Source organism: Bombina bombina, chromosome 9 (genome assembly GCF_027579735.1).
Source record: "Bombina bombina isolate aBomBom1 chromosome 9, aBomBom1.pri, whole genome shotgun sequence".
In the NCBI taxonomy this organism is placed as follows: domain Eukaryota; kingdom Metazoa; phylum Chordata; class Amphibia; order Anura; family Bombinatoridae; genus Bombina; species Bombina bombina.
The window spans coordinates 215,502,801-215,574,889 of NC_069507.1; the positions used below are offsets into that span (position 1 = coordinate 215,502,801).

Below are 72,089 nucleotides of genomic sequence, written 5' to 3' on the forward strand. Positions count from 1 at the left end.
TGAGCGGTAGTGAAACAACGTAGGTACTGTTCTACCCATTGATTCGTTTTTTCAGTCTGTCCATTACTTTGTGGATGGTATGCACTTGACAACCTTCTTGTGATTCCGAGTTTTGCACAAAGTTCCTTCCAAAATTTGCTAGTAAATTGTGTACCTCGGTCAGAGGTGATTGAATTGGGTAATCCATGTAATTTGAAGATGTTGTTGAAAACGATATTAGCTGTTTCATAAGCAGTGGGAAGCTTATGATAAGGTACAAATGAACCATCTTGCTGAACAAGTCAACTATAACAACTATTGTATTGAATTTGTTAGCTGGAGGTAATTCTACTATAAAGTCAATAGCGATATCCTGCCATGGTCTATCTGGAGTTGGTAGATGTAGTAGTTGTCCATATGGAGCTTTCTTCCCCTTTTTAGAGGTTACACATATTTTACAAGTCTGTACATATTCAGCTACATCATGTGCTAAAGTAGGCCACCAGAAGAATCTTTTAGTTAATTCTTGTGTCTTAACAATACCTGGATGACCAGAGAGTGTTGAGTCATGTAAAGTCTGAAGTACCAAGGCTCGGAGAGATTCTGGTACATAAATTTGTTGATCATGGTAGTACAACCCATCTTCTTGAAGATGAAGTTCTGTTGTAGGAATTTGAGTATCAGATAACTGTTTAAATGAAAACAGTTGTTGTTGATAGAGAGTAAGGCCTACAAAATGGTCAGGTGTGATGATTGTTCCCTCTTTGTTTGAGTTGTATGAGGTATCAATCTGACGGGAAAGAGCGTCTGCCTTACGATTTTTTATGGCCGGTCTATAGGTTATGATGAAGTTGAACCTGTTAAAGAATAAATTCCAACGGATCTGTCTTGAGGTTAAAGTTCTGTTAGTCTTCAAATACTGCAGATTCCTATGATCCGTATAAATCAGTATAGGAATTGTGGTGGCCTCAAGTAGGTGTCTCCAATGTTCCATGGAACTTTTAATGGCGAGAAGTTCTTTCTCTCCTACTGGGTAGTTCTCTTCTGCCGAGGAAAGGGTTCGTGAATAGTAGGCGACTGGATGTAATGGTTTTGCTAAATTCTCTCTTTGTGAGAGAATAGCTCCAATTGCTACATTCGAGGCATCTACCTCTAGAATGTATTGGAGTTTGGGGTTTGGGAAGTGCAAAATGGGTGCAGTAGTGAAAGATTTCTTTAAGTTGTCAAAAACTGTTTGGGCATCATTTTCCCAAACGAAGGGTGTATTCTTTTTTGTAAGATTTGTTAACGGTTTTGTTATGTGGGCGAAGTTTCGTATAAATTTCCGATAAAAATTAGCAAAGTCCATGAATCTCTGAACTTGTTTCTTATTAGTTGGCCTGGGCCAATCTAAAATCGCTGAAATCTTATCTTTTTCCATGTTAATTCCATCTGAGCTAATAGTGTAACCTAGAAAGGTTATCCTATGAGTGTGAAACTCACATTTCTCTAATTTTACATAGAGGTGATTCTCACGCAACCTGGTAAGAACCACTTTTACATGTTGAATATGTTCTTCGAGAGTTTTAGAATAGATCAAAATGTCGTCTAAATAGATCACAATGAATATATCAAGAAGGTCTCTAAAAATATCATTGATCAGATACTGGAACGTTGCGGGCGCATTACATAGCCCGAAGGGCATAACTGTATATTCATATAACCCGTATCGGGTTCGGAAGGCTGTTAGCCATTCATGCCCTGATTTAATTCGGACTAAATTATACGCTCCCCTTAAATCCAATTTAGTCAAATATTTCGCACCTTGTAACCTTTCTATTAGGTCAGGAATTAATGGAAGGGGATAGCGATTTTTTACGGTGCGCTTATTCAGTTCTCGGTAATCCACTATAGGTCTAAGGCTATGATCTTTGTTCCGAACAAAGAAAATCCCTGCCCCTGCAGGGGAAGTTGAGGGTTTAATAAACCCCTTTTTTAGATTCTCCTCCAAGTACTTTTTTAGGAACTCTAGTTCTGAATCAGATAGTGGGAATATATGCCCATATGGAATGTCCACTCCTGGTAATAAATCGATTGGACAATCGTACTTTCTATGAGGAGGTAAATTTTCAGCCTCTTTCTTGTCAAAAACATCAGAAAATGTCTGATACTGTGGAGGTATGGAGGAAGTATCAGTAAGTAACATATGTGACTGAAAACATGTCTTATTGCAATAATCTGAAGTGAATTCTAGTGTAGAGAGTGACCAAGTGATGTTGGGGTCATGTAAAGATAACCAGGTAATTCCTAGAATTACAGGGTAAAGAGGTGATGGAATTACATCAAACGTTATATATTCAATGTGGTTCTGTTTGGAAGTTACTCTTAACGGTGTAGTTTGATAATGTATAGGACCTGAGGAAATTTGTTTCCCATCAATAAAACGTAACACAGTAGGGGTAGCTTTTTTGATTAATGGAATTTTATTTTGATAAATGAAGTCTACATCAATATAGTTTAAACTAGCCCCTGAATCAAGGATAGCCTGGGTTTGAACTTGATGTTGATCCCACTGTAAAAGAATAGATAGCAGACAGTGAGAGACAAGCTTGTTACACGTTGTGAAACAGTTAGCATTAGTTTTTTGCTTACCCTTCCTTGTGCGTAATTGAGGGCAATCTTTTACTGTGTGATCTGGCGCTCCACAGTACATGCATAGGTTGTTATTGCGTCTTCTTAGTTTCTCCTGCTGGTTCAAAGGTCCTCTAAGGAATCCTATCTCCATTGGTTCCGATGAATCTTTGTTAGTCACTTTCATGCTGTGCTCTGGATAACTGGGAGTGTATGTTTTTTTTATTGGGTGATCTGACTGATACCTCTCAGCTCTCCTTTTTCTAATTCTTCTATCAAGAACTATGCAAAGATTGATTAAATCTTCAAGAGAGTCAGGTAGCTGTACTCTCGCCAACTCATCTTTTAGGGCATCAGATAACCCTATCCGAAATTGATTTCTAAGCGACAGGTCATTCCAAAGTGTATCTTTTGACCATTTTTTAAAGTCAGTAACATATTCTTCCACCTGTCGTTTATTTTGTCTTAAAGACCTCATGGTGTTTTCTGCAGTGAGTTGTTTATTGGGGTCGTCATACAATTGGCTCATGGCTTTGAAAATTTTTTCTAAGGAGTACAAAATGGGGTCGTCAGTCTCAAAAAATGTGTTAGCCCAGCTACGGGGTTCTCCTCTCAGATATGATATAGTAGTTAATACCTTAGAGTGATCATTTGGATGACTTGGGTTTTAATGCATAATATAAAAGACAAGCATTTTTAAATTCTCTGTACTGCCTTCTATCACCAGATAATTTTTCTGGAGGACTGGGTTATGGTCTGGTGCTAAATTTGAGGAGCTCAAAGTCTGTAGTTTCTCATTTATATACAATTTCAAGTTTGTATTCTCTTGGTGTAAACTATTGTAACCCTGAGTGAGAGTCTCTACTCTTTCTGTTAGCACCTGTACATGTTTAACTAAGTCTGCTGGGCGACAGTGTCTCTTGGATGTCAGGATTAAAAGCTAAGTATTTGAAGAAAACAAGTGAAATGTAAATTTTTATGAATTAAAGTGCCCTTGTTTTTAATAGGCAAGCATGGATTCTTCTCAGGGTACTATCCAGTTGACCAGTTGAGTTTTTGTTGATGGTTATTGAATTTTGTTTGAAAACCCCCCAACTATTTTCGGTTTTAACAAAGATTCTATCTCCAAGTTGCAAGGACATCGATGGGGTCGAACATGGCCCCATACTATGCTAACATTTTATTTCCCAATTTGAAGATAGATATCTTTGGAACCATGATGACACATCTATTGTCTTCTATCAAAGGTACATAGATGACGGTTTTTTGATCTGGCGCGGGGGTCAGGACAAACTCCTTGACTGGTTTGATAACACCAATAACACAAATACTACAGTTGGATTCAAAATGACAATGCATGAACAACAGATACATTTTTTGGATCTAAGTATTTACATTTCAGACAACACACTGGGCACAACTCTTTATAGTAAGCCTACAGATAGAAACTCTATATATGACAGCTGTCATCCTCCTGCTCTATTACGAGGTACGTAATGTAGTCTGCATAATCCTTTCAGATTAACATTCCAGAGGACCACACCCAAGGAAGAAGAATGCAAAGCATTGCGAACCCAGGCAGAAAAATGTCCCCTAAGCAAAAAGCTTGGAAAAAGAGACAACAGCTCCTATCGCCCCTGATATGGAGACGACTAACTCCCAAAGGAAGACAGAGCCTCACGGCCTTCACTTCCTAATTAAGCGGCCAAAGCTGACAGAAAAACTGGACGAAGTCCAGAAAGTCTCGACCCAAAGGAAGAGAACCTCTAAAAAGAACAAGTACTAAAGGACACTTCCAAAGAGAACATGAAAGGCAAAACCGTAAGAACGGCGGTATGAAGGACATAAATCCTCCAACCCAAAATGTGAAGGAACACTCTAGTTCCCGAAAAATTCGGAAACGACTGAGCATGTCGCTGCGGATATCAACGGAGTCCCGGCCCACTAGATTGAAAGGTGAATGAGTACTGAACCAATCCCCCATGCCCCTAAGAAACCATGGACCCTCAAGTCCTCTCAGGATGCTAGTTGAAGCTTGTAAAATAAAACAAGACAACCACAAAAATCATATTGTGATCACTAGGCGCCCTCACCGGACATAAAAAGGTGCCACGTGTCTTAACTAGGCCTCAAAGTCAGAAGGATTTGTACCCAGTCAGGACCAGCCTGAAACCAATGACCCTAGCACTTCCCGAAGGAAACATGACACCATAACATGAGCTTTAGCCCAAATAAAAATCATCCTCACCGGATGAAAATAAAAGATAAGGCAACCCGTAGGTTATCGCCCAGGAAGAACGGACAGACCCGCAGGACCAGCCCAACAGGGGCCTGAGACTTCCAAGCTCAGAACTGGAAAAGGATACACAAATAACAAAGACTATAAGAAGATTACTTCATCCCCTTATGTTTATGTATGCATGCCAGTCGAAGGGTAAGACTGAAAATCCCCAGACTCATTAGGAGTGGGATCCTCCAGCAACGCCAAAAACGTGCCTTAGTAGGACACGAAGGCACGCCAAAATACCACAGCCGGGACAAAAGGAAACACCGGCCCTGAAGGTTGACCCTCTGACGCTCCCACGGAAGGCTGAACTGGACCAGGCGATCCCACGAAACACGGACAATATTGTAAGCACACTCCTGGGAGGTGCAGATGCCAGTGCCAAAGATATGCCCATGTGGAACCGTGTCGCAACCTCCGGTGGGAACAGGCCACACTCCCTAGAAAGGATAAGTAGGGTTACCTGCATGCGTACTAAGAGTTGATGGTAGGGAACATAGAATCCCCAGAGACGGATGGCTCAGTGGGCACCGGATTCCCCAATTCCGAGGAACAGAGCACTCTAAAATGGCATTCGGAACATAACTAATGGGCATGTATCACCCGGGCCAATTCCTATTCTTTACAAGAAGTAGAGTCTGAATCAGAGACATCCATCTCCAAGAATCCTCCATAACTGGAACACTGCCGCCTCCAGAGAACCAGATACCAGCGGACAAGGATTTCTCCAATGCCACACGGTCAGGAAAACAGAAATGAAGTCACAAGGTAAATCGTGCAGTCCATGCAAAAGCACGCCCGACCAAAAAGGCTGCATCACTAGACATAGGCCGTTATGTTCCAAAATAGCCATGAGCCGAAGCAACACTACACAGTAGCAGACAGAATCACACAACAAACATGATTATAAACCCCCCTGTTCAATAATCCCCCTCAGAAGATATTAACCCTTGATTCCTAGATACAAAAAGAAGCCTCACTGAGACCCTGTCAAAGTTATCCCCGAAAGGATGTAGCCCCTCTCGGATAAACAGTTGAAATTACAATACATCCGGAATCTACGCCGTGGAACAGGAACACTGCCCTTCAAGTGTGACAGATAGTAGCGTCACTTCTGCCATAGACTTGAGAGAAAAAAGCAGGCAGCGAAACTCATCAACGCTGATTGCTTGTGGAGCTGTTAATAGGAGTGGTTTCGCAGAAAGACTCTCCCTGCATCTCCGGACTCACTGAGAGGCTGACAGGATTACTTAAAACTCCAGTCCCATGCCGAAGAGTACTACCCTCCATAAGAGACTATCGAAAACTTCTGAGACTTCTCTGACAACCTCCTGGGACGAAAGGCAAAGAATGACTGGGGGACGAGGGAAGTGGGAGGAGTATTTAAGTCTTTGGCTGGGGCGTCTTTGCTTCCTCCTGGTGGCCAGGTTCTGAATTCCCAAAAGTAATGAATGCAGCTGTGGACTCTTTCCATTTATGAAGAAAAAAATATTATATACAGGTGGCCCTCGTTTTACAACGGTTCATTTAACACCGTTTCAGAATAACAACCTTTTTTCCAGTCATGTGACTGCTATTGAAAAGCATTGAGAAGCAGTGCATTTATTGAAATAGCCAGTAGGTGGAGCTGTCCGCTTATGTTGCAGCAAAGCCAAGCAAGCTGAAATTAATCAGTTTAACCAGACCTGAGCTATCAAGAAGATTTCAAAAGGAACAAGATCTTCCCGTCTATAAATCCGTCCAGATTGGAATGCATAGAAAGAACTGTTTGCAGAAAAATACAAGTGGTCTGTGTTGTGTGATTATTTTATTAGGTTTATAATGCTGTTTAGCAAATGTTTTTGTTCATTTAACTTAATTTTAATTAATCGTTTAATTATATATTCTGTATTGCGTGATTATTTTATTAAGTTTATAATGCTGTTTAGCATTTAAAGTCTTAATTGCAAAGCTTTAAAAATAATGTATTAGGTGTTACTTATGACAATTTTGAGAGGGGCCTGGAACCTAACTCCCTCACTTCCCATTGACTTACATTATAAACTGGGTTTCAATTTACAACCATTCCTTCTGGAACCTAACCCCGGCGTAAACTGAGGGATACCTGTATATATATATATATATATATATATATATATATATATATATATATATATATGTTTAGAATTTACAGCTCCAGCATCTCAATGCATTTTAGATTTACACAGATTTCCGTACACTGGGCTAATGTGGATCGTAGGGGCTTAACAAACCTAAGGCACTAAGAATGTTTCACAGAAATAGTAACACAAGGGATTTTGGTCTCATTTGTAGGGGCAGTTAGTTTAAGAGTAATTTGCTGAAGCACTTTTTTACAGAAAGGGTAGCGGATTCACGGAAAGGACTTCAATTAGAGGTGGCAAAAACGAACATTGTGGGGGACTTTAAGAATGCCTGAGATAACTAATTGAACTTGTGCCTATGGTTCTTCTCTTCAGTCAAAATCTATATTTCTATCTTATTTTTTTCTATATGTTCTGTTCCTCTCCATGATTATGCCCCGCTCTCTAATTCCAGATCAGTAAATTTGAGTTTTGCCATAGTAGCCAAGTGCACAAACCACAGAACGTAACATTATAGGACCTGGACGTGTCAAGCTTTATCTCAGGATGATGTCATTTCCAAGAACTCTCTCCTAGGCAGCTTCCGTCAATGCTTAAAGGGATACTAAACCCCCATTTTGTCTTTATGATTCAGATAGAGCAGCAATTTTAAGCAACTTTCTAATTTACTCCTATTATCAATTTTCTTTGTTCTCTTGGTATCTTTATTTGAAAAAGCAGGAATAAAAGCTTAGGAGCCGGCCTATTTTTGGTTTAGAACCCTGGATAGCGCTTGCTGATTGGTGGGTACATTTAGCAAAGCAATAAGCAAGCATACCCTTAGGTGCTGAACCTAAAATGGGCCTGCTCCTAAGATTTCATTCCTGCTTTTCAAATAAAGATACCAAAAGAAAAATTAATAATAGGATTAAATTAGAAAGTTTCTTAAAATTGCATGCTCTATCCGAACCTTAAAGAAAAACAGAATTTATGCTTACCTGATAATTTACTTTCTCTTGCGGTGTATCCAGTCCACGGATTCATCCTTACTTGTGGGATATTCTCATTCCCTACAGGAAGTGGCAAAGAGAGCACACAGCAAAGCTGTCCATATAGCTCCCCCTCTGGCTCCGCCCCCCAGTCATTCGACCGACGTTTAGGAGGAAAAGGAGAAACCATAGGGTGCAGTGGTGACTGTAGTTTAAACAAGACATTTTAACCTGACTTAATTGCCAGGGGCGGGCCGTGGACTGGATACACCGCAAGAGAAAGTAATTTATCAGGTAAGCATAAATTCTGTTTTCTCTTGCAAGGTGTATCCAGTCCACGGATTCATCCTTACTTGTGGGATACCAATACCAAAGCTTTAGGACACGGATGAAGGGAGGGAAGAAGGGAGGGAAAAAGACAGGTAACCTAAACGGAAGGCACCACTGCTTGCAAAACCTTTCTCCCAAAAATAGCCTCCGAAGAAGCAAAAGTATCGAATTTGTAAAATTTGGCAAAAGTATGCAGTGAAGACCAAGTCGCTGCCTTACAAATCTGTTCAACAGAAGCCTCATTCTTGAAGGCCCAAGTGGAAGCCACAGCTCTGGTGGAATGAGCTGTAATTCGTTCAGGAGGCTGCTGCCCAGCAGTCTCATAAGCCAATCGGATGATGCTTTTTGACCTCTCCTCTTACCAGAATAGACAACAAACAAAGATGATGTTTGAAATCCTTAGTCGCTTGTAAATAGAATTTCAAAGCACGAACCACATCAAGATTGTGTAAAAGCCGTTCCTTCTTAGAAGCTGGATTAGGACACAGAGAAGGAACAATGATTTCCTGGTTAATGTTCTTATTAGAAACAACTTTAGGAAGAAAACCAGGTTTGGTACGCAAAACTACCTTATCTGCATGGAACACCAGATAGGGTGAATTACACTGCAAAGCAGACAATTCTGAAACTCTTCGAGCAGAAGATATAGCTACCAAAAACAAAACTTTCCAAGATAATAACTTAATATCTATGGAATGTAAAGGTTCAAACGGAACCCCTTGAAGAACTGAAAGAACTACATTTAGACTCCATGGAGGAGCCACAAGTTTATAGACAGGCTTGATTCTGACTAACGCCTGTGCAAACGCTTGAACATCTGGTACTTCTGCCAGACACTTGTGTAAAAGGATAGACAGAGCGGATATCTGCCCCTTTAAGGAACTAGCTGATAAACCTTTCTCCAATCCTTCTTGGAGAAAAGACAATATCCTTGGAATCCTAATCTTACTCCACGAGTAACCCTTGGATTCACACCAACAAAGATATTTCTGCCATATCTTATGGTAAATTTTCCTGGTGACAGGTTTTCTAGCTTGGATCAGAGTATCTATGACTGATTCAGAGAACCCACGCTTGGATAGAATTAAGCGTTCAATCTCCAAGCAGTCAGCTGCAGAGAAACTAGATTTGGATGCTTGAATGGACCCTGTATTAGAAGATCCTGCCTCATTGGCAGTGTCCATGGTGGGACAGATGACATGTCCACTAGGTCTGCATACCAAGTCCTGCGTGGCCACGCAGGCGCTATCAGAATTACCGAGGCCTTCTCCTGTTTGATTCTGGCTACCAGCCGAGGGAGAAGGGGAAACGGTGGAAAGACATAGGCCAGATTGAAGGACCAAGGCGCTACTAGAGCATCTATCAATGCCGCCTTGGGGTCCCTGGACCTGGAACCGTAAAGAAGAAGTTTGGTGTTCTGACGGGACGCCATCAGATCCAACTCTGGAATGCCCCATAGCTGAGTCAGCTGAGAAAATACCTCCGGGTGGAGTTCCCACTCCCCCGGGTGAAAAGTCTGACGACTTAGGAAATCCACTTCCCAGTTGTCTACTCCTGGGATGTGAATTGCAGATAGATGGCAAGAGTGATCCTCCGCCCACCTGATTATCTTGGTTACTTCCTTCATCGCTAAGGAACTCTTTGTTCCTCCCCGATGATTTATGTATGCTACAGTCGTGATGTTGTCCGACTGAAATCTGATGAACTTGGCCGCCGCTAGCTGAGGCCATGCCTGGACCGTGTTGAATATCGCTCTCAGTTCCAAAATGTTTATCGGGAGAAGAGACTCTTCCCGAGACCATAGGCCCTGAGCTTTCAGGGAGCCCCAGACCGCGCCCCAGCCTAACAGACTGGCGTTGGTCGTTACAATGATCCACTCCGGTCTGCGGAAGCACATTCCCTGCGACAGGTGATCCTGAGACAACCACCAGAGAAGAGAATCTCTGGTTTTCTGGTCCAGTTTGATTTGAGGAGACAAATCTGCATAATCTCCATTCCACTGTTTGAGCATGCACAATTGCAGTGGCCTGAGATGAATTCGAGCAAAAGGGACTACGTCCATTGCTGCTACCATTAATCCGATTACCTCCATGCACTGATGGCTGAGGAATGCAATGAAGAGCTCGGCAAGTACTTAGAAGCTTTAACCTTCTGACCTCCGTCAGAAATATTTTCATTTCTACCGAGTCTATTAATGTTCCCAGGAAGGGAACCCTTGTGAGCGGGGACAGAGAACTTTTTTCGGTGTTCACCTTCCACCCGTGAGACCTTAGAAAGGCCAGAACAATATCCGTATGAGCCTTGGCTCTGGGAAAAAACGACGCCTGTATTAAGATGTCGTCTAGATAGGGTGCTACTGCAATGCCCCGCGGTCTTAGTACCGCTAGAAGGGACCCTAGCACCTTTGTGAAAATTCTGGGAGCGGTGGCCAACCCGAAGGGAAGGGCCACGAACTGGTAATGCTTGTCCAGAAAAGCGAACCTTAGGAACTGATAGTGATCTTTGTGGATAGGAATATGAAGGTATGCATCCTTTAGATCCACGGTAGTCATATATTGACCTTCCTGGATCATCGGTAAGATTGTCCGAATGGTCTCCATCTTGAAAGATGGAACTCTGAGGAATTTGTTTAGAATTTTTAGATCCAGGATTGTTCTGAAAGTTCCTTCCTTTTTGGGAACCACAAACAGGTTTGAGTAAAAACCCAGTCCTTGTTCTGTAATTGGAACTGGATATATCACTCCCATCTTGAGTAGATCTTCTACACAGCGTAAGAACGCCTCTTTCTTTGTCTGGTCTGTAGACAGACGAGAAATGTGGAACCTTCCCCTTGGAGGAGAGTCCTTGAATTCTAGAAGATATCCCTGAGCAACTATCTCTAATACCCAGGGATCGGGAACATCTCTTGCCCAAGCCTGAGCAAAGAGAGAGAGTCTGCCCCCTACCAGATCCGGTCACGGATCAGGGGCTACCCCTTCATGCTGTCTTAGTAGCAGCTGCAGGCTTCTTGGCCTGTTTACCCTTGTTCCAGCCCTGCAAAGGCTTCCAGGTTGCCTTGGGCTGTGAAGTGTTACCCTCTTGCTTTGCGGTAGCAGAGGCTGAAGCAGGACCGCTCCTGAAGTTGCGAAAGGAACGAAAATTAGCCTTGTTTTTAGCCTTAAAAGGCCTATCTTGCAGGAGGGCATGGCCCTTTCCCCCAGTGATATCCAAAATAATCTCTTTCAATTCGGGCCCGAAAAGGGTCTTTACCTTGAAAGGAATATTCAGTAATTTTGTTTTAGACGACACGTCGGCCGACCATGATTTAAGCCAAAGCGTTCTGCGTGCCATGATGGCAAAACCAGAATTTTTCGCCGCTAACTTAGCTAATTGCAAAGCGGCATCTGTTATAAAAGAATTAGCCAGCTTTAGAGCCTTAATCCTATCCATAATTTCGTCATATGAGGTCTCCGTCTGGAGCGACTCCTCCAGCGCCTCAAACCAGAAAGCCGCTGCAGTAGTTTCAGGAATAATGCAGGCAATAGGTTGGAGAAGGAAACCTTGTTGAACAAATATTTTCTTTAGTAAACCTTCTAATTCTTTATCCATAGGATCTTTGAAAGCACAACTGTCTTCAATTGGTATGGTTGTGCGCTTGGCTAGTGTTGAAACTGCCCCCTCTACCTTAGGGACCGTCTGCCACGCGTCCCGCCTGGGATCAGTTATGGGGAACATTTTCTTAAACATAGGTGGGGGAACAAAAGGTACACCTGGTCTTTCCCACTCCCTAGCAACAATATCAGCCACCCTCTTAGGGATCGGAAACGCATCAGTGTATACAGGGACTTCTAGATATTTGTCCATTTTACAAAATTTCTCTGGGACCACCATAGGGTCACAATCATCCAGAGTTGATAAGACCTCCCTAAGTAGTATGCAGAGGTGTTCCAATTTAAATGCTAGTGAATCTGATTCTGCCCGCTGAGAAACTTTTCCTGAGTCAGAAATTTCTCCCTCAGACATAACATCCCTCGCCCCTACTTCAGAGTGTTGTGAGGGTACATCAGATACACCTCCCAAAGCTTCCGACTGCTCCTCATCTGTCCTCAAAACAGAGCTATCACGCTTTTTAGGAAAAACTGGCAGTTTGGATAGAAAGGCCGCAAGGGAATTATCCATGACTGCCACCAGTTGTTGCAATGTAATAGGTGCCAATGCACTAGAGGTACTAGGTATCGCTTGAGCGGGCGTAACTGGTGATGACACATGGGGAGAGGAAGGCGGACTATCCTCATTACCTTCAGTCAAAGAATCATCTAGGGCTATATTTTTAAGTGACACAATATGATCTTTAAAGTGTATAGACACATTAGTGCACTTGGGACACATTTTGAGTGGGGGTTCCACCACGGCTTCTGAACACATAGAGCAAGGCTTTTCCTTAGTGTCAGACATGTTTAACAGATTGGTATTATACACAAGCAGTCTTGGAAAAACACCTTATGTAATAAAAAATGCAATTTGCAATAAATGGTACTGTGCCTTTAAGATAATTAAAGCGCACACAATTTTACAAAACGGTGAAAAATGAACCAAATCTCTTGAAATTTTTACAGTATGTGCCTAATGCTTCGATATGATTGCACAGCAAGTTTCAGCCTGATTAACCCTTTAATGCCCAAACCGGAGCCGCCTAAAGCAAACAACCGGTTAATAAACTACAGCACCTTGCCACAGCAGCCTGCTGTGGCCCTACCTTCCCTTAAGGATTGAATTTGAGAAAATCAAGCCTCCTGAAGTCCTCAAGCAGTCTCTGGACCCATGTGAAGCAGCATGCAGGGAAATCTTGTCAGAATAAACTGCGCAACTAGGGCGCAAACTTAGGCCCCTCCCACTCCACAGCTGTGGGCCTTCAGAACCCAATTTAGGTGACTAAAAATAATGCCATGTGGAATAAAACCCCAATAAACACATCAAAAGTGCTTAAAAGTGTCAATAAAGAGTATTTTTCTAAACAAAATAATCAATTGCCCAGCTAAAGTGATAACCAGTCTATTGAGCCCACTTAAATAAGCCTCTAGTTCTATACTAAGTTTCAGAACATGGCTTACCCTTCCCACATGGGGAATCTTGTCAGTCTACTAGCATTATCTTGTCTTGACTAGAAAAAAGATGACTGAAACATACCTCAAAGCAGTTAAGCCTGCAAACTGTTCCCCCCAACTGAAGTTTAGTTACAACATGCTAAAATCATTTTCCTCTCAGCAGAATTCTTCATCATATTTCTGCCAGAGAGTAAATAGCACAAACCGGTACTATTTAAAAATAACAAACTTTTGATTGAAGATATAAAAACTACAAATCTAACACCACATTCACTTTACCCTCCCGTGGAGATGCTACTTGTTAGAGCGGCAAAGAGAATGACTGGGGGGCGGAGCCAGAGGGGGAGCTATATGGACAGCTTTGCTGTGTGCTCTCTTTGCCACTTCCTGTAGGGAATGAGAATATCCCACAAGTAAGGATGAATCCGTGGACTGGATACACCTTGCAAGAGAAATTGGGTTTAGTGTCCCTTTAATGAGAAATCCAGCCATGAACACAACCATCTTAATGTCTGAGAAAACTAGTTACTGGCTGACAGACAAATGGCTATGAGTAGTAATTAAACTGTCAATTAGTGCCCAACAGTGCCTAAAAGAGGTACTTAAAGGTTGATTTGTTATCATTTTTTACACAAAGGCCAGAGAGCTTAGTGATATACGACTTGCTTGTGTACTTTTAATGATTTTTGCCGAGTGGACGACCAGAGCCCAGTGACAGCAAATCCTCTTTTCATGAAGAGTCACTTATATTGACTTCTTGGCTTGGAAGAACATTTCATATGAAGAACCTTGACCAGTTCTTGGGCGTCAAAATGTTCCATTTGAAACTCATGAATTTGTTATATTTATGGGAAAAGCCACCAGGTATTATAAATGCCCATCGTGGTCTCTGTAATCAGAACTTAAAGGGACATTGAACACTAAATACATGCTAGATAGAATGAGGCATTCAAAGAAAAGATTAGTCCATGACTAACATGTAGATGTATTTTTTAAAGTTTCATTAGTTGTTTAACCCCTTAATGACAACTGACGTACCAGGTACGTCATGCATTAACAAGCAGTTAATGACAATAGACGTACCTGGTACGTCAGTTGTCTAACAGAGTGCTGGAAGCGATCACAATCGCTTCCAGCAGCTCTGAGGGTATTGCAGTGATGCCTCCATATGGAGGCATCCTGCAATACCCCTTTACAAGCCTCCGATGCAGAGAGAGCCACTCTGTGGCCCTCTCTGCACCGGAGCGTCGTTGGTGGGTGGGAGCAAGGCAGGGAGGTGGGTGGGCGGCCTGCCAAGGGCCTGTGATTTGGAGGGGGGCGGGATCGGAGGCCGGATCGGATGCGGCAGTGTCCGGGGGCGCGCACGGACGCGCGGGCGCGTGGGCGGCGGGCGGGCGCGTGCACGGGGCGGGAGCGGGTGGGAACTGCTACACTACAGAAAAATGTAATTTCAAAATTGGGAGAAAAGGTTTTTTTTTTAATGCAATAAATGATTGAAGGGTTCTGGGGGGGGGGGGGGAAGCTACACTACAGAAAATGGGAAAAAAGTCCAAAAAGCACATTTTTTTTAATAAACTGGGTACTGGCAGACAGCTGCCAGTACCCAAGATGGTGCCCATTAAGTTAGAGGGGGAGGGTTAGAGAACTGTTTGATGGGGGATCTGTGAGTTTGGGGGCTAAGGGGGGATTCTATACAGCAGCATATGTAAATATGCTATATAAAAAAAAATATATACCTTTTTATCTTAGTACTGGCAGACTTTCTGCCAGTACTTAAGATGGCGGGAACAATTGTCGGGTGGGGGAGGGAATATAGCTGTTTGGGAGGGATCAGGGGGTCTGATGTTTCAGGTGGGAGGCTGATCTCTACACTAAAGCTAAAATTAACCCTGCAAGCTCCCTACAAGCTACCTAATTAACCCCTTTACTGCTAGCCATAATACAAGTGTGATGCGCAGCAGAATTTAGTGGCCTTCTAATTACCAAAAAGCAACGCCAAAGCCATATATGTCTGCTATTTCTGAACAAAGGGAATCCCAGAGAAGCATTTACAACCATTTGTGCCATAATTGCACAAGCTGTTTGTAAATAATTTCAGTAAGAAACCAAAAATTTAGAAAAATGTAAAAAAAAATTTTATTTGAACGTATTTGGCGGTGAAATGGTGGCATGAAATATACCAAAATGTGCCTTGATCAATACTTTGGGTTGTTTACTACACTAAAGCTAAAATTACCCCAAAAATCTCCCTACATGCTCCCTAATAAACCCCTTCACTGCTGGGCATAATACAAGTATGTGTGCAGTGGCATTTAGCGGCCTTCTAATTACCAAAAAGCAACGCCAAAGCCATATATGTCTGCTATTTCTGAACAAAGGGGATGCCAGAGAAGCATTTATAACCATTTTTGCCATAATTGCACAAGCTGTTTGTAAACAATATCAGTGAGAAACCGAAAGTTTGTGAAAAAATTTGTGAAAAAGTGAACGATTTTTTGTATTTGATCGCATTTGGCGGTGAAATGGTGGCATGAAATATACCAAAATGGGCCTAGATCAATACTTTGGGATGTCTTCTAAAAAAAAAATATATACATGTCAAGGGATATTCAGAGATTCCTGAAAGATATCAGTGTCCCAATGTAACTAGCAGTAATTTTGAAAAAAAGTGGTTTGGAAATAGCAAAGTGTTACTTGTATTTATTGCCCTATAACTTGCAAAAAAAGTAAAGAACATGTAAACATTGGGTATTTCTAAACTCAGGACAAAATTTAGAAACTATTTAGCATGGGTGTTTTTTGGTGGTTGCAGATGTGTAACAGATTTTGGGGCTAAAAGTTAAAAAAAAAGTGTTTTTTTTTATAGTAAATTATAAGATATGATGAAAATAATGGTATCTTTAGAAAGTCCATTTAATGGCGAGAAAAACGGTATATAATATGTGTGGGTACAGTAAATGAGTAAGAGGAAAATTACAGCTAAACACAAACACCGCAAAAATGTAAAAATAGCCTTTGTCACAAACGGACAATTTCAGAATGGAATTACAGGCAAAGAGGACAAAATAAATAATGAAAGTATATTACAGAGTTGTTTTATTATATACAATTTATCATTTTATATTACCATATCAAAGTGTTTAATGTCCCTTTAACTTTTATGCATTTTATTTACTTTTGATGAAATAATTTAAAATGTACAACCATATAGGGGATCTGTCAAAATGTAACCAGTAACATTTTAAAAGCATTAAAAACAGCAAAATGTGATTATTATTTTTTTTCCGCTCAGGGACATTGCTTTCGAAAATCCTCATGGGTATATTTATCTTGTCTCATTTGCTGTGGCCAGTTAGAGACAGATATAAATGAGCTGATCAAGCAATGACCATATAACATTTTTGCAGGGTCGCTATTATGAATCCAGAGGATATACACCAGCCTATTTGGGGTTTAAAGAGGCATAATAGTGCACAAGTATCTGATCTGCTTTTATAAAAGTATGACACATTTTGTGCACTATTCAATGTGGAACTCTTGTGTGTTTAATCATCACAAATGACTAAAACACATAGATAAAGTGTTTTTCGAGAGCCACAGTGAACTGCAACAATGAGCCAATCAGCAAAACCAGTCATAGGAAACTGCTAGTCACCTGTTGTGTTCAGCTTGGTAGCTGCAGTACTTGCTGCTGCAAAGTGGGATTTTACTTATGTGTTTAACTACTTTCACCAGGAGAACACTTTCCCGTCTAACAATGGGGCAGGTAGTATTTCTTAGGATTGGTAGCTTGTTCCATCTGCTGAGTCAGTTTTCAAGAACAAGGTTGGGACTAGGGTGTTGCCAGGTGAGTTTCTAAAATATAATCCACAGGGGGTTAAATAAATATTTTTATAAAGTGAATGTTTTTTTTAGACTTTTGCAATACACTCTTCACTAAAGTTTTTACTAAGCATTGTATGGATTAATATACAGCATTGCCACTAGATGGCGCAACTTACAGCTTACCAGATGTCAGATACAGCACATTTTGTTTACTATTATCAATTACAAACGTTTTCTTATATTGTCAAGGTGACTTATGTCTGTATTTGCGTTTTTCACAGGGTTTACATTTAAAAGAATGTGTGCGCCTGCTGGAGATGTCTAAAAAATGAATGAATGGAAAAAAATATAAATTGATGTTTTATTATTTTATATTTTAACAAAAAAGAAGACCGTATCTCTTGTTTGGAATATATATCTGTCTAACAATGCCCCCTAGGGCAAGGAGAGAGGTTCAAAATGCCTATACCCAGGGTGACCAGATAATTAAACTGAAAAAAGCAGGACGCAGATTCATTATTTTTTTGTGTGTGTATGGTACAATGTTAGGTTATTCTCGGAACTCAATTAGAGTAAACCCTTTTACTTTAATTAAAAAAAAATATATATATATATATATAATAGTTGTGTTCTGCTGAGGGGCAGCAACCCTCTGACTTACTTGTCCATCATCAATGTAGCAAATATCCTATGAATATTTTTAATTATACAGATAAAATTCCCCAAATCCGGGAATTCCAAAATCCAAACTAATTTTGAAATCCAAGCGTTTTAATTAATTGTTTAAAAATACATTTTTTTTCTGTTCTAAATTGCAGATAATAGTCTATATTTATTTAAAACAAAAATATTACCCGGTTACAGAGCTGTGTTTTTCTGAGGGTACTATGTATACAAAAGTATTACAAATTATTTAAAACTACCTTTAGGTTGCATATAGAAAACTGTATTATGACATGTTAATATTGCCTAATAACACTGGGTTCCATCCCCGCTCCAAATTGTCCAATTTTAAAGATGCAAATATTCCAAAATCCAAACCCTTTCCAGTCCAAGCAGTTTGGATAAAGGGTTTTCTACCTGTATATAGTATTGATCCAGTTGCAGAGCTTTCACACAAGGTACTATTTTATTAAAGGGACATAAATAATTATACATTGTACTAATATGCTAGAGCATTTTATTATTACACTATTGGTTGAACAATATGCTAAACGTCCGCAAAAGGGGTAGAACGTGTAGTTGAAATTATATTTGGAGCAGCAGCGCAATACTAGTCTGGGGCAAAGAACAGCTGCAGAGCCAATCAGTGGCGCGTAGCCTAAAATCACCCACCATGTTCTTCCCAGGATTAGAAGTGCATTGTGCACTTTACAGGGCTAAGCCATAGAAAATGCTCTAGCACATGAAAGCATTTCAAGATCACTGATTTAGGTCCCTTTAAGGCCAAGCTTCTAAGTGTGTGCACCTTTGGGTGTCTTGGGTCCATGGCAATGCATAAGAAAAAATTAGCCATGGTAAATACTGTAGTATATCACGTATAGTAAATTGTTCTGCAGTGCCACTATGAAAGGTAAGATAAAAGTGAAATATTAAAGTGATGGTAAACTCTCCACTATTTTAGATGGAGTTTAATTGATCAGTTGTAATGAAGATGCGCTATAACTTACTTTTTAATATAGATATGAAATTCAAATACCCCGTGCTCCGCCATCCACTTGAAAAGTCAATTTTTCTGTGAGCTAAAGGTTTGAACTGTTGTCCAATCAGCGCTCTCCCCATATGGCATATTTGTTGTAGCTAGTGTTGATCTGAGAACAATTCAAACCTTTATAGTTATAGGTCTACATCAAACCTACAATCATGTCCTTTCAACTCCACCTATCCATATGCCCATATCAGATTGTAGACCCGACTTATAGCCCTGAACCTCTGCCAGTTATAAGTCTATATCAAACCTACGATCCGATCCTATGGCCACATGCTCACATCGCCATAGATTTCGCCCCACATATATAGCCCTATAGCCTCCTGACCATTTTATGCCCACACCAGACACATGGCCGTGAGGCTCCTGCCAGTCAAGTCCACATCAGGCCTCAGATGAGACCCAATCAGTTCTTTTTACATATACTTATGAGCCAGCTGAAACACAAGTCACACTTAGCAAACCTTTTTACCAGCAACATATGGATTCAATTCAGCCTTATCAGCAACTGTATGAAATATACTTACTCCTCTTTCAACTGTAAGTCAAAATCTGGAACAAAGTCTTGCACTGGTCTTTGTTCTGTTCCTTTTTCTAAAACCATATTATTTCCAGTTTGTCAGAGGATACTTTGACACAACTCCATGCTATAGATAGAAATGTTTTTATTTTTTCATACTGCATAAAGTCAGTCTTTTTTAATGTCCTGTGTACAGGTAAGAGTTATTTTAAAAATATTTTTTTTATTCACAAGTGACCAATGTAAATCTATTTATGTAACAGACAGGATTTTTTTTGTTTTCTTACTTATGCTAAAGTTACCAAACTATTCCATAAAGACGCAAGTTGTAGCCTGCTCTCTGAGATTCCTTCCTGACCAATTAGAGCATCTTGAAGAAACAATATTATACTCAAAGTTTTTAAAATATATAATCTGCAAATATTTTTTACTTGCCAATGTTAACCTTGCGAAGGTGCTGTGCATAAAATGCTACAGCTGTTTTTCTCTGCCTTCAGCATTGTTTAGATACCTATAGTGTCTCCCTCTCTTCCCCTACACCTATATAATGATGTCTGCTATGTAGCGAAAACCATAAGCCAAGTAGCTCTTGCTAAAGCGGCATTAAACGGACAAAAAAATAGCATGCGTGTAAAAGAGCACTATGTTAAGGGGCACTGTACTCTAAAATTGGTTTCCAGGGACTTGTTAAACCAGCTACAGATAATTATATGCATGGAAGTTTGTTTCTTTGGGTTTATTTTTGTAAATAAAATTGCTATTTTTGCTTTAAAACCACAACCCAGTTGAATGGGCTAATATTGCAGAAAGAGCAGAAACCTAACATTTTTCTTTTATAATTCAAATGGAGAATTCAGTTTTTAAAAAACTTTCCAATGTACCTCTATTATCTAATTTGCTTGATTCTCTTTGTATCCTTTGTTGAAGAAGCAGCAATGCACTACTGGGAGCTAGCTGAACACATCGGATTAGCCAGTTACATGAGGCATATATGTGCAGCCACCAATCAGCAGCTCCTGAGTCTACATAGGTTATAATTTTCAACAAAGGATACCAAATGAACAAAACAAAATTTGATATTAGGAGTACATGGGAAAATTGTTTAACATCACATGCTCTATCTGAATCATGAAAGAGAAAATTTGGGTTTCATGACCCTTTAGCAAAAGTAAGTGATACAGACCTCTGATCTAATAATAAAATATATTTTTAATAAACATGCATCAATTATATTTTCAATTTTCACATAATAATAGGTAAAGATTTGCCGCCATTGTATTTCTTTTATCAAGGTGCAATGCGAGTTAGATAATCATTTTCCTAACCGTATATGTTCTGTAACAACTCTCCTGTTATATACTCTCTTTTACTTTCACCGCTATGGGTCCTAACAGACAGAATATCAGAGGATGAAGAAATAGCTTCAGGTATAGATAGAGACTAAACTGTTGTAGTGCTGTGACAGAGGAAAACGTCTGCTGACCATACAATCATAGTGCTTACTTCAATCGTCATAAAGAAAATTGTGATTATTTCAAAATGTAGATAACTCAGTAATCTGAATCATTGGTAGTGCTGGAAACTATGTACTTATGAGCCAGTCCACGTAAGATTTTTGGATTGACAGAATGAACGCACGCTCAGTACTCCTGCTCGATGAACTTGGCAATTGTGCTAAGCTGTATGTTAGAAGTGCCCTCGTAAATGGTACCTGAAACACAAAAAAATATAATAAATACAACCAGGAAACAGATTAAGTATGCAGACATAGCAATACTTCAAAGGCTTTGCATGCATTCAAATACAAGCAACTTTATAAATACCATTTGTAAAACATCCACACAGCCTATAAGGGCCCTGCAGTAAACAAGTTGCTGCTGAGTGCTCCATGGCACAAACTCTGATAGCTGCAGATAAGTGGTAGCATGAATAAGGGATATTGATCCCGAAACGTTGCTATATCTTTTTTGTCATGAAATAAAGTAATTAAGTTTTACAAGACAAGTGCTGTGGTCATTTACTTTTATGGATAGCTGCAGATAATGGTACAAAGCTATGTCCATACATGAGCCTTTGGCAAGAGCCTACATCTCATGGTTTGTCTATCTCTGCCAAAAACAAAAACCCATCACCTCTGCTTCTTATGCTATCTGCACCAGAAACCTAAACTTTCTAATGAAGGTAAAACTCACTCATTATCCCAAATAGTTATCAAACACCACCAATATCAATATGTTTCCTTCCTACATCCTATTACTATAAAAAAACATAATTTATGCTTACCTGATAAATTTATTTCTCTTGTAGTGTATCCAGTCCACGGATCATCCATTACTTATGGGATATTAACTCCTCCCCAACAGGAAGTGCAAGAGGATTCACCCAGCAGAGCTGCTATATAGCTCCTCCCCTAACTGCCATTACCAGTCATTCGACCGAAAACATGCAGAGAAAGGAAAACCATAGGGTGCAGTGGTGACTGTAGTTTAATGGAAAAATTACCTGCCTTAAAGTGACAGGGCGGGCCGTGGACTGGATACACTACAAGAGAAATAAATTTATCAGGTAAGCATAAATTATGTTTTCTCTTGTTAAGTGTATCCAGTCCACGGATCATCCATTACTTATGGGATACCAATACCAAAGCTAAAGTACACGGATGACGGGAGGGACAGGCAGGCTCTTTATACGGAAGGAACCACTGCCTGAAGAACCTTTCTCCCAAAAACAGCCTCCGAAGAAGCAAAAGTGTCAAATTTGTAAAATTTGGAAAAAATATGAAGAGAAGACCAAGCTGCAGCCCCGCAAATCCGCTCAACAGAAGCCCCATTCCCAAAGGCCCAAGTGGAAGCCACAGCTCTAGTAGAATGTGCTGTAATTCTTTCAGGAGGCTGCTGTCCAGCAGTCTCATAGGCTAACCGTATTATGCTACGAAGCCAAAAGGAGAGAGAGGTAGCAAAGCTTTTTGACCTCTCCTCTGACCAGAATAAACGACAAACAGGGAAGACGTTTGTCGAAAATCCTTAGTTGCCTGTAGATAAAATTTCAGGGCACGGACTACATCTAGATTGTGTAGCAGACGTTCCTTTTTCGAAGAAGGATTAGGACACAAAGATGGAACCACAATCTCTTGATTGATATTCCTGTTAGTGACCACCTTAGGTAGGAACCCAGGTTAAGTACGCAGAACTACCTTGTCTGAATGAAAAATCAGATAAGGAGAATCACAATGTAAGGCAGATAACTCAGAGACTCTTCGAGCCGAGGAAATCGCCATTAAAAACAGAACTTTCCAAGATAACAACTTGATATCAATGGAATGAAGGGGTTCAAACGGAACCCCCTGTAAAACATTAAGAACTAAGTTCAAACTCCATGGTGGAGCAACAGTTTTAAACACAGGCTTGATCCTAGCTAAAGCCTGACAAAAAGCTTGAACGTCCGGAACTTCTGACAGACGTTTGTGTAAAAGAATGGACAGAGCTGAAATCTGTCCCTTTAAGGAACTAGCGGATAAACCCTTTTCTAAACCTTCTTGTAGAAAAGACAATATCCTCGGAATCCTAACCTTACTCCATGAGTAACTCTTGGATTCGCACCAATATAAGTATTTGTGCCATATCTTATGGTAAATCTTTCTGGTAACAGGCTTCCTAGCCTGTATTAAGGTATCAATAACTGACTCAGAAAAACCACGTTTTGATAAAATCAAGCGTTCAATTTCCAAGCAGTCAGCTTCAGAGAAATTAGATTTTGATGTTTGAAGGGACCCTGGATCAGAAGGTCCTGTTTCAGAGGTAGCGACCAAGGTGGACAGGATGACATGTCCACTAGATCTGCATACCAAGTCCTGCGTGGCCATGCAGGCGCTATTAGAATCACTGATGCTCTCTCCTGTTTGATTCTGGCAATCAATCGAGGAAGCATCGGGAAGGGTGGAAACACATAAGCCATCCCGAAGGTCCAAGGTGCTGTCAAAGCATCTATCAGAACCGCTCCCGGATCCCTGGATCTGGACCCGTAACGAGGAAGCTTGGCGTTCTGTCGAGACGCCATGAGAGCTATCTCTGGTTTGCCCCAACGTCGAAGTATTTGGGCAAAGACCTCCGGATGAAGTTCCCACTCCCCCGGATGAAAAGTCTGACGACTTAAGAAATCCGCCTCCCAGTTCTCCACTCCCGGGATGTGGATTGCTGACAGGTGGCAAGAGTGAGACTCTGCCCAGCGAATTATCTTTGATACTTCCATCATTGCTAGGGAGCTTCTTGTCCCTCCCTGATGGTTGATGTAAGCTACAGTCGTGATGTTGTCCGACTGAAACCTGATGAACCCCCGAGTTGTTAACTGGGGCCAAGCCAGAAGGGCATTGAGAACTGCTCTCAATTCCAGAATGTTTATTGGTAGGAGACTCTCCTCCTGATTCCATTGTCCCTGAGCCATCAGAGAATTCCAGACAGCGCCCCAACCTAGTAGGCTGGCGTCTGTTGTTACAATTGTCCAGTCCGGCCTGCTGAATGGCATCCCCCTGGACAGATGTGGCCGAGAAAGCCACCATAGAAGAGAATTTCTGGTCTCTTGATCCAGATTCAGAGTAGGGGACAAGTCTGAGTAATCCCCATTCCACTGACTTAGCATGCACAATTGCAGCGGTCTGAGATGTAGGCGTGCAAAGGGTACTATGTCCATTGCTGCTACCATTAAGCCGATCACCTCCATGCATTGAGCTACTGACGGGTGTTGAATGGAATGAAGGACACGGCATGCATTTTGAAGCTTTGTTAACCTGTCTTCTGTCAGGTAAATCTTCATTTCTACAGAATCTATAAGAGTCCCCAAGAAGGGAACTCTTGTGAGTGGAAAGAGAGAACTCTTCTTTTCGTTCACCTTCCATCCATGCAACCTTAGAAATGCCAGTACTAACTCTGTATGAGACTTGGCAGTTTGAAAGCTTGAAGCTTGTATCAGAATGTCGTCTAGGTACGGAGCTACCGCAATTCCTCGCGGTCTTAGTACCGCCAGAAGAGCACCCAGAACCTTTGTGAAGATTCTCGGAGCCGTAGCCAATCCGAATGGAAGAGCTACAAACTGGTAATGCCTGTCTAGAAAGGCAAACCTTAGATACCGGTAAAGATCTTTGTGAATCGGTATGTGAAGGTAAGCATCCTTTAAATCCACTGTGGTCATGTACTGACCCTTTTGGATCATGGGTAAAATTGTCCGAATAGTTTCCATTTTGAACGATGGAACTCTTAGGAATTTGTTTAGGATCTTTAAATCCAAGATTGGCCTGAAAGTTCCCTCTTTTTTGGGAACCACAAACAGATTTGAGTAAAACCCTTGTCCTTGTTCCGACCGCGGAACCGGATGGATCACTCCCATTAATAAAAGATCTTGTACGCAGCGTAGAAACGCCTCTTTCTTTATTTGGTTTGTTGACAACCTTGACAGATGAAATCTCCCTCTTGGGGGAGAGAATTTGAAGTCTAGAAGGTATCCCTGAGATATGATCTCTAACGCCCAGGGATCCTGGACATCTCTTGCCCAAGCCTGGGCGAAGAGAGAAAGTCTGCCCCCCACTAGATCCGTTCCCGGATCGGGGGCCCTCGATTCATGCTGTCTTAGGGGCAGCAGCAGGTTTCCTGGCCTGCTTGCCCTTGTTTCAGGACTGGTTAGGTCTCCAGCCTTGTCTGTAGCGAGCAACAGCTCCTTCCTGTTTTGGTGCAGAGGAAGTTGATGCTGCTCCTGCTTTGAAATTACGAAAGGAACGAAAATTAGACTGTCTAGCCTTAGGTTTGGCTCTGTCTTGAGGCAGGGCATGGCCTTTACCTCCTGTAATGTCAGCGATAATTTCTTTCAACCCGGGCCCGAATAAGGTCTGCCCTTTGAAAGGTATATTAAGCAATTTAGATTTAGAAGTAACGTCAGCTGACCAGGATTTTAGCCACAGTGCTCTGCGTGCCTGAATGGCGAATCCGGAATTCTTAGCCGTAAGTTTAGTTAAATGTACTACGGCATCTGAAATAAATGAGTTAGCTAACTTAAGGGTTTTAAGCTTGTGTGTAATCTCATCTAATGGAGCTGATTCAAGTGTCTCTTCCAGAGACTCAAACCAAAATGCTGCTGCAGCCGTGACAGGCGCAATGCATGCAAGAGGTTACAATATAAAACCTTGTTGAACAAACATTTTCTTAAGGTAACCCTCTAACTTTTTATCCATTGGATCTGAAAAGGCACAGCTATCCTCCACCGGGATAGTGGTACGCTTAGCTAAAGTAGAAACTGCTCCCTCCACCTTAGGGACCTTTGTCATAAGTCCCGTGTGGTGGCGTCTATTGGAAACATCTTTCTAAATATCGGAGGGGGTGAGAACGGCACACCGGGTCTATCCCACTCCTTAGTAACAATTTCAGTAAGTCTCTTAGGTATAGGAAAAACGTCAGTACTCGCCGGTACCGCAAAATATTTATCCAACCTACACATTTTCTCTGGTATTGCAACTGTGTTACAATCATTCAGAGCCGCTAACACCTCCCCTAGTAATACACAGAGGTTTTCCAGCTTAAATTTAAAATTTGAAATATCTGAATCCAGTTTGTTTGGATCAGAACCGTCACCCGCAGAATGAAGCTCTCCGTCCTCATGTTCTGCAAATTGTGACGCAGTGTCTGACATGGCCCTAATATTATCAGCGCACTCTGTTCTTACCCCAGAGTGATCACGCTTACCTCTTAGTTCTGGTAATTTAGCCAAAACTTCAGTCATAACAGTAGCCATATCCTGTAATGTGATTTGTAATGGCCGCCCAGATGTACTCGGCGCTACAATATCACGCACCTCCCGAGCGGGAGATGCAGGTACTGACACGTGAGGCGAGTTAGTCGGCATAACTCTCCCCTCGTTGTTTGGTGAAATATGTTCAATTTGTACAGATTGACTTTTATTTAAAGTAGCATCAATACAGTTAGTACATAAATTTCTATTGGGCTCCACTTTGGCTTTAGCACATATAGCACAGATATCTTCCTCTGAATCAGACATGTTTAACACACTAGCAAATAAACTAGCAACTTGGAAATACTTTTCAAGTAATTTACTATAATATGAAAACGTACTGTGCCTATAAGAAGCACAGAAAAAGTTATGACAGTTGAAAATTAATAAACTGAAAAGTTATAGCATCAAATCTTTGTAAAAAAACACAATTTTAGCAAAGGATTGCTCCCATTAGCAAAGGATAACTAACCCTGATAGCAGAAAAAAAATACAGAAATAAACGTTTTTTTATCACAGTCAACTACAATCTCACAGCTCTGCTGCGAGTGATTACCTCCCTCAAAACAAGTTTTGAAGACCCCTGAGTTCTGTAGAGATGAACCGGATCATGCAGGGAAGACAATAAACTTCTGACTGAATTTTTTGATGCGTAGCAAAAGCGCCAAAAAAGGCCCCTCCCCCTCACACATAACAGTGAGAGAGATCAGTAAACTGTCATAAATTAAATAAAACGACTGCCAAGTGGAAAAAAATAGTGCCCAAAACATTTTTTCACCCAGTACCTCAGAAAATTAAACGATTTTACATGCCAGCAAAAAACGTTTAACATTAATAAATTGAGTGTTATTAAAAAGCCTGTTGCTAGTCCCTGCAAATTAGGCTAAAGTTTTATGCATACAGTATAATTCCAGTGAAGTGCCATTCCCCAGAATACTGAAGTGTAAAATATACATACATGACAGCCTGATACCAGTTGCTGCTACTGCATTTAAGGCTGAGTTTACATTATATCGGTATGGCAGAATTTTCTCATCAATTCCATTGTCAGAAAATAATAAGCTGCTACATACCTCTTTGCAGATTAATCTGCCCGCTGTCCCCTGATCTGAAGTTTACCTCTCCTCAGATGGCCGAGAAACAGCAATATGATCTTAACTACTCCGGCTAAAATCATAGAAAAACTCAGGTAGATTCTTCTTCAAATTCTACCAGAGAAGGAATAACACACTCCGGTGCTATTATAAAATAACAAACTTTTGATTGAAGGTATGAAACTAAGTATAATCACCACAGTCCTCTCACACATCCTATCTATTCGTTGGGTGCAAGAGAATGACTGGTAATGGCAGTTAGGGGAGGAGCTATATAGCAGCTCTGCTGGGTGAATCCTCTTGCACTTCCTGTTGGGGAGGAGTTAATATCCCATAAGTAATGGATGATCCGTGGACTGGATACACTTAACAAGAGAAATAACTCCAAGAATAAATGTATTTCAAAGGAATATAGGAGAGATACGTATTGAAATGAATGAGATTTGTACACAGTTTGGGGTATTGATTTATATGGATTTGCGATTATAGTACTGTTCGCAGTTTTTTTGCTATATTATAATTGTCTAGCAGATTTTCTCACCAATTTTGACATCTCTGTAGTATTTTTCTATTGGGTAGTCTTTGGTGAATCCAACACCCCCCATCCATTCCAGGCATTTGCTAGTAGTTAATGACGCCACCTGAAGAAAAGAAATACAGGTAAAGGATTTTCACACACATCTAAACTGGTATCAAAAGACTAAATATAGTAGACAAAAGAGTAAAAGGAACATTAAACGTCTTGCTTTTGTGTAAAAAATTGTTATTTGTCCCACACTCCCTAGTGAAGTGACAGCTAACCTTGGCATCCCATGATTCTGAGACTACACAGTGCCTAAGCATCATGGGAAATGTAGTTCCAAAATATCTGGGGTGCCAAGGTCAGCGCTCACTGCCCTAGAGAGTCCAAAGCAAAATCTGCAACATAGGCTTTCAAAATGCTGCAAACTTCCTAAACCAGCTATTTGATTTGCAGCATTCGCAGGTTTCAAATTTGCTTTTAAAGGGACAGTCTAGTCACAATTAAACTTTCATGATTCACATAGGGAATGTAATTTTTTTTTTTTTTATATATTTTTATTAAGATTAAGTTCACAGTACAGCATAAAATGTAATACGTCAAACAAAAAACCAAAAAGAGAAAGATACATAAATATAGAAAAAATATTCACCATATACAATCGTAATAAACCTGTTATTATTTCTGTTGCATCTCTAAATAAAAGAAAAAACAAAAAGAAAAAAAAGTAATCTCAACCTTATTTTTTCTATTTTCTATTTTCCCGCCAGCTTCAAGGTATTCATATCAGAAAGAAATAAAACCTAGTGACATAGTGTTTGTTCTTTTTCGCAGAATATTAATGTAATTTAAACTTTCAGATGCCACATATACCATGATTTACCTTGTTTTGTCCTGCTATGTCTTATCTTTGGAGACAAGTCATATTTGTCACTTGCTCCTTAGTTTCGCTCCCCCCTTTCCCTCCCCCCCCGCCAAGGAAAAAAAAAAAAAAAACCACAAAACAAAAAAAAAAAAAAGGGAATACCTCCCAATGGAATCTACCATATCCCCAATAGTACAAGTTCCGAATTTCTAAATGGGAAAATCATATAATCTATTTCCACTGCCGAGAAAATCTTAATAAACAGGGACCATTTTGCGAAAAACTTTCTAATGTCCCCTTCGTCATTCATGTTGGTGTCTAACTGTTCTAATATACATTGTTTTTTTAGACAGTTTTTGATCTCCGTAATCGTTGGTGTTGCAGTCGATTTCCATTTCTTAAAAATCAAATATCTGGCTGCAACCACTGTCGTGTTAATTAATTTATATTGGGGATGTGATTTTTCTCTATCTTTTTTCAGGAAAACACTATAACTCAGGGTTATTTCAAATGGAGGGATCTTTACTATATTTTTTAACCAATATTCTACTTTTTTCCAGAATTGACCCACCTTAGGGCAGCTCCATATCATATGAACCAAATCCGCTGCGGGTTGTGAACATTTTGGGCATTTATTAAATTTATTGTTCCCACATTTCAAACCTTTCTCTGGGGTGAAATACGCCTTGTATAGCAGTTTAACTTGTAATTCCCTCCAGGTTGAGGATAATGTGGACTGAGCTATTCTTGTGAAAGAGCCCTGTACCAGCTGGGCATCAGCATTGCTCTCTGGAATTAAATTATTCCAATCAGCCGAGAGTCTTTCAAGATTTGATATACCCTTAAGGGAAACTAACATATGATAACATGGTGAGATGGAGAACTGACCATTTTTCACCATTTCTAACCACCCCTCCAATTTCCCCCACGTCCATCTTCCGTTTACCTCCCTCCTGAGTTCTGTTACAAAGTGTCTGGCCTGCAAGTAGGCAAAGAACTCTCTATTGTAGATATCAAATTCCTGCCTTAGTGATTCATAAGTTTTAATCGCTTGATTCTCTCTATCTATGAACTGAATAGCCCTGTCCAATCCTACCGTATGCCATCTTTGAAATATAGCTGAGTCCAGGCCAGCCGGGAATTTCGGGTTGCCCCGAAATGGAACAAACTTAGATGCATTACCATCTATTGATAAGAGCTTGCCCAATTTCCACCAACTTTGTATAGGGTTGTAAATTGTTTTAAATGATTTCAGTTCCTGCGGTATTGATTTGGATTTACAATGTATTAAGGCTACTGGTAGGAATGGGTAGCAAATGTTGTTCTCTAAATCGTTGTTTGTTATATAGTCTTTGGAGAAGATCCAATCTGCCACAATACGTGCTAAATAGGCTATGTTATACAGACGTACATCCGGCAGTGCAAACCCCCCTTGGTTTCTTGGTAGTTGTAATTTAAAAAAAGCAATTCTTGGTTTTTTGCCCTGCCAGATGTATCTTCTCAACACCGCATTCAACTGCCGAATGTCTTTCCCTTTGAGAATTATTGGAACATTTTGGAGGATATATAACAGTTTTGGCAGTAGTACCATTTTGAACAAGGCTATCCTACCAGTTATGGACAGGGGAAGACTTTGCCAACTTGTTAACCTCTGTTTGATATCCTGCAATATTGGGGGAATATTTAATTCATAAAGCTTGTCTATATTAGATGGAATTAGGACGCCTAGATATTTAAAGGCCTCTGACACTATCTTAAAGGGTATGTTTGATGGTGATTTCTTATTTTTTCTCAGCCATAGCATTTCTGATTTTGAAGTGTTGACTTTGTAGCCTGAAAAAGAACCAAATTGTTTAATAAGCAGTATTAACTTTGGCAAGTTATCTTTGATATTTGCTATGTAGAGAAGAATGTCGTCTGCATATAATGCAATTTTGAGCTCCTTATTTCGTATTTTTATGCCTTCTAGTTGATGTCTTACCATCATAGCTAAGGGCTCTATAGAAATATCGAAAAGCAGGGGGGAGAGAGGACACCCCTGTCGGGTCCCCCTCTCCAGTATGATCTCTGGGGTAAGGGAGCCGTTAACCAGCAGTCTTGTAGATGGTTTGTTGTATAGATTTTTAATCAGTTGACAGAATTTACCTTCAAACCCAAATTTAAGTAAAGACTCTGTTATATGATCATAATGAACCGAGTCAAATGCTTTTTCCGCATCTATAGATATGACTGCCTGGTCAGGGATGTCCTCCCCCCCCTCCCTAGCCACCTCTGTCTTAAAATAGTCTACCGTCAACAGAGCTTCTCTTATCTTGGCTGATGAGTTGCGTTTGTAAAGAAAACCTGCTTGATCTTTGTGTATAATTATAGGTAGGATAGATTGTAGTCTGTTTGCTAAGATGGATGTTAAAATCTTATAGTCTATGTTCAGTAGGGCTATAGGTCTGTATGACTCTTTCAAGGTAGGGTCTTTACCCTGTTTAGGTATTAATATTGTGTTCGATGCCGAGAAAGAGGGGGGAATTGGAAGCTGGTCTATGTATATTGCATTATATAAATTACAAAGATTTGGAACTATCAATGGCGAAAGAATTTTATAAAATTCATTTGGTAATGAGTCTGGGCCGGGTGCCTTGTCCAATGCAAGTTTGTTAATGACTTTCTCTATTTCCAGCTCAGTGATAGGAGCGTTTAGGATCTCTAACTCTTCCCTCCCTAGAGATGGGGGTGTCAGCTGTCTCCAGAATTGAGCAGATTGGGTCTTATCCGATTTTTTGGATGAATATAACTCCTGAAAATATGTGAACAAGAGGTCTGCTATCTCCTCTGACCTAGTTATTATTTTGCCTTCCTGTTGGAGTGACTCAATCAAGGTTGCTCCTTTTGATCCTTTTACTAAATTAGCCAGGAGCTTACCTGTTTTGTTTCCAAATCTGTAAAGTCTGGCTTGGAGTTTTAATTCTTTTTGCGAAGCCTGGTAGGTTAAATACGTATCTCTCTCATTTTTGGCTTTTATATATTTAAGCCAGTTAATCCTTGATTTATCTAAGAGATAGTGGTTGTAGGAGTTGATTAATGAACTAGTCACTTCTTTCTCTCTGGTTTTGATTTTTTTCTGAAGATTAGCTGTATAAGATATTATTTCACCCCTTAAAACAGCTTTTGCTGCCTCCCAAAATATCATAGGATGCCTACTATGTTCAACATTGTGCTCCGCATATTCTTTAAATTTGAGATTGAGCCAATTTTTAAATTTTAAATCTTTTGATAGATACCTAGGAAAAAAAAAACGTACTTGTTTGCATCTCTTATCAGGTTCCTGAAACTGAAGAACAATGGGGGCATGGTCCGAGAGGGAGATAGGTAAGATCTCTGTCATTACTTTATTTATTTAATAAGGAGTCCCAGAAAGATGTGTCTATCACATTAGGTGCGTATAGGTTACATAGTGTGTATATGGTTTTCGCCACCTTGATTTTTAACAATATAAATCTCCCCTCTGGGTCTACCTTTGTATTGAGAATCTCTAAGCCATTGGCCATTATCTTTTTCCCGAAGAGTATGGCTACGCCTCTTTTCCTATTTAAACTTGGAGTGGCCAGTACCTCCTTTACCCAGGATTTCTTTAGTTTCCTAGTTTCCTCCATTTTTAAATGCGTTTCCTGGAGGAATACTATATCAGACTTTATTTTCCTCAACTGGTTTAAAATTGCTGTCCTTTTTATGGGGGATGTGAGACCTCCAATGTTCCACGAAACAAATGTAATACTTTCTAACTTTGTCATATTCTTAGTTTAGTATAGGGGGATAAACCAAAAGCACAACAAAAAAAAAACAAAAAAAAACAAAAAAACAAAAAAACAAAAAAAAAAAAATTCAATTGGCGGGGGGGGGGGGGGGGGGGGTTTAGGGGGGAGACTGGACGCCAGGGGGAGAAAACCAAAATTTTGAACCATTTCTTAACCATTATCAACTGTCTCACTTTTTATTTGAGTGTTTTAATTAATCAGGTATTTTTAATTTAGCTAAGAGTTCACTTGCCTCTTTAGCCGTCTCAGCATAGTAAATTTCATCTTTGTCCCATACTTTGAGCCTTGCTGGATAGATCAGGGTAGCCCGTATGCCCAGGTTAATGAGTTTAGTGCATGTTGGGGATAACACCCTTCTCTTGGTTGCCGTTTCAACCGAGAAGTCTTGGAACATAAAAATACTAGAGTTCCCTAATAAAATGGGCTGATTTTTCCGATAATATTGAAAAAGGGTAATTTTATCCTGGAAGTTCAGTAGTTTGACTATAATTGGTCTTGGCCTAGCTTTCTCTGTGTTGTCTGGGGCAGGTCTCCCTAATCTATGAGCTCTTTCAATAATAATTTTAGGATATGCAATTGGAATTTTGAGGAGTTGCACTAGTGTTTCGGAAATAAAGTTATTTAAATTATCATACTGCTTCTCTTCTGGTACTCCTACAATTCTAAAATTATTCCGTCTAGAGCGGTTTTCTAAGTCCTCAATTTTAAACTGAAGTTTTTCGATTGTTGCTTCATTAATTTTAGATTTTGTAGTATATGTGACCGTTAGATCTTCAAGATCTGAGACTCGTTGCTCAAGTTCTTGTACTCTGTTGGAGAACTGCCTAAGCTCTTGTGAAAGTGATCTCATATCTTGCTTGATCTCTGACCTCAAAGTGTCAAACTTAGGGGCAAGTGCTTCTAAGATACTATCCACCAAGGCTTGGGTATTAGAAGGTTCATTGGGGTGTGGAAGATTGCTGGGAACTAGATTCGTATCCACTGAGGTGTTTATTGAGCTTTTAATTTTCTTATCTTTGTTTCTGTTCGCCATGATTGGAGAGGGGGTTTTGCCGTGAGTGTTTAAAAATGTATCCATGTGTGGTGTACCCACCTGTGATTTAGGACTGTGCTCTTAATTTTAGGTTTACCAAGGTGCTGGTATTTGAAGTGAGAGGAAGGCAAGAGAGAAAAAAAAAAAAAAAAAAAAAAAAACCCTGCAGGGGAGTGATAAAACAAAAAGGATGTTGGGGATTATGTGTGATAGTGATAGTGATGGGCAGTTGGGGGAATTATAAACTGTGAGAAAAATTCACGTGTTATTGATAGTGAGGAAAATCCAATAAGTGATTAGTTATGAAGCCACTACGGAAGCGATTCTGAGTTTAACCCCTTCTCTTCTCCGGCTCTCTGTGTTCACATTTGCTCTGAAAGCTTCTTCCACTTATGATATCCCAAGCCCCTACTTTACTTCTAAAATCTATTGCTTCCTTCGGCCAAGTTGTCCCTTTGAGAAGGTGTTTAAATAATACGTGCAATTTACAGCATTTTCCCCTTTTTCTTCTCCTCCTTCTTCCCCTCCAGGGCTACTTTGCTGTTGCTCCCTTTTACGTGTAACTTACTGAATTATATTAATAGCTTAATTAATCTATTATAAGCCTGGGCACCTAGTTTTGCTGCAGAGGGGAATGTAATTTTAAACAACTTTCCAATTTACTTTAATAATCAAATATGCTTTCTTCTCTTGGTATTCTTTTGTTGAAAGCTAAACCTGGGTAGGCTCATATGCTAATTTCTAAGCCCTTGAAGGCCGCCTCTTATTTCAGTAAATTTTGACAGTTTTTTTACAGTGCTAGTTCATGTGCGTCATATAGATAACATTGTGCTCACTCCCGTTGAGTTACATATGAGTTTTGGGTATGCAAACCTGGGGAATTGGTAACAAAGGGCTTACCTATCTTTTTAAACAATAAGAATTATGTAGTAGAGTGTCCCTTTAAGCGGAATGTGGGAAAAGTAAAACTTTTTACACAAAATCTAGAGGTGTTTAATGTCCTTTTAAATGCGACATCAGCTTTTAAGCATTAACCTATGCTTCAGTTACTGAAGAAGAAAATAAATTACAGTTAAGGGTATATTTCATAATAAACAAAGCCTTTTATTTACAGAATTTGTACTTACACAATAAAATGCATTTGGAAGAAAACATGTTACACTTTGTAAGTTTTTATTTATAAAACCTGTAGTTTTCTTATTGATATAGTTGCACCTGTCACTTTACATAGCAAACTCAGGCAAGATAAAATTATTACATTGGTCTTTGGTTTATCATACTGTTTACTTGTGCTAGTTAGGTTTTACTGGAAAGTGTTCACAACATTTAGGTTATAAACCTTCATACCTCTATCGTTAGCTACACTTTTGTCGTTTGGCTAATTATTACTATACACAAATGCCTCGTTGTGCTACTTTTACCTCTGATGAGAAATATTTGGCCATGCAGGCCTCCTTTTTAAAGGGTCTCCCGGCTTCCCGCAGTCTTGCTGCATTATAGGTCAGAAGTCGTGCTGCTTCAAGTTGTGTAGCTACGTGTGAGATCTGATGCTGCATGCCCTGTGGAGGAAAAATACAAAGAATGGTTTTAAATGGGGGAAAAATAAACTTTAAATTTTGAAACCTAACATGGCCATGTAAGAGTTTTTTTATTATTATGGCCAATTAGGCACAAACAAACTTTCACCATCCCCTTTAACAACAAAAGGAATTGCTATTTTTTTTCTCTATTAATGTGGAGTCAAGTTACATTGCTCATTCATTAGAAAAATAATTATTTAGTAAAATTGATGTAATGAATATCTGTATAATTGTAGGTATTTTTTTCATCATGGTCAGATTATTTATGTTTGTTCAAGGGTAATTGGTTCGAAAACTGGTTACTATAAGACAGGGTTCTTTAAACCTTTTTTTCCCAAGACCAAGTGCAATGATACCACATACCTTTGCAACCCTATTTTTATGCTTGGCCTAAACATTTCGGAAGTAATATACAAGACAGCTGCAATTTTTTTGTAAAGTGACTAAAATGTGTGTGTACTTTATTCCTGATTGTAGTCAAACGTGAAAGTGTTGTAAAAGGTACACACCATACACTCTCATACAACACACACAGAAAGGGGGAGAGACTAAACAGTGACTAAAATTTGTGCATATTTTATTCCTGATTGTAGTTAAACTGGAAAAACTGTTGTAAAAGATAATAACACACACGCCACACATTCTGATACAACACACACACGCCACACATTCTGATACAACACACACACGCCACACATTCTGATACAACACACACACGCCACACATTCTGATACAACACACACACACGCCACACATTCTGATACAACACACACACACGCCACACATTCTGATACAACACACACACACGCCACACATTCTGATACAACACACACACGCCACACATTCTGATACAACACACACACACGCCACACATTCTGATACAACACACACACGCCACACATTCTGATACAACACACACACACGCCACACATTCTGATACAACACACACACACGCCACACATTCTGATACAACACACACACGCCACACATTCTGATACAACACACACACGCCACACATTCTGATACAACACACACACGCCACACATTCTGATACAACACACACATCGTACACGCACACAACAGGTCATCACACAGCCATGCACCACACATAGTAAGACAGTAACATGGGCACGTCAGTCACAGTTAATATATTGTCATTTACAGGCAACACACAGGGAGTTGGTAGATGATGGCAACACAGGAAATTTGAATGTATACTAAGCTTAGTTACCAGACGACATTCACCAGGGAAAATATCACTCCCAGCAAGCTCACAATTACCAGCAACACACACAGCAAGCTGGCAGTAACATTGTCACTCACAGGCACACACAATACTTTTTTACTTAAAGCTGCAGCACACAGTTACTCACAAGCATCAGACACAAGTAGTGATGCCAGAGAGGGGACGCATACACGCATAGATCACAGGTAAATATGAAATAAGAAGCTTGGATCTGCCAATCACTGGCAGCCCGCACAGAGGTCGCACCCAACTCAGTGTTGTCACTCAAAGTTTCTATTATGGCCACAGGGCTACCCTACTCTTTCCGGCCTCTGACACTCTGTAGGTACCAATCTCTTAGGCTCCTGACGCCATTGATAACTGAAACCTCCAGTTGACCCCATTCAGTCAGGGTTGAGCCTCCTTCAGTCATGGTGAGTGGAGCTGCTCCCTCCAGCCGAACAGACACAAACTCCCAACCCCAGGCAGCACTCATGTGGTAACAAAGAGACTCGCAGTGAGTTAGGTCAATGAGGGATAGAAACTACCAAAGCCTCTGGTCGGCGAAGACTTCCTGATGACAACAATATGTTGTGTTTTTGGGGGATTTTTTTTTTTTTTTTAACCTTCCATACTACCGGGTTTTTTAGCCCAAATGGTGCTTGTTTTTCTATTGTATCACGTGAATAGGAGAACCAATGCACCTGTACATAAGAACCGACTACGACAGACTGAATCTGACCATTAGGTGAACTGTCATCCGTGAGAGTTCGGAAACACAACATAAGAACAGTTCTCTTCTAGATACTAAAAACTAGCTATTACGTAAATAAAATAACAAATATGAACAGAAATGTTGCTTAAAATGTAACATTTATTATCGCATTTTAAGAACACGCACACCTTAGGCTTAGAGTATGCTCGAGACCCAGTAAATATGTTCTTGCGACCCAGTAATGTATCCAATTAAAGTATAAGAGATAATGCTCATGATCTGTAAATTAAAATCTGATAGCTGTAGTCTTGTGCTTATTAAATTTAAAGGGTAACAATTTCAAGCTTATTTATGGTTGACATAATTTGGGGCTGTATTATAATGGTTATGTTGAGTCTGTAATGCACTATAGGGACATAATAAAATGTCCTTGCTGCATCCACCATAACAACTATATACTGAATATCACTAATAACCATTAACCCTTTTAAATCTGGGACTTATTTGTCTACATCAGAACTTTGTTCTGATGTAAACAAATAAGTAAAAATTGAAAACACGCAATCGTTGATGCAATCGCGCAATATCAATGATGGGATTGAGTCTATGACGCTAGGCACGCCCTCCAGCCCACAGTCCCATTTAGGAAGTTTCTATGGCTTCAGTACAGCCAAACAGCTAGGACGTTGCATGCCGTCTTAACGGCGCTAAAGCCCAGCACAAGGGATAAAAAAGTTTAAAATAATAAAAGAAATAAAGAAGAAATCTTACATAAATTCCTTTAACTGACAATTCAACCACTTTCAAAACTGACTACCCCGCCCCCCATTTCCTCTAAGATCAATCGGCAGTGAATTGCTGATCAGCCTCGGGAACGCACTTGCAGAAAGGCGCTCACAGGTCTTACAAAAATATACAAAAGGTTGTCCAAAGGAAATAAGCTACTAGTCCACTCAGTGTTAAAGACGGTCTCACACACAAACATACAACTCTTTATGTTTCAACACACCTGGAAATCAAAAATTCTCTTCCCAAACTGAGTTCTCTGCTTGGTGTAAGGGATAGTATGGTCAAAACATCCCTGAGCTAAGCCCAGCATCTGCAAGTAAGCAAAGGAAGAAGATAAATAACCAAGAGAGAACACGTTTAAACTACAATACAATGCTTTGCAAACCTAACTAGCAAAATACTTAAAAAGTACATGAAATGAGAGAGACAAAGACACACAAACCTGTGCTTAAATGGACATGAAATACATTTTTCTTTTATAGTTGAGATAGAGCATATCAATTTAAGCAACTTTCCAATTTACTTGTATTATCAAATGTGCTTTATTTTCTTTGTATTCTTTGTTGAAGGAACAGCATTGTACTACTAGAAGCTAACTGAAAAGAGTGGGTGAGCCAACGACATAAGGCATATATGTGCAGCCACCAATCAGCAGCTAGCCCCCAGTGTTGCATTGCTGCTCTTGATTTTACCAAGGTATGCTTTTCAATAAAGAGCACCAAGAGAACAAAGCAAATTAGATAAGAGAAGTACATTGAAAAGCTGTTTAACATTACATGCTCTATCTGAATCATGAAAGTTTAATGTTGACCTTAATGTTCCTTTTAAGTCTCTAATATAAAGGGACACTAAACTCTTGGAGATGGTTACATCCCAGCTAATGTATAACCATCCATAATTGGCCTCAGCATGATAACTAAAATGTTACACGTGCTTCTTAAATATTTATACAATATCATTTAAAAAAATTAAAAAAACATCTGCAAATTATTCTCCGCCTAATCTTTGCTTAGAATGCATCATGGCAAACTTTTATAGGATTTAATGTCCCTCTAAAAGGGACATTAAACACTTTGAGATGGTAACATTAAATGATAAATCATATATATAGAAATAAAAACTCTACAATATATGTTTATTATTTATTTTGTCCCTTTTTCCTGTAATTCCATTCTGAAATTGTGAGCTTTTCAGTTCCTGTTAGAAATGGAAGTGCAGAACACTGTTATACACCACACAGCCATTGGCTGCACACTCTAATGACAATTATAATTCTCCCTAATTGACCACAGCAGAGATGGTAACCTAAGTTACAACATGGCAGATACCATTGTTTTATAGGCACTAAAACTTTATACTTATTTGTCACTATTTAAACAGCTAATGAAACTTTATAAAGTACATCTACATGTTATTCTCAGACTAATCTTTTCTTTGAATGCATCATTCTACCTAGCATTTATTTAGTGTTTAATGTCCCTCTAAAGCAGTGTTTGGGACATAAAACCCAATTTTGTTTCTTTCATGATTTAGAAAGAGCATACAATTTTAAACAACTTTCTAATTTACTTCTATTATCTAATTTGCTCAATTCTCTTGATATACTTTGCTAAAAGGAAATCTAGATAAGCTCAGTAGCTGCTGATTGGTTGCTGCACATAGATGCCTTGTGTGATTGGCTCACACGTGCATTGGTATTTCTTCGACAAAGGATATCTAAGGAATGAAGCAAATTAGATAATACAAGTAAATTGGAATGTTGTTTAAAATTGTATTCTCTACTTGAATCATGTAAGACATTTTTTGGGTATAGTGTCCCTTTAACAGGCCAGATAGTCCTCAAATCTTAACAGGTGAAATAATCAGCTGATGGGTGAGAGCAGGTTAGTAACCATGGTTACTGATCAGCTGATTATTTCACCTGTGCTCTAGTTAAGATATAATGAATATCTGGCTTGTTAACGATCCTGAGGACTGGAGTTGGGAAAACTGCATTAAAGGGACATTAAACAATAAATAAATGCTGAAAATAATAATATATTCAAAGCAAATATTAGCCTGACAACAATATGCAAATGTATTTTCCAATTATTATTTTTTTAACACTGAAAAATAGGTGTAAGTAAAAAAATCCTGTACCATGCACATAAAAGAACAGCATTTAAACATCTTAAAGGGACAGTGTACTGTAAAATTGGTTTCCGCTTAATGTGCTTTTTAATTACTTGTTATACCAGCTGCAGAGTTTAAAATGTATGGGAAATCGTTCCTTTATGTTTATTTTTGTATATGAAATATATGTTTCTGCTAATTAAAACCACAACTAAATACAATGTGCTGAGCTTCTAGGAGAGCAGATATTATCTAATCTGTCTAATTATCTACGCAAAGTCCTCCTTATCGTAAAGACCAATACTTTAAAGGAACAATGAAAAATGAACATTTTCTCTGTGTCACAGCCCCCCACTTGGAGCATTATTTCATATAAACCTTTTTGCTAACATATATATATATTTAAACCATTACTTAAAAGGGACAATCTACACCCTACAATAAATTGTCTACATGTTTGGAATCACAATACAAACCTCCTGCAGCTGGTCCATCGTACAGCTGCTTGCATGAAGTTGCAAATAATTTTTCCTGACCAACCGAAAATGGCCACAAGACTCCGCCCACCGCTTCCTACTTGTCCATCTTGAGGATTTCAAGTGGGCCAGGTATTATGACGTCAATTATATAGTACTAGTCATGCATAGCCATTGTAGCTGGGAAAGCAGGGGAATCTTTCTATATATCTATTACTTGGCTATTGCTTTAGAGTTGTTGTTATTTTTAAACTCTCAAATTTACCATCATTTTAAAGGGATAGAAAGATCAAAAATTAAATGTGCATGGGTTATTGAAATAAGCATTTTTGGAATACACTTTCATCAGCAATAATGCTTAGAATAAAAATGATTACTGGTTTTCTGTGGCATACACACATATCCAGTGAGGGCCAGTGCGCCAGTATTTAAACACCATGCCTGCTCAAAAGACATACATGTGTCATACACGCCCCTGCTTGCAGTGTAGTGTTTGAATACTGGTGCTCGGGCCCTCACAGCATATGTGTGTATGCCACTGAAAAACAGTAATAACTTATACTAGAAGCATTTTTGCTAATGTAAGCTTAAGGCAAAAATTCTTGTATTTCAAACTGAAATGCTCCCATGCACATTTTATTTGTGATCTTTCTATCCCTTTAATATGACAATCATGAAGCCATGGGGTATTGGATTAACTCACCCTCCCCACTGCAGTATTCTGAAAGTTTGCTAAATGTTGGCTCAAAAAAATATAACCATGTCCTGGCCTATTAAAATACTAACCTTGACCAAGGACAGATTCATGTAAATAGCATGCCCATTTGGTCAGAGCTTTACTGTTATATCTGATTAAAGGGCCACTAAAGTCAAAACTAAAGTTTCATGATTCAGAAAAAGTATGCAATTTAAAATAACACTCTGTATGCTCTCCTGTCTGTTGAACTTCAATCATTAAGAATCCTGACTATGGTTTGGTTTAGACTAGGGTTGCACCGATACCATTTTTTTTATGACTGAGTACAAGTATTTTCAAATACTCGCCGATACCAATTACCGATACTTTTTTTTAATATCATGTGACAGTTTACCAAGCACATTACAGACTAATTATTTAAGATTCCTTCTTTATAATTATAAAGACATTATGAAATAATAAAAAAGTTCACTAAATATGTTTATAAATAAAAAATATTGGGTTGTAGGGCTGTTATATAACATCAATCTGACATGTGTATGGACCTTTGACGCTAAGTTGAACAGTCTTTCACTTTCCACACTACTGCATGGGGCAGAAAGATATTTTTGGGCCATTTTAGCCAGAGCTGGAAATCTGTTTATTAACTGCCCAGTACTTCAGGGGTTTGTCTGAACGCAGTACAGTGATCTCTACAATAATACAAATAACAGCAATTTGTATTGGCAGAACAGTAGTAAACATTTTTTAGTTTAGTCTCCACTCCAGTTTAAAATGAAATGGGAACATACAGTTTGAAAAAACGCCACAAGATAGCATGTGGGTAGGAAGTGGAGGTATCGGTTTAAGTACTCATGCAAATACTTGGTATCGGTGCATCCATAGTTTAGACTGTAGTGGACTAAGAGCTGAAGGTGTTATTTGATTATTGGACCCAGACAGCAGATAATCTTGAGCCAGCCCTTCTTATGAGTACTGCGCATGGTATGAAGTCCCCAGAAATATATTGCCTTTGAATATTCCTGCCATTACCTGTGCAGCTATTCCAATCCGTCCCTCATTCAGCATCCCTATGGCATATTTATAGCCCTGCCCAACATGCCCCAGCACACTTGTCTCTGGGACCTATAAAAGGAAATACAAATTAAGCACATTGCTGCAGATCACCATAACAACATATTCAGTACAAAACTGTTATACACACACACATACCTTCACATTATCAAAATTCACCGTGCAAGTAGAAGAAGCCCTTAGCCCTAGCTTATCCTCCTTCTTGCCGATGTGAAGTCCCTCCGTCTCCCTGGGGACGATGAAGCAGGTGATACCTTTGTATCCCTGATATCCCAAATAAAAATGACAATGTTATTTCTCAGAATATATTGATTGGCTACTATGTATTTAGCTGGTCACAAAATTTCAGCAGCCTTTAAGATGGCAAAACGCATTAAGTTTAAAAAAGCATAAAGACGTGCATTTTAAAATTCTCGTAGCGTATTTTAAATTCCATTAGAAACACATTTAATTGGAGAATGCATGTGGTGATCCAGTATATACTAAGTTGGCCGTATAACTAAGAAAACCAGGATTTATTATTAAAGGGATACTAAACCAAATTTTTTTCTTTAATGATTCAGATAGAACAAGCAATTTTATGCAACTATCTAATTTACTCCTACTATCAATTTTTCTTTGTTCTCTTGCTATCTTTATTAAAAAAGCAGGAATTTAAAGCTTAGGAGCCAGCCCATTGTAGGTTCAGCACCATGGATAGCGCTTGCTTATTGGTGGATACATTTAGCAAACCAATAAGCAAGCATAACCCAGGCTCTCAGCCAATAATGGGACGGCTCTTAAGCTTTACATTCCTGCTTTTTAAATAAAGGTAGCAAGAGAACAAAAAAAAGTTGATAATAGGAGTAAATTAGAAAGTTGCTTAAAAGTGCATGCTCTATCTGAATCATTAAATTAAAAAAAATGGGTTTAGTGTCCCTTTAATGCTAAGAATTGTTTTTACTGTAAATGCCAATAACTTAAATTTGAGATGTTGATACATATCACCAAGATAATTGAAAGCTATAAGACTCACATCAGAGGGATTAGCATTTGCCATAACAAGAAAGACGCCGGCCTGCTCAGAATTACTGATCCACATCTTGGAGCCATTAATAACGTAATAATCCTTCTGCTTTTCTGCACTTGTTCTCAGGGAGAAGGCATCACTTCCAGACCCAGCCTCAGACAGACAGAAACTGCCAATCTGCAAAGTATAGCTGGGCATTATACAAATAAAGTAGAGATTGCCATAAGTTACCATAAAGGAATCTACATATAAATAATGTTCATAATCTACAGCTGGACTTGTTTACTGCATTGAACACAACACTCACCATGTCTTGGCACAACCTGGGGAGGTAGGTTTCCCTCTGTGCCTCTGTTCCCAATCTGTGGAACATGGCATTGATGAGGGTGTTCTGAATATCACACATGATAGATACAGATGGGTCCACCTTGGCCAATTCCTCTATCACAAGAATGGCTGAGAAGAAAGATGCTCCAGTCCCTCCATACTGTGGATCCACTTCTATGCCCATAAGCTAAAAGGTAATCAGGCAACATAACTTGTTATGCTTATGCAATAAGTAAATATGGGGCCCTTCATTACTGGAATACCATTTTACACACCAGTTTTCAAGTATGTTATCATTTATCTACATAATTTTTTTTTTATTTTTTTTTTACAAATCATTAAAACAAAAAACAGAAAATAAATGACTTGCTCCACAATAAATGTTGCTGCTTTAATGTTAGAACTAGGAGGAAGTTCTGGGAATTCATAAAATGTTAAACCAAATGTGTTCAATACTGATTCTAAAATCTGTTTTATTTTAGTCTTTAGTTTTAGTTGGTTATATGAACTAAAATGGATATATAAAAGAAACCAATACCCCAAGTTTAAACAGTCCTCGAATCACAGAGTCTTCCATTTTAGAATTGTTATCCATGCTTTTTACAAGCGGGGCGATCTGGTCCTGTGCAAACTTTTTTACTGTTGACAAGTAAAAGAAACATAGGACAGTTTGCATATAATTAAGGCAAAGCTGCATTTTGTCAACTTCATTCTACACACAAAAAGTTTTTGAGAAAATACTGGATTTGGGCAGATGCTTCACTTTACACTGTCAGGTCAATTTTAGACTTCAAACAAATCTTAGTTGAAAGCTAAACCTAGGTAGGCCCATATGCTAATTTCTAAGCCCTTGAAGGCCGCCTCTTATCTGAATGCATTTGACAGTTTTTGACAGATAATGGGCATTAGTTCACGTGTGCCATATAGATAACATTGTGCTTATGCCTGTGGAGTTACTTATGAGAGGGCACTCATTGGCTAAAATGCAAGTCTGTCAAAAGAATTAAAATAAGGGGGCAGTCAGCAGAAGCTTAGATACAAGGTAATCACAGAGGTAAAACGTGTATTAATATAACTGTGTTGGTTATGCAAACCTGGGGAATGGGTAATATAGGGATTATCTATCTTTTTAAACAATACAAATTCTATTGTAGACTGTTTCTTTAAGGCTTTTAAAATATTGAAGTGTGACCCCCATGTGTGAGGAAGTTGGCCGTCACTGCCTTAGAACACTTGGGTTTTAGATAAAAAATAAAATTAGTAAATATTACCTCTAAGTGAAGCACCCAATGTTTGTATTCTGCTAGTTATAGCAGAAACTATTAGTAACATTTAATATATATTAAAGGAACACTAAACCCAATTTTTTTTCTTTCATGATTCATGCAATTTTAAGCAACTTTCTAATTTACTCCTATAATCAAATTCTTTGTTCTCTTGTTAACTTCGAAGCCAACCCGTCTGGGGTCTCCTCCTGTGTTAGTCTCCTTCCGAAGGGGGAGATATGTGACGTGAGTCACCAAGATCTGAGGGCCTGTTATGGAACATTCTTTGGGCTGGAGGTACATGGGCTTAAGGATACCCAGAGACTGCATGGAAATGTGGAATTTTATATGCTGGACACCCCATGTACTTTCATAATTTTGTCTTATGTCCATGTCACCCTGTATCCATAAACAGGATGGGTACAGGGTGTGAGTGACCCTTGTGGGAGCAATTGTGACTCTATAAACCTAGTGGGCATAAAGGACTTAAAGGGACACTCAATCAAAATTAAACTTTAATGATTCAGATAGAGCATACCATTTTAAACAACTTTCCAATTTACTTCCATTAACAAAAATGTGCAGTCATTTTATATTTAAACTTTTTGAGTCACCAGTTCCTACTGAGCATGTGCAAGAATAAGTGTGTATGCATTTGTGAATGGCTGATGGCTGTCACATGGTACGTGTATGCATTTGTGATTGGCTGATGGCTGTCACATGGTACAGGAGGAGTGGTAAAACACATAACTTTTAAAATTATCAGAAAAAAAATCTACTACTCATTTGAAGTTCAGACTAAGTGCTATTGCATTGTCTTGTTATCTTGCATTTGTTGATTATGCAAATCTACTGTATTGACTGGTCCTTTAATAGTTAATAAGAGCTGTTCTTATATTCCGTAATAAGATGTATTTTATTTACGTCTCTAATCTTATTGTGTCTCAGGAGTCTGTCTGGGTAAACGGATTGTGTTCCTGTGTGATTATGTTAAAGGATTACTGTTATAATTTTTAAGCTAAACAACTAACATATTAAAGTTAAAAAACATTAATTAAAACCTACTGACCTATATTTTCTCCAAAACGAAGTTTCATAACGTTCTAAAAGTTATATATTTTATTCGCCGATGATGTCACGTTATCCTGCCCACTATTTTCAGCACTGAGTGTTCAAAATACTTAAACCAATAACTGTGTTTAAAGCACCATTTTGAAACCTAGGTATTGTAAACGGATTGGTACAGAGCAAAGGATACCCACGGAGTGGGTTTGGAAAACAATTAAATTTGCAGACAAGATTTCTGATATACGGTAGAGATATGTTAATGAAATGCTATTGATAAAAAGCGTATTTGGGGAGTTAGTTAGTAACAGGCATAGAAAATATTTACTTACAGTGGCCCTTTAACTAGACTGCGCAACATCAGATTGTCTGAGTAAACTTTCTTCCCCAGTTAATTAACTTGATATGTTAATCTGTTTTACCTGTGAATAGACAATTGTTAGAGGTTTGATGTATTGTTCATATGTTTGCTTTACTGTTTAACCAATTCCCTATGTAACCTGAAGCTCTGTGACTCTGGAATGTCAGGGTGTATAAATCTGTGTGCTGCTTTCAAATAAAGTGTTCATTTTTGTGTTCAGACAACTGAGTGTTGCCTCAGTTTTGTTCACCTATATAACTTTAGACTGCGGTCAAAGGGAGATACCAGGAGCTATTGTTCTGGATAAAGGGATGTCCAGGACAAGGGAAGTGTTCTGACGGAGGTACACATTCGGGGTACCAGGTGGTCCATCACAGTTGAGAACATGGGTTATGCTTGCTTATTGGTGGGTAAATGTAAGCCTCCAATAAGCAAGCGCTATCCATGGCGCTGAACCTAAAATGGGCTGGCTGCTAAGATTTACATTCCTGCTTTTAAAATAAAGATAGCAAGAGAATGAAGAAAAATTGATAACAGGAGTAAATGAGAAAGTTGCTTAAAATTCCATGCTCTATCTGAATCATGTAAGAAAACGTTTGGGTTCAGTGTCCCTTTAAATAAAAAGACTAGACTTACTTCAGATATATAACAAAAGCAAATAGCTGTGTGCTCTATATTATTTATTTAATACGATTTGTGCATATATGAGCTTGTTTATACCTAAGTCTTTCATCATGATTTCTTCATCCGTGAATGTTTCCAATGGCGCATGCACCGTGCCTTCCCTAGGTACGTGAGCCAATGCATCTGCCTTAGAAGATTTCAATCTATGAGATAGCAACTGAGCAGTAACCAAAGAGCGGGGAAACCCTTTAAACACCCCCTGAAAGAAAAAAAAAAACAGAAAAACATCACAACAAAATTAAATACTCTCTGTATATGAGTGTATTAACCCCTTAACGACTGAGGACGTGCAGGGTACGTCCTCAGAAAAAAGGCAGTTAATGCCTGAGAACGTACCCTGCACGTCCTCAGTGTGGAAAGCAGCTGGAAGCGATCCTGCTCGCTTCCAGCTGCTTTCCGGTTATTGCAGTGATGCCTCGATATGGAGGCATCCTGCAATAACGTTTGTAAGCCATCCGGTGCAGAGAGAGCCACTCTGTGGCCCTCTCTGCACCGGAGATCGGTGGCTACCGGCGTTGGTGGGTGGGAGCCGGACCGGGAGGCGGGTGGCGGCCATCGATGGCCATGTGGATCTGAAGGGGGGCGGGATCGTGGGCGGGGGTGGCTGGGGGCGCGCACGGGCGCGCGCGCGTGCACGGGAGGGTGGGGGCGGGCGCGTGCACGGGGAGGGAGCGGGTGGGAACCGCTACACTGCAGAAAATGGGGAAATAAAAAATATAATAAAAATAAAATCTAAACAATCAGCAAGGTGGTGGGGGTTTGTTTGTGGGGGGTGGGGGGTTGGGGGAAGCTACACTACAGAAAAAAACAAAAAACCCCAAAAAAAAGCACTTTTTATTGTAAACTGGGTACTGGCAGACAGCTGCCAGTACCCAAGATGGCCCCCAATAAGGCAGAGGGGAGGGTTAGAGAGCGGTTTTGGGGGGGATCAGGGAGGTTGGGGGCTAAGGGGGGGATCCTACACAGTAGCATATGTAAATATGCTAAAAAAAAATTTCATTTTTTTTTAAAAACCCTTTTATTTTAGTACTGGCAGACTTTCTGCCAGTACTTAAGATGGCGGGGACAATTGTGGGGTGGGGGAGGGAAGGGAGCTTTTTTGGAGGGATCAGGGGGTGGGATGTGTCAGATGGGAGGCTGATCTCTACACTAAAGCTAAAATTAACCCTGCAAGCTCACTACAAACTCCCTAATTAACCCTTTCACTGCTAGCCATAATACACGTGTGAGGCGCAACAGGATTTAGCGGCCTTCTAATTACCAGAAAGCAACGCCAAAGTCATATATGTCTGCTATTTCTGAACAAAGGGGATCCCAGACAAGCATTTACAACCATTTGTGCCATAATTGCACAAGCTGTTTGTAAATGATTTCAGTGAGAAACCTAAAATTGTGAAAAATGTTACGTTTTTTTTAATTTGATCGCATTTGGCGGTGAAATGGTGGCATGAAATATACCAAAATGTGCCTAGATCAATACTTGGGGTTGTCTACTACACTACACTAAAGCTAAAATTAACCCTACAAGCTCCCTAAAAGCTCCCTAATTAACCCCTTAACTGCTGGGCATGATACACTTGTGGTGCGCAGTGGCATTTAGCGGCCTTCTAATTACCAAAAAGCAACGCCAAAGCCATATATGTGTGCTATTTCTGAACAAAGGGGATCCCAGAGAAGAATTTACAACCATTTATGCCATAATTGCACAAGCTGTTTGTAAATGATTTCAGTGAGAAACCTAAAGTTTGTGAAAAAATTTGTGAAAAAGTGAACAATTTTTTGTATTTGATCGCATTTGGCGGTGAAATGGTGGTATGAAATATACCAAAATTGGCCTAGATCAATACTTTGGGATGTCTACTAAAAAAAAATATATACATGTCAAGGGATATTCAGGGATTCCTGAAAGATATCAGTGTTCTAATGTAACTAGCGCTAATTTTGGAAAAAAATGGTTTGGAAATAGCAAAGTGCTACTTGTATTTATGGCCCTATAACTTGCAAAAAAAGCAAAGAACATGTAAACATTGGGTATTTCTAAACTCAGGACAAAATTTAGAAACTATTTAGCATGGGTGTTTTTTGGTGGTTTTAGATATGTAACAGATTTTGGGGGTCAAAGTTAGAAAAAGTGTGTTTTTTTTCCATTTTTTCCTCATATTTTATAATTTTTTTTATAGTAAATTATAAGATATGATGAAAATAATGGTATCTTTAGAAAGTCCATTTAATGGCGAGAAAAACGGTATATAATATGTGTGGGTACAGTAAATGAGTAAGAAGAAAATTACAGCTAAACACAAACACCACAGAAATGTAAAAATAGCCTTGGTCCCAAACGGACAGAAAATGGAAAAGTGCTCTGGTCACTAAGGGGTTAAGGACCACAGCACTTTTCCATTTTCTGTCCATTTGGGACCAAGGCTATTTTTACATTTCTGCAGTAATTGTGTTTAGCTGTAATTTTCCTCTTACTCATTTACTGTACACACACACATTATATACCGTTTTTCTCGCCATTAAATGGACTTTCTAAAGATACCATTATTATCATCATATCTTATAATTTACTATAATTTTTTTTTATAAAATATGAAGAAAAAATGGAAAAACGGGGGGCGTGTCCAACCACCGACTAAGATGGCTGCTGTTAGCTAGTGCTCCACTTTGCAGTCGACAAAAAAAGGCTGTTTATCTTTCCTTGGACCCTCAGATCTGGCTCCGGTAAGGGGATCTGAGATACCTACAATTCAAGGATTAGATTAATCTGAATTTTCAGATCAACGAGAACAAGCAGACCTGATTAGGGAAGGTACGCCATTGAGGCCTGGGAGCGGCCTATACCTTCTCCTACCCCCTATAATAATCTGACCTGTCAGTCCAACAAGCCATTTGAGCTGAAGCAAATCTTCCTAACGCTTTACAATATATTCGGTCTTAGTGTGGAAGACACCTACAACAATATTGCAATATGTTAATGAAGGACATATTGAGTGTTTTAGGGCAAGCCCTAACAGACTTTGAAAATAATCTTTGTGCCACGATACAGGGGACAACTATACCTCAGCGGCTCAGCTGTGTAGCGGAGCCTAGATCAGAAACCTACGCTTCCGATATAAACCTCCAGCAAAGTCCGACTGAGGCATGGCAAAGTGTGGAGCCATCACCACTTCTAGATGGAGGTATCTGCGCCATGTACCAAGCGGTAGACTGTTTGGAGCAACGAGTGCACACGCAACAGGAGAGAGTTGAACACCAGCTGAGCGCACCCTGGATAGATACGGAGCTTCGACCTCAGGCTCAGCAGAGCTCAGTTGAAGTGCAGGGGCTTCGCATGATGGAAACCGTGCAGCTGGTGGTACAGAGTCAGGTGCAGCTCAATCCTATAGCGAATACTGAGATGCGGTACATTTCGGCTCTGCTTTGGAGATGCAACAACCCCGGGACTTTGCTCTGCGATATGAGAGGCATTTCCGTTGCTATACCTTGTCTACTATGCCTCTTCTGGTTCACCGATCTGAACTTTTTTGCTAGATCAGGATGTTGGTTCCTGGCTGACAGAACTGGAGTGGGGTAATTCTATACTTAACGGACTGTGGACTGGTTTATGGCTACTGGATGTTTTGAGCTAATATGGTTGTGGAAATATGAATGTTCGATATGTTTTGTGCAACCTTCCCACCCACCTCTTGGACTCCAGTACATCATTTTCATTTATTGTTTGCAATGGGTTTACAACCTACGCCACTCCTAAGTTTCTGTGGGTTAGATAAGATGTGCCTATGCTATTTATGATACATGCAAAGGGGAGCAGCTACCATTTATCTCTTGTTATTTAGCTCATATATTTGCCTATAGTTAAGTGACTCGCTGAAAATAAGGGGAGTATAGGATTATCGAGAGAGGAGGTAATGTAGATTTGCCCTAGTCAGCCTGCTATTTACTGCTCTTTGCTCAACGATCTACATATTTCTATTAGTCCTAGGCTGTCTCAGTAATCCCACATTTTATAAGGCAGGATTGGGAGTGTGATCCTATTTTAGCCTAAATATGTAGATTTGACCCAGCGTCCTATCCTCTTAAATAGTCCTAAAGGCTAGAGGCCACTCTAGCCATCATTTTAATTATGCAACTGTACTCTGTTGTCCTTTATTTTTGCCACTAGAGGGGAGGGATAGATTAATGGAAGTCAGTACAATACAGCAGACTTAATTTAGATATGTATGTCTGTACACTATATGTATTAAGCCTCTAATTCTCCTCTAGGTTTCCTTGCTATTTTATATATATGGTTGCAGTGTTTTTTGTTTAGTTGGTATGTTACGCTAAATTGCTCATATGTGTCTAGACGATTAGAGTAATCTATTGTTTATCGACCCCATTTTATTTCATTAACCTTTGCCCATGTGTATCTGCGACCCCTCGCAACGCCCCCCCAAAATGTTTGTTTATTTTATAAACAGTGAAACGCAGATTTCACAAAATCTTCCCCCTATACTTTTAAAATTGGTGTATCCTACATCTAAAAAGCTATTACCCTTCCCCCAATATTTGATAGTTGGTTGTAGGACCTATATATGGTCCTATATACTTTATCTCTAATAGCTTTATATCCATTTGGATAATTATAGACCTAAAGCCTCTACAGTGGGCTTATACGTTACATTGAAAATTTTTGAGGTTACTTATGGCTCTATTCTTCATTTAGATAGTACCTTAGTATTAACATTCCTTCTGACCTTAGATAGTGAACTGTTCGCTCTAACTTATGCCATATAATGCTGTGAATATGTTTGGATTATGTACAGTACTATGTATGAATATTTACCCTCGTGGGTTGAGGGCTTATGTAAGTCTTTATATTGTACTGTTCTTTATATCACCTCAATAAAAAAAAAAAAAGGAAAAACACACACTTTTTTAACTTTGACCCCCAAAATCTGTTACACATCTACAACCACCAAAAAACATCCATTTTAAATAGTTTCCAAATTTTGTCCTGAGTTTAGAAATACCCAATGTTTACATGTTCTTTGCTTTTTTTGCAAGCTATAGGCCAATAAATACAAGCAGCACTTTGCTATTTCCAAACCACTTTTTGTCAAAATTAGCGAAAGTTATATTGGAACACTGAAATCTTTCAGAAATCCCTGAATATCCCTTGACATGTATATATTTTTTAGAAGACAACCCAAAGTATTGATCTAGGCCCATTTTGGTATATTTCATGCCACCATTTCACTGCCAAATGCGATCAAAAAAAAAAAAAAAAAATTACACTTTTTCACAAATTTTATCTTTCTCACTCAAATTATTTACAAACAGCTTGTGCAATTGTGGCCCAAATCGTTGTAAATGCTTCTCTGGGATCCACTTTGTTCAGAAATAGCAGACTTATAAGGCTTTGGCGTTGCTATTTGGTAATTAGAAGGCCGCTAAATGCCGCTGCGCACCACACGTGTATTATGCCCAGCAGTGAAGGGGTTAATTAGGTAGCTTGTAGGGAGCTTGCAGGGTTAATTTTAGCTTTAGTGTACAGATCAGCCTCCCACCTGAGACATCAGACCCCCTGATCCCTCCCAAACAGCTCTCTTCCCTCCCCCACCCCACAATTGTCCCCGCCATATTAAGTACCTTATTGTGCACCATTGTGGGTACTGGCAGATGTCTGCCAGTATCCGGTTTGAGATAAAAATACGTTTTTTTTTTTTTTTTTTTTAAATCTATTGACATATTTTCTGTAGTGTAGCTGCTCCCCCTCAATATACAACCCCCCACCCCCTCCCAGATCTCTTAGGTAATAATTCCCACCCTCTCCAGTCCTTACTCCCACCGTATGCAGTACATAAGATGTGCCATAGTGTAGTGTTCCCACCCGCTCCCGCCCGCGTGCACGCCCCAGGTGACTCCGCCCATGATCCCGCCCCCCTCTGACTTCTTCCTTCCACCGATGGCCGCCCACCCGCCTCCCTGCATCGGCTCCCACCCACCAACTATCACGGCCATCGATGGCCGATGCAGAGAGGGCCACAGAGTTGCTCTCTCTGCATCGGATGGCTAAAATATGTTGTTATTGCAGGATGCCTCAATATCGAGGCATCACTGCAATAACATGAAAGTGGCTGGAAGCTATCAGGATCGCTTCCACCGCTTTCAACGACCAACGACGTACGGGGTACGTCCTTGGTCCGTAAGGGGTTAAAGAGACATGACCCCCACATTTTTCTTTCATGGTTCAGATAAAGCATAGAATTTATATCTAATATCACATTTACTTTGTTTTCCTTGGTATCCTTTGTTAAAAGCAGGTAGACAGGGTCAGGAGTGTGCACATGTCTGGAGCACTATATGCAGCAATTTTGCAAGAATACTTTTAATAATCATCTGTTTACAACAGCACTAGATGGCAGCCGCAGCAGCGTGTTTGCTGCCATGTAGTGCTGCAGATACATAGACACATGCACACTACCTACCTAGGTATGCTTTTCAACAAAGAAAACCATGAGAAGAGAGCACCATGAAAAGAAAGCAAGTGTAGTAATATAAGTAAATTGTATCCTCTGTCATAGTCATGAAAGACAGAACGTGGGTTTCATGTCCCTATTTCATGTCCCTTTATAAACACATTTTAAAGGGACAGTCTACACCCAATTAAATAATTAGCCGTTACTTTGATCACCCTTAAAACATACCATTGCACCCCTTTGCATACTTGGCAGATGGACCAGTACACAAGTAATGTTACGATGAGTAACTTTATTTGTCTTCTAGATATGGCCGCCAAACTCCTCCCTCTCCTCCTTCATCCCCTTCTCTATTCCTTTTCCAGACTCGTGCATGTAAGAAACCGCTGTTCTGCTTATGCGCATAGTGTTCCGACCGCTGACAAGAAGCGGTCGGAACACTATGTATTGTAGTGTAGATTCATATAATCAAAGTAACACTCAATTACACAAAGGTTCCGGATATTTTGTTCCTATTTAATTGCGCATGCGATTTAATTGCGCATGTGCGAATCGGCGTGAACTCTTCTTCAAAGTTTAACAAGTAAGCAGATTCTGATTGGACAATTTAATATAACACGGTGTAAAGATATAACAGTGGGGGGAGTTTGGCGGCCATATGTACATGAACTAAACCAATGTTCTTTTTAGGATTATTTGTGTACCGGTCAAGCTACAGGACATGCAATGCAGTGCAGGTGGATCTTCTATGGTTAATCTAAGGTATGGGTTTATGTTTAATCGGGTGTAGACTGTCCCTTTAAATTTACTTCTTATTATCTCATTTGCTTTGCCCTCTTTATTAAAAAGGATGCGTAGGGAGGCTCAGGAGCTGCTGATTGGCGGAGCACTTATATGCCTGCTGTCATTGGCTCACTCCATGTGTCCAGCTAGCTCCCAGTAATACTTTGCTGCTTCTTCAACAAAGGATACCAAGAGAGTGAAGCAAATTAGATAATAAAAGTAAACTGGAAAGTTGTTTAAAATTGTAATCTCTATCTGAATCATAAAAGAGAATGCTTGGGTTTCAGGTCCCTTTAACAGTCAGTGACCGTCTATATCACAGACCACCTGTGCATAGAAATGTACTTTTTGTCGTTCGAAATTCAAAATTAATAGCTTTAACCATTTTGTTCTAAGAACACAATATATATTTAAAGGGACATCAAACCCCAAAAAAATCTTTCATGATTCAGATAGAGACTATAATTTAAAACAACTTTCCAATTTACTTCTGTTATCTAATTTGCTTCATTTTTCAGATATCCTTTGTTGAAGAAACAGCAATAGACATGGGTGAGCCAATCACATGAGGCATCTATGTGCAGCCACCAATCAGCATCTACTGAGCCTATCTACATATGCTTTCAAGCAAAGGATATCAAGAGAATGAAGTATATTACATAATAGAAGTAAATTAGAAAGTTGTTTACAATTGCATGCTCTTGCTAAATCATGAAAAAATACAATACAAATAATTGAGTTTAATGTTGCTTTAAATAAAACCCATAGCAATTTGGGGATTTATCATTGCTAAGATTATTGCATTACGGTTAAATTCTTTATTATTCAAGATACAAAAACATGAGTTAATAATTATCATGTGCCTCTGATAAAAGGAGCATAAAGGTTCAAATGAAAATGTTCATGGGTGCATTTCAATTTTAAATAGAAGGATATTGCAAAATACTTCTATTGGCAAAATGTTTCTGGCATTCAAACAACATACAGTACCTTCCCAGAGAGCCAGCAGAGGCTTATATGACACTAATAAAAGGGACATGAAACCCCAGATTTCTCTTTCACGATTCAGATAGAGCATGCAATTTTATACAACTATACATTTTATTTCTATTATCAAATTTGCTTCATTCTCTTGGTATCTTTTGTTGAAGGGGCAACAATGCACTACTGGGAGCTAGATGAAGACATCTAGTGAGCCAATCACAGAAGGCATATATGTGCAGCTACCAATAAGCAGCTAGCTCCCAGCAGTGCATTAGTGCTCCTGAGCCTACTTAGGTATGCTTTTTAAACAAAGGATACCAATAGAATGAAACTAATTAGATAATAGAAGTTGTTTAATATTGAATGCTTTATCTGAATCAAGAAAGAAAAAAATTGGAGTTTAAAGTCCCTTTAAGGGGATACTGAACCCATGGGCCGGCTCGTAAGCTTTATATTCCTGCTTTTTCAAATAAAGATAGCAAGAAAATGAAGAACAATTGATAATAGGAGTAAATTAGAAAGTTGCTTAAAATTGCATGCTCTATCTGAATCATGAAAGAAAAAAAATTGGGTTCAGTGTCCCTTTAAGTTAATTTATTCTTTGTAAGAATGACCTATTTGCAAATTTGGGTTGACTGTCCCTTTAAGTCTTCACTGACGCAATGCACACCACTGGCAGCTCTCTGAACTGGCATTGTGTTTGAATACTGTACTGGTTAACAGGCACTCAAAGCAAATATTCACATACAGCTGAAAACAGTAATAATGTTTACTAGAAGTATTTTGCTAATGAAGTTTACTGCATAAGTACTTTAATAATTGAAATGCATTCATACATCATTCCATTTTGACCTTTCTATCCCTTTAAAATGGGATTTGCTTTAAACAACATTTTTCATTTTTTTTGTCTTTGGCTCACAAGAGACTTCATTTTGATGTCTACAGAGTGAACACACAAAAGTATATTCTCTCTTTTTTTGTTTGTCCCTTAGCAATGTCAGGAAAGATCCCATTAAAGGGACAGTAAACAATGTGTAATTACAAGACACTTTTGTTGTCTTGCTTTAGATCACATATCAATCATGTCTAAATATTTTTTAAACAAATGAACATCTTATTTGCTGCAATTGTTTTCTAATAGTCAAACTTCCCCCACCACTTGCCTTATTTGGAGGAGCTAATATGGACTTGAATGTGCAACTGACAAGGTTAGAATAAAGTGATTATGCTAGCATAAAGGTCATGGTTTTGCAGCTCTTATTTGTTAAAGCCAGTTAGATAAAGACATGCAGCAGGGTTAGCCTCAAGAAATCTGCAGTGTGCTTTTTCAGTGCTGAAAATGAGAAAAACCACAGTTTCCTTAATTGGCTACTTTCATATACAAGTTATATTTATCTTAGATTAAAAAGAGAGGCGTAATGTATCCAAATACCCAGCTTGAGGTTAAAAGAATAGTCTAGTCAAAATTAAACTTTCATGATTCAGATAGAGAAGGCAATTTTAAGCAACTTTCTAATTTACTCCTATTATCAAATTGTCTTTGTTCTCTTGGTATTTTTATTTAAAAAAGCAGAAATGTAATCATAGAAGCCGGCCCGTTTTTGGTTCAGCACCTGGGTAGCACTTTCTAAATGTAGCCACCAGTCAGCAAGCGCTATCCAGGTGCTGAACCAAAAATGGGCAGGCTCCTAACCTTACATTCAAATAAAGATACCAAGAGAACAAAGAAAAATTTATAACAGAAAATTAGAAAGTTGCTTAAAAGTGCATGCTCAATCTGTATCATGAAAGTTTATTTTTGACTAGACTATCCCTTTAAGGACACACAGGAAGCGGTTCTCACCATAGATTGAGAATAACATCAAGCATCCATTGCCTCAAAATCCTTATTTTCATTGTATAATTTTAGATGCGGCATAACACAGAAATAATGAGTTCAACTTAAAGGGATAGTAAACACTAAAAATGTTATGTTAAAAAGATAGATAATCCCTTTATTTACCATTCCGCAGTTTTGCGTAACCGGCACTGTTATAGAAATATACTTTTTACCTCTGTAATTACCTTGTATCTAAGCTTCTGCAGACTGCCTCCTTATCTCAGATCTTTTGACAGACTTGCATTTCAAGCAATTAGTGCTGACTCTTAAATAACTCCACGTGCTTGGGCTTAATGTTATTTATATGAAACACATGAACTAACGCCCTCTAGCTGTGAAAAACTGTCAAATGCATTCAGATAAGAGGCAGCCTTCAAGGTCTTAGACATTAGCATATGAGCCTACCTAAGTTTAGTTTACAACTAAGAATACCAACAGAACAAAGCAAATTTGATGAGAAAAGTAAATTAGAAAGTTGTTTAAAAGTATATGCCCTATCTGAATCATGAAAGTTTAATTTGGTATTTACTATCCCTTTATGTATAATTCCTTATAGCCATTGTGGTACTGCATAATATATCAGAAATTACAAAATAAGGACAATAGACACCATTGGTCTAGCATTTGTCCCCAATGTATTTTCAATCCCTAATTTCAAAGATAATTTTACAGAGATACAAGTTGATTGTTGTCCATTATCCAGAATAATAAAATAATCTTTATTAAGAATAATTTGTATTTACCTAATTTATGCAACTTGATATTACACATATTTTAATCGTAAAGGGTGGCCACAAAATGTAACCTCTTTGATGCCAAACGACTATAACACTCTCTGGCGCTCAATGGGTTAACAATCAAACCATCGAGTTATTAAGTAACATCTTAATGAAGGTTATCACTGTTGCTAATAATTTATTTATTTCACCGCCATAGCCAAATAGTCACAATGTGTGACGGCTGTTACACAAATTGCAGCTGTCATAAACGTCCTTCTCACCTGAGCCGTACGATGCAGTAAACCTAAACCAGCCATGTTTGCACTGACAGAATCTCGCGAGATTCAATGCGAGAGTACTGCTTGCGTTTCAAGCCTCGTTTTCATTTTGTTCATTAGTTGGTTGTTTTTGCTGGTCTTGTGTGTGAGATGTTCATGTTGTAGTCTGAGACCGAGTAAAGGACGGAGTATAGAGCATTCACATGGGACCTGGCATGACCCCTCTGAAAAAAATGAAGTTTATAAGCAGTAGTGTTAGCATTGCTAGTGTACATGTGTGGTAGTAGTAAATACTGTCACTGGATAACGGGCTTGAAAAACTTGTAGCTGAGCCTAAAAGAAAAAAATCAGTGAGTCCATCCAGACCAGAGTATTTAAAATATATATGTGCACATTTTTATTATCATGTCACCAATTATTCACAATCAAGGAAAGTAAAAGATGAACTAAAAAGTGAATTCATCACTACTATATTCATCACTATAAGTTAGTTCATGTCACTTTAAAGGGACATCATACCCTCTTTTTTTTTCTTTGCATAAATGTTTTGTAGATGATCTATTTATATAACCCATAAAGTTGTTTGATTTTTAAACTGATAGTTTTGCTTATTTTTAACCCTTTCCCACTGTTAAGCCGTTGTATTTCCCGTTTTTAAAGCCGTTATGACGGAATACAACGTCATAGCCAACGGCTGTCCTGAAGCCTACTGCGCTTGCAGGATTTGATTTTGGTCTAGAGGGCGTTCCTACTGGATTTTTAAATCCGTATCTGTGCATATTCTTCTTTATAGTAGTGTATATTACATGCAGTTATATGAAAAGTGGTGTATACTGTCTCTTTAAGAAAGTTATATAATAAACTCAACTAATCTATACAGCAATGTACAAGAAATTACTATATTTTATCAAATAAAAACATATTTTATATTATTAAGTCACTTGCTTTCCAAATAAGCACTTTGATGGGGTATTGAACTCAAATTTAACCCCTTCCCTGAATAGGATCGCGGGCTGGAGGCCGTGCCTAGAGTCATAGGCACTCCCCCCAGACAATCACATCATTGAAATCACGTGATTTTACTTTTTTAACCCTTTACCGCCGTTGTATTCCGTTGTATTCCGTCCAAACGTTGTTCCGATGTAGACATTATGACCCTGTCATAAAAAGGGTTAACTTATTTGTTTACATCGGAACTTTGTTGCAATATAGAAAAATAAGTATGGGCGGGAAGGGGTATATCTAAAAATGTTTAAAGGACAAAAATTAAATGTACATAGATTGATTGTATTTTTGAATAGTAACATATTTACAAATTGAGTCATTACCAGATGGTACACTGTCTGAATAGGTTCTGTGTTTAAAATGCTGGTGCACGGTGCATACTTAAAAAGACATGAGATCCCTATTTCTTTCATGATTTAGAAAAACCAAACAACTTTAAACAACTTTCCAATTTGCTTCTTTTATCTTATTTGCTTCATTCTCTTGATATCCTTTAATGAAAAGCATATCTAGATAGGCACAGTAGCTGCTTATTACTGGCTGCACATAGATGCCTCATGTAATTTGCTCACCCATGTGCATTGCTATTTCTTTAACAAAGGATATCTAAAGAATAACATAATAGAAGTAAATTGGAATGTAGTTTAAAATCATATTCTCTATAAGAATCCTGAAAAAAAATTTGAGGTTTAATGTCTCTTTAAATACACTTTTGAAACAGCTAAAGCTTTTACTAGAAGCATTTTTGCTAATACAGTACATGAATATTAGAAAAATACTTCCATCCAAAACTGAAATGTACCCATGAGGATTTCAACTAGAATGTCTCTATAATTTAGAAAGATAAAACAACATTGTAATATTCAATATTTATTTTGCCTGCTTTTGCTGTAAAATAAGAGTGCCCCCAGCATACTTAAAATTATGTTAAACAGTCTGTTTCATTGTAGTAACAAAAAAAGCACTAAGCAGTGGCTTATACTTAAAGGGATAGAAAGGTAAACAATTGGCTACTGGTGCTTGGGCCCTCACAGGATATGTGCATATGCCACAGAAAAACAGTAATGACTTTTATTAGAAGCATTTTTGCTAATGAAACTATATATTTCAAAACAATACTTCTATTTCAAATTGAAATGCACCCATTTTTGACCTTTCTACCCTTTAATAGAAATGATTGCAATATGTATTATATTCATCATTTTAAAATATTACCTTTAAATAATTTTTGACTTCATTTCTCCAGTGTGTTTTACTTCCTGTCCCAGCCCCTCAAGGAGAAGGCGGCCTCAACAGTAAGGCAAATGTATAGTGTTTCTTTTGAAGCATTACTAGGGCTGCGTACGGGCAGTGCTCCAAGCGAACTGGGACTTGCTTGGAGCGTTTTCTTCACACTTGCAAGTGAGATGCCCAGCGTTTTTTGAGCGCTCTGATGGCGTAAGTCCCAGCGCTTCCAGCGTGCTGGAAAAGCTGGGACTTTTCAGAGCAAGCTCAGACGCTTGGCAACATGGCAGCTGTGGAGGCTTCCATGTTTTTATAAGCAGCAGAGGAGGGACAGCCCGACAGCAGCATTTAGTACAGGGCAAAGTGGAGATAGGTTACTTAACGTGCAGATAGGTTACTTAACCTATCTCCACTTTGCCCTATACTAAATGCTGCTGTCAGGCTTATCCGGTGTTATGCCGAGAATAGTTTCCAAGTGTTTCTGGTTAACCCCTGTCTCTCGGCAAACATCGGAATCCGACCCACCTCCATTCAGCTGCTCTCAGCTCAGCCCCTGTAGCTTAACCTGCCCCATGTGAGTGATGGGAGCTGCAGCCCTTATATCTTTATTATTAGCTGAATGGGGCAGGATAAGCTACAGGGGCTGAGCTGAGAGCAGCTGAATGGAGGTGGGTCGGAGTTCCAATGTTTGCCAAGAGGCAGGGGAAACCAGAAACACTGGGGAAACGGTGTTGTGTAACAGCTACAAGGGAGCTTAGTAAAAATGTTCGCAATATGCGCAAAGTCCATTATTGTGCAGCAGATCCCTTTGCGCATGCAAACGTTATTTCTAAGCTCCCTTGCTTGTGACGTCACCTAGCACCATGTCATCGCTGGAAGTAAAGCGCTTCCACTAGCTCCTGAGCGCTGCCCGAACACGGCCTAGGAGACACCATAAAATAGCTCCAGTCAGTTTATTTTCTGCGTTCCATATAGGACTTCTGCTGCAAAATCATGTGACCTAAAACCTAAGTTTTGCAATGTCTGCGTCCTTGTTTCGCTGTGGGCAGGGGCTAGACTGAGAATTTCTAAGTGCTCATTTTGCAAGAAAACAAATAGGCGGTTTGCTTTTTTTTAACACAATCTGTTTATTTTTATGTTTACTTTAATCTAAAGTAGAGTAATAATAATTGTTGTTGCTAAAGAAGTACTAAAGAAGTACCCAACATTTTTCTTTCATGATTCAGACAGAGCATACAGTTTTAAACAACTTTCTAGTTTATTTTTATTGTCAAGTTTGCTTCATTCTCATTGTATTCCTTATTCAAGAGAATACCTAGATAGGCTCGGGAACAGCAATGCACTACTGCGAGCTAGTTGCTGTTGGTGGCTACACATATATAACTGTTCATAAATAGTCAAGTATGCACTCCAAATGTATCCAGCCTTTCAATCTTTTACAACTTTAGTATTACCATCGGTGCCAGCCTCCAGAGCATACGCAAAGCTCCATAGAATTCACAAAAAGCCTCAATGAAACTGCACTCTCAAAGGTGTAGACCACATCCTCAAACATGGCCCTCTAGAGGTTTTGAGCATCATGGGAAAGGTAGTTCCAAAACTTCTGGAGGGCCAAGTCTGAGGATGTCTGGTGTAGACGTTTATTTCAGCAAAAACAAAAGCTCTATACACTTCTACACCTTTGAGAGTGCAGCTTCATTCTGCTTTTTGTACACATACTTGTTCCTGATTCCGGCTCGTCTGACTACTTGCTTTGGCTCCTGACTCGGCTTGTCTGTCTCTTGTCATTGGTTTGCCTGTTTCATCCAGTTCAGAGTACTACATTGCTGCTCCTTTAACAAAGTATACCAAGGGAAGGAAGCTAATTTGACAATAGAAGTAATTAGGAAAGTTGTTTAAAATGTTATGCTTTATCTGAATCATGATAGAAAAATGTAGGGTTTCATGTCCCTTCACTGCTATGTTATTATAGCAAGTCAAAATAAATGTTTTGTACATTCTTACATGATCTTTAGTGTCTCTTTAAAGGGACAGTATTTAACAATATCACTGCATGTAATAGACACTATTATTATTATCATTTATTTGTATAGCGCTGCCAAATTCCGTAGCGCTGGGTACAATAATAGGGGTATACAATGACAAAGATTTGTGATACAATACAAAACATAACAAGACTAAACAAATCTAGCAAAGGAGGAAGAGGGTGTCAGGGTGCCAGGAATCAGACTGAGATGAGAAGTGCAAAAATAATCACACCTTTATTAATAGCAAAAAATAATAAAAAGTCCACAAGTCAAATAACAAGCCAGGAATCAAAACCAGAGCTGGTAGTCAGACAAGCCGAGTCAGGAGCCAAAGCGATTAGTCAGACGAGCCGGAATCAGGAACAAGGAGAACAGCAGAGTCAGGAACAAACCAGGGATCATGAACCAGGAAGGACGTCAGACAGCCAGGTAATACACAGGAGCTCTCACAAACAGGTCTGAGACAACGCAAGGACAAAGCATACTGAACATAGGCCCTTTAAATAATAAGTGATAACATCACAATTCTGAGACTGCATCCTGTCTCACATGGATGATGTAAACCAGTCTGGCCATAAAAGGAAGTGCAGGAAGTGAGCAGCATCCCCCACAATGCACCAAGTCAGGAAGAGAGGTGAGTAAAATGGCTGCCAGCAGCACATGGCAAACAAGTCAGGAAAAAACCCTGACAGTACCCTCCCCTCAACGACCCCTCCCCCGCGGGAGGACAAAAGGCTTACTGGGGAAACGGGCATGGAAGGCACGGAGGAGGGCGGGAGCATGAACATCAGAGGAGGGAACCCATAAACGCTCCTCTGGACCGTAGCCCCTCCAATGAACCAAATACTTTATGCGGCCCCTGGACATACGAGAGTCAATAATGCTGCTGACCTCATACTCCTCATGGTTGTCAACAAAGATAGGACGGGGACGAGGCAACACAGTGGTAAACCGATTACAAACCAATGGTTTCAAGAGGGAGACATGAAAAACATTGGAGATGCGCATTGCAGGAGGAAGGTCAAGAGCGTAGGCCACAGGATTGACCCGTCAGAGTATTCGAAAAGGACCAACATAACGGGGAGCCAGTTTATTGGAAGGCACACGAAGGTTCAAGTTGCGGGAGGACAGCCAAACTCTCTCACCAACCTGGTAGGAAGGTGCAGGCAGACGCCTACGATCAGCCTGGAACTTTTGGCGCTGCATAGAACGATGAAGGCAATCCTGAATCTGATCCCACGTGGAACGGAGTTGCCGGAGATGCTCCTCCAAAGCCGGAATACCCTGAGACATGAATGAATCGGGCAACAAGGATGGTTGAAACCCATAATTCACCATGAACGGGGATAACTTGGAGGAAGCATTAATAGCACTATTACAAGCAAACTCTGCCCAAGGTAACAGTTCAGACCAATTATTGTGGTGATCTGAGACATAGCAACGGAGGAACTGTTCCAGAGCAGCCCCATTGGATTGAGGGTGATATGCCGAGGAGAAGGAGAGCTGGATCCCCATTTGAGCACAAAAGGAACGCCAAAATCTGGAGACAAACTGGCTACCCCGGTCCGACACTATCTCCTTGGGTAACCCATGTAAACTGAAGACCTCACGGGCAAAAATTGAAGCAAGTTCCTGAGCGGTAGGCAACTTCTTCAAGGGAATGCAATGTGACATTTTAGAAAAACGGTCAACCACCATAAGGATAACAGTATTGCCATTGGAAACAGGGAGCTCGACAATGAAGTCCATGGAAAGATGTGTCCAAGGACGCTCACCATTAGCAATAGGTTGAAGAAGACCCACAGGAAGACGTCGAGGAGTCTTATTCTGTGCACAAACTGAGCAGGAGGCAACATACGCAGCAACATTAGAACGAAGACCTGGCCACCAGAATTGTCGAGTGACAGACCAAATCATTTGGTTCTTGCCTGGGTGACCTGCAGCTTTAGGATAGTGGTAAGTGTGCAAAAGTTTAGTTCGAAGATTCTCAGGAACAAAACACTTACCACTAGGTTTCTCAGGAGGTGCATTGGTTTGTGCAGCCAGGATCTCCTCCACCAAGGGAGAAGTCAAATTAGTACGTATGGTAGCCAAAATATGGTCAGGAGGTATAACTGGAGTAGGTACAGACTCCTCCTTGGACAGATGTGAAAATTGTTGAGAGAGGGCATCAGCCCTAACATTCTTACTACCAGGCAGGTAGGAGACCACATAATTAAATTGAGACAAAAATAGCGCCCATCTGGCCTGTCGGGGTGACAAATGTTTTGCTTCAGATAGATAAGTTAAATTCTTGTGGTCAGTAAGAATGAGCACTGGCACGCTAGTACCCTCGAGAAGATGCCTCCATTCCTTGAGTGCCAAAATTATGGCCAGTAATTCCCTGTCACCAATTTCATAATTGCACTCCGCTGGAGACAATTTCTTAGAGAAGAAACCACACGGATGCAAGGAACCATCAGGCTTAGGACGTTGAGACAAGAGGGCACCTACTCCAGTCTCAGACGCATCGACCTCAAGAACGAAAGGCAGGACAGGGTTAGGATGAGCCAGAACTGGAGCGGCAGCAAAGGCAGTCTTAAGACTATCAAAGGCCTGAATGGCAGTAGGTGACCAATGGAGTGGATCATTCTCTTTACGGGTCATGTCTGTGATAGGTTTGACCAAGGAAGAAAAGTTTTTAATAAACTTTCTATAGTAATTGGCGAACCCCCAAAAGCGTTGAATAGACCGAAGACCAACTGGGAGAGGCCACTGCAGAACTGCAGATAACTTGTGTAACATCAGAACGATGAGCCTCAAGTGTGGGTGAGTGTATGAGGATGTCGTCTAAGTACACCACAACACACTGTTGCAACATATCTCGTAGGACATCATTAATAAATTCCTGGAAAACAGCAGGAGCATTACATAGGCCAAAGGGCATTACAAGATACTCATAATGCCCGCTCCTGGTGTTAAATGCTGTTTTCCATTCATGGCCCTCCTTGATCCTAACGAGATTGTACGCTCCTCTCAAATCAAGCTTAGTAAAGACCGTAGCTCCCTTGAGGCGGTCAAAGAGTTCCGTAATGAGCGGAATAGGGTAAGCATTCTTAATGGTAAGATGATTAAGACCCCTATAATCGATGCATGGTCTTAACTCGCCACCCTTTTTCTTAACAAAGAAGAAGCCAGCCCCTGCAGGAGAGCAGGATTTGCGGATGATCCCCCACGACAGAGCATCGGAAACATACTCCTCCATAGCACAATTCTCTGCAACAGACAGAGGGTAAACCCGGCCCCGAGGAGGAATGGCTCCGGGTTGCAGGTCTATGGCACAATCGTAAGACCGGTGAGGAGGCAACGTACCGGCACGCACCTTGTCAAAAATGTCTAGGAACTCTCGGTACTCCTCTGGCAATTGAGATACTGAAGAAGTGCACAAGACTTTAACTGGTTTCTGAAGACAAGTGGAAATACATTGCGGAGACCACGACAAAATTTTGGACCTGCGCCAGTCGAGACTGGGATTGTGCTTTTGGAGCCAGGGATAACCCAGAACAACCGGAAAATGCGGAGAGTTTATCACCTGGAACTGGAGGGTTTCAAAATGGAGAGCCCCAACAGCCATGGACAACGGAGCAGTTTCGTGAGTAACGAGTGCGGGCTGAAGGGGCCTGCCATCAATGGCCTCAATAGCAAGCGGAATGGACCGAGGCAAAACAGGAATGGAGTTCTTCTATACAAAAGCACTGTCAATGAAATAGCCCGCAGCACCGGAGTCAACAAGAGCCTGGGTGACTATGGAGGAGTCCACCCAGGAAAGGACAACCGTGACCAAAGGTTTCTCCTTTAGCGGTTCCAGGGACAAGGATAAACCCCCTAAGGTCTGCCCCCGACAGGACCTTAGGTGTGAGCGTTTCCCGGCCATGTAGGACAAGACTTCAAAAGGTGGCCCTGTAACCCACAATATAGGCAGAGCCCCTCCCTCCTCCTAAAGGCCCTCTCCGCTGCAGAGAGATGTGTGAATCCCAACTGCATCGGCTCAGCAGTACCTGGTGACTCGGGACCAGGAGGCATGGGAGGAGAGGGAGGCATGGGTGGGAACGAACACGTAGGAGACAACGGTACAGGAGGCTTCCGCAAGCGCTCCTTCAAAGAAGGCCTCTCACTTAGTCTGATGTCAATTAGGATAAAAAAAGACACCAATGCCTCGAGATCCTCTGGTAAATCTCTGGCAGCAACTTCGTCTTTAATCGCATCAGAGAGCCCATGAAAGAAGGCGGCAACAAGGGCTTCATTGTTCCAGCCTACCTCTGCTGCAAGCATACGGAACTCAATGGCATACTGAGCAACCGATCTTGCACCTTGCTGAATGGACATGAGTAATTTAGCAGCAGAGGAGGAGCGAGCTGGAACATCAAATACCCTTCGAAAGGAGCCACAAATTCAGGGTAATTTGAAATCACAGGTTTATTAGTCTCCCACAAGGGATTAGCCCAGGGAAGAGCTGTGTCAGAGAGTAACGAGATGAGAAATCCCACCTTAGCTCTGTCAGAGAGAAACGCCTGAGGTAACATCTCAAAGTAAATGCCCACCTGGTTCAAAAACCCTCTGCACTGATTAGGATTGCCTCCATATCGCTGAGGTAGAGGTGCAGAACCGGACATGCTCCTGGTAGGCATAGGTGCAGCAGCGGAAACAGGAGCAGCCATAACTTGCGGGACACTTTGATCCAAATGTGCAGTGCGAGTCAGCAGGGTTTGCAGGTCTAGTGCAAATTGATCCTAGCGGTGATCCTGTTCATCCATCCTGGAAATTATGGCAGGTAAAGGTGGATTATTAGCACCATCACGATTCATGGTCCTTGCGTAATGTCAGGGTGCCAGGAATCAGACTGAGACGAGAAGTGCAAAAATAATCACACCTTTATTAATAGCAAAAAATAATAAAAAGTCCACAAGTCAAATAACAAGCCAGGAATTAAAACCAGAGCTGGTAGTCAGACAAGCCGAGTCAGGAGCCAAAGCGAGTAGTCAGACGAGCCAGAATCAGGAACAAGGAGAACAGCAGAGTCAGGAACAAGCCAGGGATCAGGAACCAGGAAGGACATCAGACAGCCAGGTAATACACAGGAGCTCTCACAAACAGGTCTGAGACAACGCAAGGACAAAGCATACTGAACAGAGGCCCTTTAAATAATAAGTGATGACATCACAATTCTGAGACTGCATCCTGTCTCACATGGATGATGTAAACCAGTCTGGCCATAAAAGGAAGTGAGCAGCATCCCCCACAATGCACCAAGTCAGGAAGAGAGGTGAGTAAAATGGCTGCCAGCAGCACATGGCAAACAAGTCAGTAAAAAACCCTGACAGAGGGCCCTGCTCCGGAGAGCTCACAGTCTATAGGTTTAGGGTGCAGAGACATAAGGTTGGGGTAGCTTGTTACATCGGTTGTATTTGCAGCAGTGAGTCAGGCAGTTCATGTACATGTATTAGCTTGGTTCAGATGCAGGATGGAGGAGAGATGGTAAGCCTCTCTGAATAGGTGGGTTTTCAAGGATCGTCTGAAGCTATACAAGGTTGGAGACAGTCTGATGGAGCGGGGTAGAGAGTTCCAGAGGACAGGAGCAGCACGTGCAAAGTCTTGGAGGCGGGAGTGGGATGTAGAGATAACAGGAGTGTAGAGACGTAGGTCAGAGATTGATCGAAGAGGACAGGATGGGGAGTATTTCACGGTGAGAGAGGAAATATAGTTGGGAGTTAGACTGTTGAGTGCTTTGTAGGTTAGGGCTAATACTTTAAATTGTATTCTGGAGTGTATGGGGAGCCAGTGTAGAGACTGGCAGAGTAGAGCAGCTGATGTAGATCGTCGACTTAGGTGGATGAGTCTAGCAGAAGCATTCATAATAGATTGGAGGGAGGAGAGGCGGTGTTTTGGAAGTCCAATTAAGAGTATATTGCAATAATCAATGCGTGACAGGATGAGGGAATAAATAAGTATTTTTGTAGTTTTTTGAGTAAGGAAGGGACGAATTCTGGAAATGTTGCGTAGGTGTGAACGGCAGGATTTGGTAAGCATTTGTATATGTGGGTTGAATGTGAGTTCTGAGTCTAGTGTGACCCCAAGGCAACGGACCTGGGGTGAGGTGTTGAGAATAGAGTCTCCAACCATCAGAGAAATGTCAGGTGTCGGATGTCTCGAAGAGGGGGGGAGAAGAAGCAGCTCAGTTTTGGACAGATTGAGCTGGAGGTAGTGTGACGACATCCAAGAGAAAATTGCAGAGAGGCAGTCAGAAATCTGGTTGAGTAAAGAGGGAGAGATATCAGGAGAGGAAAGATAGATTTGGGTATCATCAGCATATAGGTGGTACTGGAATCCAAAGGAGGCTATAAGTTTTCCAAGGCAGGATGTATAAAGAGAGAAAAGCAAGGGACCCAAGACAGAGCCTTGCGGTACTCCAACTGAGAGGCATAGGATCACAAGATATGTTGTTAAAGGAAACTGAAAACGAGCGGTTTGAAAGATAGCAAACCAGGAGAGGGCTGTGTCTCGAATGCCAAATGAATGTAGTATTTTTAGGAGGAGAGGATGGTCAACTTTATCAAAAGCTGCGGACAGGTCAAGAAAAATTAGTAAGAAGTAATGGCCTTTTGCTTTAGCTGATAACAGGTCATTTGTTACTTTAGCAAGAGCGGTTTCTGTTGAGTGTTTAGGGCGGAAACCAGATTGCAGTGGATCAAGTAAGGAGTTAGTTGTGAGAAATTCAGTTAGCCGATTATAGACTAGTCGTTCCAATAATTTTGAAGCAAAGGGAAGTAAGGAGACCGGTCGATAGTTAGAAGGCGTGGAGGGGTCAAGCAAGGGCTTTTTTAGGATTGGTATGATTGATGCATGCTTGAAAGTGTCAGGAAATGTGCCAGCAGTGAGAGATTGGTTAAAGAGATGAGTTAGGGTAGGGGGTTAGTGAAGCAGAGAGAGAGGGAATAAGTCATGAAGGAATATGGTCAAGTGGGCAGGTTGTGAGATGAGCCGAGGATAGGAGTGCAGAGACTTCTTCCTCTGTTACAGGAGGGAAATAGCATAGATTTTTGTTAATAGAAGGGGTGGGTAGGATCGCTGGGTTTGTGGGGTGCGAGGTGCAGATCTCTTTTCTAATGGTGTCAATTTTATTTTTTAAGTGATCAGCAATAATTTGAGCAGTGAGGTTGGTAGTGGGCGGGGGGGCAGGCGGACGTAGAAGGGAGTTAAAGGTTGAGAACAGTTTTCTGGCTTTGGATGCGTGAGATGACACAAGGGAGGAGAAATAGACTTGTTTTGCCAGGCTGAGCGCAGAGTTGTAGGACTTAAGGGTGAATTTATAATGTTGGAAATCAGCAAAAGTGCGTGATTTCCTCCACTGCCGTTCAGCGGCCCATGAGCATCGCTGAAGATATCTGGTCTGTTTAGTGTGCCACGGTTGTCGTTGAGTGATTGATGTACGTCGAAGAGTGGAGGGTGCAGTTTTGTCAAGTGTTGATTTTAGTGCCAAATTATACTGTAGAGTCACGAGGTTTGGACAAGAGAGGGATAAAATGTCAGAGAGCAGAGGACTCAGTTGAGTGGAAAAGTCTGTGAGATCCAAGTCATTTAAATTCCTGTGAGGTAGCAGTTTTTTGGGGGCTTGCAAAGATGTAGCAGGTAGAGTGAGAGAGAAAGTTAATAGATGGTGGTCAGAGAGAGGAAAGGGGAAGTTAAGGGAGTTGGAAACAGCACAGAGATTTGTGAAGACCAGGTCCATGGAGTTGCCTTCACAGTGTGTTGGAGATGTTGTCCACTGGGACAGGCCTAAAGAGGTGGTAAGGGATAGAAGTTTAGAGGCAGCAGGCGTGTTAGGCTTATCAAGGGGTATGTTGAAGTCCCCTAAGATGAGAGAAGGGACATTAAAAGAGAGAAAATGTGGAAGCCAGGCTTCAAAGTGGTCCAGAAACTGTGATGCTGGGCCAGGGGGCCGATAGATAACTGTAACACGAAAAGCTATAGCACTAAACCACTATGCACAGTGTGAGACAGACTTGGCACTTCAGTTAATCTGCCAGAGTCAGGCGGCAAATCACTTTCATTTGCAGAGTAGGTAGGACTTACATAGTAAATGTTTTTTTTATTTATTTGTACAATTTCAGATTGTAACTTCAGTGTGGTAGTTGTGTGGTGGGGCCAGGGGTCCATAAAACAATTTTTTTTAGCAATATGCAGCAGTGTATTTATGATTATTTGACAATGCTGTAGAAATTATATATTTAAAACCATGAATATATAGATATATATATATATATATATATATAAGCAAAAAGAGTCAGTTGCACTCTCACAAACAGTTCTCCAAGGGCCAGGGTGCTAGAGTAGTTGAAATGTAGCAAAACAGGAAACAGCACTCTCTGGACTTAAGTAAAAAACAAGTAGTTTATTCAGTAACGTTTCGGGGAATGCTCCCCTTCATCAGACCCACTGATGAAGGGGAGCATTCCCCGAAACGTTACTGAATAAACTACTTGTTTTTTACTTAAGTCCAGAGAGTGCTGTTTCCTGTTTTGCTATATATATATATATATATATATATATATATATATATATATATATATATATATATATATATATATTACATAACAGTTTACTGCCCCTTTATGTAAGGACTTTCCAGATGCCAGGAGTCATTTAGCTAAGATTTTTACAACTGCATAAAATGTTATACTCTCAGGCTAAGATTGCTCAGTGTTTGAAATGAGACAGGTTAACTTAACACTGTTCAGTTTACACTACAGCTGACTTAATTTTGAAATACATACAAGCAAGCCTAAATCCTGCATTTAACCAGATTTAATGGTATGAGACCTAGTGCCACAGCTTATGGTTCCACCAAGACCATATAGAGTACAGCATTTTCAAAATCCATAAGGACAGCTGACAGATGGATACATTTGTATACCAGATTTGAAGTGGTGCTCTTGGTTGGGGGAAATGGGGGAACCCCAAAAATATGTCAACCTTTCAAAAGTACTTTTCTTCATCTACCCATTCTGATAGATCAATAATGTACACATTTTAATTCACTGAAGTATTTTTGTTTGCACATTTACAAATATGATTATTTAAAAAGTGATCTCTTAATTTCGGCTATTTTTTTATCATGCATGTCACACACTGTTGATTTAGGGGATAGCAATGTGCAGAAATTTTACCTCCTGTGTGTGTCTGTGTTTATGACTTTGTGCTTTTGTTGGTGTCTCTATGAGTGTGTATGTATTTTTTTTCTGTGGATCTCTCTGTGAGGGTTTGTGTCTGTCTGTGCATTTTCTGTGGGTGTCTCTCTGTATGTGTGTATGTATTTGTGTGTTTTCTGAGGCTGTCTCTGTGGATGTTTCCTTGGGTGTATGTGCGAGTTTGAGTTTGTGTGTGTCCAATGTCTGTTCCTTAATAGGACATTTTGACCTTATTACTGATTATTCACATCTTTCTACAGACTTTGAGACTGTGACCTTTCTGGAAGTAACCAATCCACCACTTAAAGGGACAGTCTACCTTAGAATTGTTATTGTTTTAAAATATAGATAATCCCTTTATTACCCATTCCCCAGTTTTGCATAACCAACACAGTTATATTAATATACTTTTTACCTCTGTGATTACCTTGTATCTAGGAACCTTCTTCCAGCCCCCTGATCACATGACTGTGACTGTTTATTATCTATTGTCTTAAATTTAGCATTGTTTTGTGCTAAATCTTAAATAACCCCCTGTGCCTGAACACAGTGTTATCTATATGGTCCACTTGTACTTTCTGTCTCTTTGTGTTGAAAAGAGATTTAAAAAGCATTTGATAA

At 39.9% G+C, this 72,089-nt stretch overlaps 1 protein-coding gene across 1 annotated transcript; it reads right to left on the reverse strand.

Annotated features, from left to right (window-relative positions):
• Positions 1-19,538: 19,538 nt before the first annotated feature.
• ACADSB (acyl-CoA dehydrogenase short/branched chain) lies at positions 19,539-58,156 on the reverse strand. The gene is made up of 11 exons (XM_053692613.1): positions 57,992-58,156; positions 46,918-47,080; positions 44,045-44,145; positions 43,487-43,693; positions 43,186-43,356; positions 42,309-42,434; positions 42,129-42,221; positions 38,032-38,121; positions 34,924-35,061; positions 27,817-27,916; positions 19,539-21,121 (listed from the first exon to the last, which is right to left on the reverse strand). Exons 1-11 carry the CDS (start codon positions 58,025-58,027, stop codon positions 21,051-21,053), a joined length of 1,296 nt encoding a protein of 431 aa, XP_053548588.1. The 5' UTR covers positions 58,028-58,156; the 3' UTR covers positions 19,539-21,050.
• Between the last annotated feature and the right edge of the window lie 13,933 nt (positions 58,157-72,089).

Excerpts from the sequence above, each read along its gene's own strand:
- ACADSB (XM_053692613.1), bottom strand. The coding sequence starts at position 58,027 with ATGGCTGGTTTAGGTTTACTGCATCGTACGGCTCAG. Across the intron at positions 43,357-43,486 it reads CCAGGTTGTGCCAAGACATG|ATTGGCAGTTTCTGTCTGTC; the intron begins GTGAGTGTTGTG and ends TATACTTTGCAG. Across the intron at positions 35,062-38,031 it reads AGAGAATTTTTGATTTCCAG|GGCATGCAGCATCAGATCTC; the intron begins GTGTGTTGAAAC and ends TTTCCTCCACAG.